At 38.0% G+C, this 72,089-nt stretch overlaps 3 protein-coding genes and 1 pseudogene across 4 annotated transcripts; all 4 read right to left on the reverse strand.

Annotated features, from left to right (window-relative positions):
- Positions 1-6,006: 6,006 nt before the first annotated feature.
- Positions 6,007-8,336, reverse strand: LOC309381781 (olfactory receptor 5AN6-like; annotated as a pseudogene). Its single transcript has 2 exons — positions 8,323-8,336; positions 6,007-6,832 (listed from the first exon to the last, which is right to left on the reverse strand). The product of its transcript is annotated as an olfactory receptor 5AN6-like (transcript).
- Positions 8,337-18,856: 10,520 nt separating this feature from the next.
- Positions 18,857-19,834, reverse strand: LOC309381782 (olfactory receptor 5G3-like; the record flags this gene model as incomplete). The annotated part of the gene is made up of 1 exon (XM_081933068.1): positions 18,857-19,834. The coding sequence occupies one exon, from the start codon at positions 19,832-19,834 to the stop codon at positions 18,857-18,859; it is 978 nt and encodes a 325-aa protein (XP_081789194.1).
- Positions 19,835-36,899: 17,065 nt separating this feature from the next.
- On the reverse strand, positions 36,900-56,066 carry LOC309381783 (olfactory receptor 10C1-like; the record flags this gene model as incomplete). The annotated part of the gene is made up of 5 exons (XM_081933069.1): positions 36,900-37,439; positions 38,144-38,260; positions 39,185-39,221; positions 48,329-49,279; positions 56,062-56,066. The coding sequence occupies 5 exons, from the start codon at positions 56,064-56,066 to the stop codon at positions 36,900-36,902; spliced, it is 1,650 nt and encodes a 549-aa protein (XP_081789195.1).
- A 2,362-nt stretch (positions 56,067-58,428) lies between these two features.
- On the reverse strand, positions 58,429-59,280 carry LOC309381784 (olfactory receptor 11L1-like; the record flags this gene model as incomplete). Its single annotated transcript, XM_081933070.1, has 1 exon — positions 58,429-59,280. One exon carries the CDS (start codon positions 59,278-59,280, stop codon positions 58,429-58,431), a length of 852 nt encoding a protein of 283 aa, XP_081789196.1.
- Positions 59,281-72,089: the final 12,809 nt, after the last annotated feature.

The following is a 72,089-nucleotide window of genomic DNA, read 5'->3' on the forward strand; positions in this document are numbered from 1 at the left end:
GATTAATAGTAATGCAGACTTAGTAAACAGTTTGACAGTGTTGAGGGAATTATTTGTTTAGCAGAGTGATGTCATTCAGAAAAAAACCAGTGTGCAGTGCTCTATAGGGTCATTTTGAGGGTAGGGGTTGAAACAATTTGTGTCCAGGATGTGAGGGGTCTGTAAATATTTTCACAGCTCTCTTTTTGACTCGTGCAGTGTACAGGTCTTCAATGGAAGGCAGTTTGGTAGTAACTGTTTTTTCTGCAGTTCTAATTATCCTCTGAAGTCTGTGTCTGTCTTGTTGAGTTACAGAACCAGTGACGTGCGGTGAGGTTTATGACTGGTGAGGCACTGACACAGTGCTGGGTTTCAAATATTTTTAGACTTGTGGACTTCAACTCCCAGAATTCCACAGCCAGGCATGCTCAGTTCCAATTTAAAGCGACAACATTTGTTTTTCTCCTTTGCTCCTTCTTTCTTTTTCTTTTTCTTCTCCTTCCCCTCCTTCCTCCCTCTCTCCCTTCCTCCCCCTCTCTCAAACACACACACACACAAACACACACACACACACACACACACACACAGAAGTTGATTGGACTATCTCTCCTACCCCTTCCCTCTCTCACTCACTCTCAAACAAACCCCCACACACACAAAAGTTGGATTGGATATCTTTTCCAGTGGCTTGAAAGCAGCTCCTCTGCCATCCCCCCCCATTCCCCTGCTGCCTTTCCCAAACACCTCCACCATTGCAAATGCAGCCTGCTGTCTGGGTGGGAAATGTCTGGAACACAATAAAGCCCACCCACCACCTCCTGCTGGCAGGCTGGGGTGAGAGGAGAGGCAGAGAAGCCGGAGGGGAGCCGATCTGAGCCTTCCAAAAGAAAGACGCTGGGGGGAAGTGTGTGTACTACAGCATGGCTCTTTGCCTGGCTTCCTGCCTCCTCCTGTGGTCTCCTCAGTGCTCGCTTGTGCTCTCCCTCCCCAAGTGTAGTTTGATTGCAGGCGGAGCCACGTTGCCTTTTCAAACTTGTAATCAGTGAAGCTGGGCTAGATTTTTATATAGTTTTATCCAGCTGTGTGTGTGAGAGAGAGAAATGAATGGGGGCCTGGGGAGGAAGTCACTACACTTGGGGAGGGAGAGCACCAGTAAGGAGACCACAGGAGGAGGCAGGAAGCCAGGCAAAGAGCCATGCTGTAGCACACACACTGGCCCCGCAATGTGGCTCTGCCTGCAATCAAACTACTCTTGGGGAGGGAGAGCACAAGTGAGCCAGGGTCCTTCCCTCCAGCCTTTGCCCAAAGCCCTGCACAGCACCAGGATGATGAAGTTTGAATTCCTCCCCCTCCCTCCAACCCACACGTACCTTTTCCAGCTTTTTTTAACAGTTAAGCAGAGTCACCCACGGTGAGGCAGTAACTAGCTCAGCTTTTTCCTTTTACTTTTTTTTTTCATGATGAGAGTGGTGAGGCTGTGCCTCACTTGCCTCACCTGACTGCACGTCACTGTACAGAACCAAACCAGACAGTTATAAAGGTGCAGATGGCAGACTCAATAATTCCTCTGTAGAACTGTATCAGCAGCTCCTTGGGCATTTTGAGCTTCATGAGTTGGTGCAGAAAGAACATTCTTTGTTGTGCTTTTTTGATGACTTTTTGATGTTAAGTATCCATTTTAGGTCTTGAGATATGATAGAACCAAGAAATTTGAAGGTCTGTATGTTAATACTGTGTTGTCTAGTATTGTAAGAGGTGGTAGTATGGGAGGATTTCTCCTAATGTCTACAACCATTTCTATGATTTTGAGTGTGGTCAATTCCAGATTGTTCCGGTTGCACCATGAGGCTAGTTGTTGTCTTGAATGAGACCAATCCCTGTTGTATCATCTGCAAACTTCAGTAGTTTAATAGATGGATAGTTTGAGATGCAGTCATTGGTATACAGAGAGAAGAAAAGTGGAGACAGCACACAGCCTTGGTGGGGAGGGGTGCTAATTGTCCAGGTATCCAATGTGATTCTGCTTAGCTGAACTTGCTGCTTCCTATCTGTTAGGAAACTTATGATCCACTTACAAGTGTGTTCCAGTACCGCTAGCTGGTACTGGTATTTTAAATAATTAAAGAGATATAAGATTGTATACAAATTTGCTTCCTAGCAGACATAATCAAAATAATCTTAAAGGAATTATCATGCAAATCCATGCAGTGCAAACAAAGAATAGTCAGAAAGATCTGGAATTAAGTGCAATCCTGGAGTATGGAAGCTATCTAGAGGTATTCCCAACATGAACCCATTCAACATAATCTCATGTAACAATTGATAGAAGGAAATCTATTATTGAGAAGCACCAATTAATGATTTGGGTAACTTTGGCCCCAAATAATCACTTTGCTGTAAAGTTGTCTTAGAACTTTATGAACTTCTTTGTTTCTTAAAGAATATATTAGGGGGTTCATCAAAGGTGTCATCACTGTATAAAAAATGGAGAATATTTTATTGAGAGGTCTCAGAATGGGAGAGTCTGGCAACACGTAGACAATGATTAATGTGCCATAATAGAAGCAAACTACCATGATATGAGAAGAGCAGGTTGAAATGGCTTTCTGCCTTCCAGTGGTGGATTTGATTTTGATGATTGTGCCAATAATGCACATATAAGAGATGAGGGTCAATAGAAATGGGGCAATTGTGAAAATAATCGCTATGAAGAAAACAATGAGTTCAAGAAGATTTTGATCACTGCAGGACAATTTCTCCAGTGGGAGAAAATCACAAAAATAATGGTCTATGAAATTGGAGCCACAGAAGGGCAATGGATCCAAAAGAGCCACCAGAATGCCATTGAATATCAAACTATTTATCCATGTGTCAGCTATTAGCTGGAAGTAAAAGTTTGTATTTATGATAGAATTGAAGAGCAAAGATCTACAAATTGCCACAAAGTTATCATAAGACATTGCAGATAAAAGATAGGTTTCTACAGCTGCACAAATCCCAAATAAATGACATTGGGCTAGGCATCCATGTACAGTTACAGTTCTATCACCAGACAACAAATTGGCCAACAATTTAGGCAAGATGGTGGAGCTATAACAAGCATCTAGCCAAGACAAATTTGCCAAGAAAAAAATACATTGGGTATGGAGATGCTGATTTGACACAACTAGCAGAAAGATGAAAAGGTTTCCAGTTATTGTCATCAAATAGGTAGAATGCAATATGTGTTTGTGCATTCCATTTTCTTTCTGTATCCAAAATCTTCTCCTGATTATTTGCATTTTGTTTTAAGATAAATGTGTCCATTAAAGTTGGTTATAGAATTCGTGAACAAGATTTCTTAAACCAGAATTCTTGAGCAAGAAATACCTGAAGGAAAGTGACTCTAGAATTGATTTTAATATATTAGCATCTACAAAAGATGTTGTCAGTCTGATTGAATCACTGAATATTCTTCATTATACTTGATAAATATATAAATTGAAAACAAGAGAAAGTTAGCATCATATTATATAAAATACAGTTGAATTTAGGTTTAATTCGCTTTTAAGGGAATATATTTAAGGGTATTTATCTTTTGTACCTGTTTTTAATGAGAGGCCTGTACACCACCCCGAGTCCCTTCGGGGAGAGGGGGCGGTCTATAAATTTTGAAAAAAATAAATAAATAAAATAAAATAATCATTTCTTACAATATATTTTATATCTCATAAATTAGTATGTAACCATTCATATATTTAAAAACCTGGCCTGGCAAGTAAAACTTAATGTTATTAGATTTAGCACTTATAGAGTGCAGTAAATTTCACTATCATATAAATTATTATATATATTTCATATATTTAAATAGAAAATAACTTATTTCTCTATTCTATATTTAAAAAAGTATATATTTGTTAACATGATTACTAATCATTCCAGAGTCAAAGATGAACAATCATCTGGCTGTGGTGCCCAAATACCTGTAGCAACTCTATCTTACAAGGGTTGAGTTGAAACCCAATCCAAATCTGGATCAAGAACAATAGGGCGTGATAATAGAAGATAGAAAACCTCTGAGCCAGAAGAGGAAATTGGTAAACTTGATGTCACTGAAACAAATTTTCTAATAACCTTTGGAATTGTAATTATTGTACAGTAAAAGACATCTTCCAAACAAGTTTGAAAAACTACCATGTGTTGTAAGTAAGATGAGTTATCCCAAATGTTATTTAGCAATTTAAAGAATATAAAGTAAATGACAAAAGTTAAATAAGAATGAGAATTATTTTCTGCTTGTGAATGGAGTTGGCTAGGATAAAAATTGAACCATATATGCAGTGGCGTAGCGTGGGTTGTCAGCACCCGGGGCAAGTAATTTGCGCCCCCTAACCCGAGGGCGGCCCGACTGCAGCTGCCCCTGGGTTGGCATCAGTCAAGTGAGGCTCTCCATGCTGGCCTCCTGCCTTCCTCCCGAGGAGGAGCTCGACAGGGCAGCGGGAAAAGGTTCGACTGAAGGGAAGCAGGTGCCGCGGGGGTGGGAGGCGCACCGGGGGCTTCGGGAAGGCGCCTGCTCCCCGGGGCACTCCAGGCGGAGCGGGAGGACGCAGTGGCGTTGCAGCCGCGGGCAGACGGAGCGCAGCGCCGCTCTCCTTCGGCTCCCGCGGGGGCGGCGCGGCGGGTCTTGGCGGCTCCGCTGGGAGGTAGGCGGTGCGCAGGAGGGGCCTGGGCGTGCCAGGGCCGGGAAGCTTAGTTCGCGGGCCAAGCCGGGCGCGGAAAGAGGCGGCCACAGTCCGGCAAAGGGCGGCGCGGGGCGAGTCAGGGCGCCCCCCCCAGATGTTGCGCCCGGTGCGGCCGGCACCCCCTGCACCCCCCACGCTACGCCACTGCATATATGCAATTATCATAAAGAGTGGGGAACTATTAATTTGTCTGTACTTGTTGCAAGAAAGAAAAGAGGTTTTTAAATTGTGTGTCTTTTATATGCCAGTAGTATGTAAGCCCTGATGGCTTCTCTCAGAGTTGGAGAGTATCATGTGTGGAACTAATGAAGCTCTAGCAAATCAAATTGGTGAGTGGCTGCATGAGAAGCATTGACTGAAGAGATAACAATTATATTGATTTTAGAGCAGTTCTTCTTAAACTTGGCAACTTTAAGCTTTGTAGACTTTAACTCACAGAATTCTCCACACAACTAGAATTTGCCAAGCTTGAGAAACTTCCTTTATAGACTATGGGTCTTGAGACCAGTCAGATTCCATCTTCAAGTCAATCCCAAGCAACTACATCCAACAAGTGCCTTCTTGTTTTCAAAACATGCAGTGATGAAACACAACGCTAATCTTCTAGGTAAGAATGCTAGAAATATTATTTCATCTTGATTTTAGACAATAAACTCTTCCAAGATTATCAAAGGCATTTATTTCTCATTTGTCCTATAAATGTTAATGCAAATAGTATAGGGTTTTTTGACAATTCATTATGGTTTATACACTTTTATTTCCAACATTTATAGGAAAAGTAAACCAGCAACCAAAACAAATAGAAGTAAACAAGCTAATCAAAGCTGCGTTATAAAACAAAATAGCAGAATAGATCCATTAACAATAGAAAATTGTTTTTAAAAGATAATTGTTTCATAGTTCTATGATGATTATTTAAAGGATTGTAATGTAAATGACATTTAAAATTTTTTTAAAGCCTACGGTGAGAAAAAAAACACAACATGAACTTTTCTAAAACATGATAAATGGGAATTAAATATAAACTATTGGAAGTATAGTAACAAAACTATTCAGATTATACACATACATTAGCAAAAGTTAAAATCCATATAAAAAGATTGGAGACAGCAGAAAAAAATTGTAGAAACTGATAGGCTGTGAAATTTTACAAGCTGTAGGGTGAATAGAAAGAAATTTACATGATATGGATGGCTATAAAAATGGCAAAATTAATAAAGACTCTCTTTGGTGACTCTTACAGGATTTCTACATTTATCAGGTCTACCCAAGATGTTTTCTATTTAAAGAAAAAAAATCCTATGAGTTACAACTTCCAAAAATATGTCAATGTATTGTGAATACGACTAAAGGCTTTGTGAACTTCCTTATTCCTTAATGTGTAGATGATAGGATTAGCCAAAGGAGTCAGAATTGTATAAAAGATGGAGAAGATTTTATTGAGATGTCTCAGGATGGGTGTGTCTGGCAACACATAGACAATCATAATGGTGCCATAAAAAAGGCAAACCACAGTGAGGTGAGATGAACAGCTGGAAAAAGCTTTTTGCCTCCCAATGCTGGATTTGATTTTTATGATGGTGGTGATAATGGAAAAATAAGAAGTGAGTTTGAGAACAAAGGGAGTGGCAGTAAAAATAAAGCCCAAAAGAAAAGTAGCAAGTTCAATACAACTTGTTTCAGTACAGGAGAGCTTTTCTAGAGGAGTCAGGTCACAAAAGTGATGGTCAATGATATTGGGGCCACAGAAAAAATAGCTCACCAATCAGAAACGTCATGATGCCATTAGCAAGCAACCTATTGATCCATGCCCCAATAGTAAGCTGGAAACATAATTTCTACTCATAATAGAAGCATAGAGCAAAGGTTTACATATAGCCAAATAACGGTCATATGACATTGCTGCAAGGAGATATGTTTTGGTAGCTGCACAAGAGCCAAAAAAATAATATTGGGCTAGGCATCCACCCATAGTAATAATTCTATCCCCAGTTTAAAAACTGCTCAACATTTTTGGCAAGATAGTTGAGTAGTAGCAGGTTTCCAGGCAGGACAAATTCCCCAGGAAGAAGTAAATGGGAGTGTGAAGATGTTGGTCAGCTGCAATCAGCACAATAATAATGAGGTTCTCACTTATTGTCACAAGATAAATTATCAGGAAAAGCAAGAAAAGAATAGGCTGTGACCAGTGGTGGGTTTCAAAATTTTTTAGAACCTATTCTGTAGGTGTGGCCTGTTTTGTGGGAGTGGCTTCATGGTCATGTGACCAGGTGGACATGGCCAACTTGGAAAATGTGGTGAAACTCACATAACACACTCTTGCTTAGCAACCAAAATTTTGGGCTCAATTGTGGTCATAAGTTCTCTTTCTTTCTTTCTTTCTTTCTTTCTTTCTTTCTTTCTTTCTTTCTTTTTCTTTCTTTCTTTCTTTCTTTCATCTCTTTCTCCCACTTTCTTTTTCTTTCTTTCCTTTTTTCTTTCTTCCTTCCTTTCTTTCTCTCTCTCATTCTGTCTCTCTCTGTTTCTCTCTGACTCTCTCTCTCTCTCTCTCTCTCTCTGCCTCTTTGTCTCTCTCTCCCTCCCTCTGTCTCTCTGTCATTCTCTCTCTGTGTCTGTCTCTCTGTCTCTCTCTGTCTCTCTCCTTCCTCCCTCCTCCATCTGTCACTCTGTATGTATGTGTGTCTGTCTGTCTCTCCCTCCCTCTCTTTCTCTGTCTCTCTCCCCTCCCTTCCTCTCTGTCTGTCACTCTGTGTGTATATGTGTGTGTGTATATGTGTCTCTCTCTCTCACTCACTCACTCACTTAATCACTCACTCTCTGTGTGTGTCTCTCTCTGTGTGTCTCTGCCTGTCTGTATGTCTCTCCCTCCCAACCCGCAGCTGGGCTCTGGACCAGCGGAGCCTCGTCCTTCTTTTTAACCAGGTGGCTATCTTTTTTTTTAACCAGGTGATCTTTCCTAAGACATAAAAAAGAACCTTAATTGCAGGCTCAACAAAAGAAGCTGGAAAGAGATACTGAAGCCAGGAAGTTGAAACCTGGGACTGGAGAACAACCTTCTCTGTCCCTTACCAGCCCATCCAGGAAGATGAGGAATGCGAGGGGGATCCCTCCCCCCACAGATGGGCTCCAGACCAGCGGAGACTTGTCCTTCTTTTTAACCAGGCAGCTATCAGAGAGAAGAAGGTTTCAGCTTCCTGACTTCAGTATCTCTTTCCAGCTTCTTTTGTTGAGCCTGCAATTAAGGTTCTTTTTTATGTCTTAGGAAAGATTGCCTGGTTAAAAAGAAGGAGGAGGCTTCGCTAGTCTGGAGCCTATCCAGGAAGATGAGGAATATGAGGAGGATCTCTCCCCTGTGGATGGGCTCCAGACCTGTGGAGCCTCCTCCTTCCAATTGGGAGGATCCATGCAGAGGATTTATCCCCCACCTCCCAATTGGAAATGAGGTGGCTGTCAAAGCAAGGTAGTGCCCCCCCCCACAGAAGAAAGAACAGGAGGTGAGTTTGCGCTGGCCGCCGGTTGGGCCAGGGCAACCCTCCGCCCACCCAACCACCAAGCAGTGGCTGGTTGGGCACAGGGCTAGCCCTGCTGTCCTGGCCAAGTGGCGCCCGCAGATGCCACTTACCTTGAAGGTGACATCGTGGAACTTGCAGCTGAGAGAGGGCTGGCTGGCCAGCACCCCCCCGGTTGGCTGCTCCCTCCTGGGCCATGCCCGTGCCCCTGCCCGGCCCACTTGCTGAGGAGAAGGAGGCTGGGGCACATTGCTGAGCAGTGGGCACGGTGGAGGTGGGTGCAGCACTGCTGCCCTTACCCTTGGGGCTCTTCTTAAGGGACATGCTGGCTGGTGCTGCTTCAGGGCACCCTGGCTGCTGGCTCCTCCATGCGCAGCCCGTTCCCCCCCCAAAAAAAGACTGTTTTCTTTTTAAAAAACACCTCTGCGGATGATCTCGAAAACCTGTGAGGTTACTTTGGGACGAGACAGATGGGCAGCATCCCCCCTGTCCCTAGGCACCTGCAGCCTCAGAGCCTGCAGCAACCTGCACAGTAAAGGCAATTAAGAACTTCTCAAGCTTGTTAAAATATTTTCTTTACTGTACAAAGGTTTGCTTTAAAGCTGCAGGCTCCAAGGCTGCAGGTGCCCAGGGAGGGGGGCAGGGGGAAATGCTGCCCATCTGCCCCCTCCAAAGCAACCTCGCAGGTTTTCAAGATCATTCAGAGAAGCGTTTTTTAAAAAGAAAACCCTGAAAAAGCTGCAAGATCTGGAGAGATGGGCAGGCGGTCTTTTGGGGAGGGGGAAATCCCCAGAACCAAGTTGCCCAGCCAGCACCCTGAAGAGGTCTGTGTGGGGCTCTGGCAGCTGCAAAGCACGTCATGAGGGGCAGAAGTCCCCGAATCCAGCAGGGAGCCTAAACAAAGGAGGAGGAGGAGAGCTGGATGGAGAAAGGGGGAAACTACTGCTACTGCTGAAGCTGCGTTGCCCTGCTGGGTTTGGGGACTTCTGCCCCTCGTGCCATGTTTTGCAGCCACTGGAGCCCTGCACTGACCTCTTTGGGCAACCTGGTTCTGGGGGGGAGGGATTCCTCCCAGCACTGCAAAGAGGTCTGTGCAGGGAACCTGTGGGGGGGACACCCTGGAATGCCCCCATGCTTTGCTGGCAGCCACGCCTCCGAGGCAAGTTTGGGTAGGTCCTAGGAGGCCGGCCACACCGCACAAGCTACCGCCCACGAGCGGCGATGGAACGGACGGGGGAAGTGAGCGAGGGGGCGGGGCAGGCATTCCGTGACAAACCTCTTCTAACCGGTTTGGTAGATTTCTGGAACCTCCTCTACCGAAGAGGTTAGAACCGGCAGAAACCCACCCCTAGCTGTGACTCAGAGGGGTTCCCCAACCCCAAGAGGATAAATTCTGTGATGCCAGTCAAGTTTGTTTTCTCTGCATTCAACATTCCTTCATTCTAGGAAATATCCTGTGAAGCCTGGAACACAATGAGAAAATCATACATCTGAATGCTATATTGTATAAGTCATTTCCTCCCAGTCCCAACATGCTTTGAAAAAGTAATCTAAATCCTAATTTGGGTCAAATATTTGATCCAGGATTCTATACTTGCTTACCAAGTTTGTTGCTAATGAATATTATAAAAGCAAAGATTGACATAAAAAAATAGCTTCTGCCCCAGTGTTCACTCATCTTTTTCTGAAAGGGCTGGAAAAATCAAGATTTAAGTAAGAAATAGAAGAAATGGGCTAAAAAGCGTTTTGTGTTGCATGGTTACAAAACACAACATTCTTAAAACTCCAGTGCTGTTTGTCTCTAATACTGATCAATTCCGATTTCTCAGTTCTAAATTATAAAATATAAAACTGTATATAAAGATGGGAATGTTTTTGATCTGATTGAAACAATGACACCAGCAGTTGGTTTAAATGAAAAGTTTCATCTGAGTTCAAAAGAATAAGAAAGTATCATGGAGAAATAATGGGTAAGCCAAATTCACTTAAAAACTATGTCACTAACTGAAGAATTGCAATGATTCATTTAAGAACTGTGAGCAATACTGGTGGTTAAATGGGGCAAAATTCATTTAACACTGTCTTGCTTAGTAATGAAACTTTAGGGCTCTATTGTGGTCATTAATTGAAGACTACCTATAATAAAAATGGGATACTAGTATCCAAGTTTTGGTATTCCAAACTTTTAGAAAGTTAAAAAACAACAACTGACAGATATAATTAGATATAATCTAGTGAAACTTATTTGGTTATAATCTTATAGTCTAACTTTATTCAACTTTTTAAAATCCAGAATTAATTAAGAGAGGTTTGTTTTAGATAATGGATCTATGGGAAATAGTAACTGAAGTCTTGAAGGAAAATATTTTAACAGGACCATCTGATAATTTATATATGGCTCATTGGCTGAGAAATTATTACCATTTTCCTCTCACTTTCTTCCTCTGAGTTTCTCTCTCTTTTATAATATCTTGATTTTGAGTAAGATTTTATGTTTTATTTATTAACCTACTTTTTAACATTTGTAAATAAACTGTTAGTAGTTTCATTGTGCAATAGCATTCTGTATTTTAGAAAGACAACCTGTGAAACCTCTTTAAAAATATTATTCTATATTTGATTATTTTGCTTTTGGCAGATTAATAAATAAGCTGGGGTTTTTAAAGATATTTTACATTCTTAGTCCTTTTTTCTTCAGTTAAACTTACCTGAATGTGTATACTCTATTTAAAAGTTAGCATTCCATATTACTGCTACTGAAAATATTAGCAATTAAATAACTCAGTTTTATTTTGTCAACATTACTACTATGTTCCACTTACCTCTTCCTTAATTAGTATGAGCTGTTCAGACATTCTGTTTTTCACAAAAGGCTGACATAAACAATTAACTATTTTATATGAATGCAATATTGTCATTAAAGACAGAAAAAATATAAAATATAATGACAAAAAGCAAGCTGATAAAATGATACAAAAAGCAAGCTGATAAAATGAGAATATTCAACCATAGCCTCAGTTTTTATTGGGAGCTTTTTGCCCCACAATATTTGCATTTAAAATATTAGGGAATGATTAACTTATTGTGCTGAATCATGTTGCCCATCCATAATCACTATACTGATTGAATTTAGATGCCACAGTAACCTATATTGTGTGATAAATCTATCCTATATTGTAATGAACGAATTATCAAATTCACCTCATGTAGAATTTACTTATTTTCTGATTCTTAGATGTTCAAGCAGTGACTATACCTGTTTTTTCATGTTCTTCCCTAAAAAAACCACAGCACTTTGCATACATTCTCCACAATAAATACTTTCTATAAGCTGTTAAAATAAGAACTGCTGAATGATGTAATCCATCTCTTAACCCCAAAGGAAATGCCAGCACTACATAATTCCCCATATGAATTTCTAACTTATTTAGATCTTATTAGACTTAGCCTAATTTATTGATCTGATTTGTTTTTTCAAGAAGTGAATTTTAAGTGTTTTGGGTACAAACGTCCCCAGCTGATAACAAGTGATTTGTACAGTTTGCTGATAGAATTGTAACCTATGTATTTAGCTTTGACAGTCTGCTTTTGTGTTTTCTTGGAATTTCTCCAGACAAAAGAATAGGATCCCCACTAAAAGCACTTTAGAACTCTTCTTCAGCAAGAGTTTTAAAGTGCTGTTAGTGGGGATCCTATTTGAAGAATCATCCATTCTGGACAGCAGCCCTGCAAACTTGGTTCTTGCTCATGAAACTTTGCTTATACCTTACAGCAGAATGGAAATTCTGCTTCCTGCTCTACAACAACCTTGAAACTTTCTGATGGCCAAGAAGGCATCAAGATCCTAATAGCACCACACTATACAGGTAATCCTCAATATATGAATGTAACAGAGCCTGATCATTATGGTCACATGTCATGGCAGTCATTAGGTGAAATAATCACTAAATGACCCATATATCCTTGCTCTCCCCAATGAAAGGCAAAACAAACATGTGGATTGTGAATTGGTGGGAGAAGCCATTGGAGGCTATTCCAGCATGCCCTAGCCATCCTGATCTGGCCCTACAGTCTGCCTCAACATACTTTTCTTGTAACATCAATTAAACAGATATTTACATATCTGTAATTAAAGCATCCAATCTATGTGAGCATAGCCAAATAAAGGAGCATTATATCTTGAATAAAAGAAAAAGAAAAATTTGCAAAGGAAAAACATCAGAATGGGTATGGATACATTCTTAGTGTTTCCCAAGGTTGGGCTTGAATATTTGCTTTGTTCATCCTGAGAACAGATGAAAATGAAACTTATTTACAATGCATCAAATATTCTCCTGTCAGTCCTTGTTTCTAAAAGGGAGGCTTTTCTTGAAGGCTAAGACTTAAGAACAAATTGTTAGCAATACATCTGAAAAATCAAATTTAAAATACAAGAAAACCCATGTTAGATAGCCAATGCAACAGTACTATAAAATCCATATTGCAAATATTACAAAGGCCATTCTGTTTGCCTTCAGTCCCAAGGCCTTCCTCCCTCCTGAGATGCCCCATGCTTTATTTCCCCAAATTGGCTGTCAATGGTATGTCACATAGAAGAGTGGGACAAGTTATTCTCCAAAGCATCAGAGACAGTACAAAGAAAGAGTGGATAGAAATTCATTAAAGAGAGATCCAACCTGGAATTAAAGAGAAATATTTTGACAGTGAGAACAATTAATCAATGAACAGCTTGGCTTCTGGAGTTGTGGGTGCTCCATCACTGGAGGTCTTCAAGAAAATATTGGATATCTATTTGTCTGGGATACAATAGGGTCTCAAGCCTTAGGCGGAGTGTGGACTAGAAGACCTCCAAAGACCTTTCCAGCCCTATGATTGTAAGAGATTATTATTATAAAATCAGCTTTACACATTGCCTTCCAAGTCTAGAAACCATGTCAAAAACCTGCCAAATACAGAAAACATTAACACAGGCAGAAGAATGGAGATTGGTCTTTTTCCTTCCCCTTGCAATTCTTGCTGGATCAAGTTGCTATCAGAGCCAAAATGGATCTATAGTACTGTAAGGAAAAATGCATAAGTGCACCAGTGTGCCTACCGTCCCTGTCTCACTGTCCCCATTTATCTGTATTTACTTCCTTTGTTCATGTTTATGTTCATACATATTCTTGTTATCTTGTACATGTTTGACAAACCTAAAAATAAACAAATAAATAAAATAAAATATATAATTGGGTAGGCAATGGAGCTATAATTTCAGTGGTAATGAACAGCCATCAAGGTTAATGGCTATTGACAGAGCAATGCTCCATGAAGTTGTCCAAGCATCTTTCAAAATAGTGACCATCATCTCATTTTATGGCAAACAATCCCACCCTTTAATTATTCTATTTAAAAAAAATAATTCAGGCAGAGATCTTCCCAAATTAGTATTAATCAGGGCCCCAAGTTTAAATATTGTGATGAGAGAGAGAACCTTTTCTCCATTCCAATTCTCCACAACCCATTTGAAAATTGTATATTTGATTGACAAAGATATGGAAAATTTTGAATATGGGAGGATAACTACAGTATGATTTGGTGAATACAATGGTAAAATTTGTCCTGACTGTTTCCTTTAGTTGGCCCTGTCAACATTTTGGAGGTAGATTCAAAGAACCTTAATCAAGAGTCAAAGGGACCAATTGGATAGACAAAGTTGTATTAGGAAAGTTGATCAACCTTACCATCTTTAATATGTGTGGACTTCAGCTCCCAGAATTTCTCAGCCAGTATGTTCCTCAGCCAGAACCTCCTATCCAGAAGTTAAGTTGCTTTTCTGGTTGAGACCTTTGCTAAGAAAAGGAATGTTTCCATCCTTGTGCCTGTCACAATCATTCATAACTCTCATAAATAAATAACTATAGTTTCAAATCTGGCACTTGTTGTGGATAAATAAAGCTATGTAAGGTTGCAAAATTGGAAGCAACTCACTTAACATTGCTGTCTTTCTTAGTAATGTAAATTATGGTCCCAATTGTGCTTATAAGTCAAGGACCTTTTGTATATACAAGATACAATACTAATCAAAAGAACATGAGTAGAGAGGAAGAAGGGCAGATCTGAGCTACTAAACCTCAAACACAAAAACACAATTATTGAATGAACACCGATATCAGAGGATGTCAATATCAGATATGCAGCAACAAAGTCACAAAACTTAGCATGTGGTGTAAAGATAGTGGTTTGGTATTTTTCCCAACATTTGGGAACATTTTATCTATAATTCAAATAATCCTATGATATATCTGATAAGCTGAGAGGGCTCTAATATACCTCTCAATTCAACATCTTACCTCTCTCTGTTCTCCATCTCTGTTCCTCATTAAAAGGATTGAAAGCCAGTTGAGCATGCATTCCTTTCCTTTCTCTTCTCTTCCTTTCCATTCCCCCCTCTCTCTCTTTCCCTCTCTCTCTCTCCCCCCTCCCCCTCCCTCCCTTCCCAATCCATTTAACAGTTTAAAGACATTCTGTATGTTCGGTTGTCATTGGAAGATTAGAGGCCTTCCCTAAATCTTTCACCACCCATTTTTTCTTTCTTTGATTTAACAGACTTTGTCTGAGACATCGGAAACCTTTCAGGGTCCCTTGTTTCATCTTATAATCCTTGATATTCAAAGCTACAGTTGCTCTGAAACATATGGGGTGCCTACCTATGATCTATCCAAAGCTACATACTAGATTATGATTTAATACAAAATGTCATAAATCCTTTCCTGTACTGTCATTTCACTGTGCTATATAGCATCACTTAACAGGGGCTATCTCTGAGTGTGTGCCCAGATTTTTCAAGTGAAGGTTTCACATTGGGAGCTTCATCCTGGTTGAGGAGCTAGGATCCTCCTGTAAGGTAAGAATGACACTAGAGGTTTATTGGTTGTCTCCTATACATTTAAGTTTAACAGCAGTAAAGATCCAAGTGTATCCTTATTTGCTCACATTGTTTTCGGTTATACTATTGGTCTTTTGCCTTCTTGGTGGGGAGATGGGAGGGCAGCAGGAATCTCACTTCTAAATAAAGCATTGTGATGTCATTGCCCACCCTGTATTCTGCTTCTATAAGCCATAGAAGCATTCATGAAAATGAAGGTGACAGAGACTGGCATTCTGCTTTGAAGTTCACTAGAATTATATTATATTTCTGCTTTCAGTATTTACTTTTGGTGTTCAGATCAGGTGGAGAACATCTTAATGGATATCTGTAAAGCTCTGGTTGCCAATCTTTCTCTTAAAGGAAGGCAAATTGTAGGATGAATGTAGAATACTACGAAGACACCTGTTCTGATGGAACCTTGTGGGGTAAAAACTAGGACTATCAATAGTTGAGTTTCTTTTTCATATGAAGCCTCTCATTATGGTTGCAAATATTATTAATACCGTTGTGATCTCACACGGCATCACAAACAAGGTACTGCCTAAACTGTGAAAAAGCAATTTTTGACTACCTTTATAGTTAGGCATTTGGGAACAAAGTAAGAATATTTCCCACATACTGCATCCAGAACATTGCTTCTAGAAATTATTTAGAATTGATTGTGTCTATTGTGGTATGAAAGTGAAAAAATCATGAAATTAAAGACTCCTCACAAGGTAAATTTAGAGCCAACGATATAAGTTATTGTAGATAGTGCCAGAGATCCATTGTTGTATCCCTTACTGAATAGGATTTAAAATAATTCTAGGGTTAATATTTATTGTTTTAATATATTCATGCTTTGTCTTGTTTTATTGATTTTAAGGTACCTACAGTTGCCTGTAGGTGCGGTAGATGGCATATAAGTTAAACAAACAAACAATGAACAATGGATAGGGTGAAGATGCACTTTTGTTGTAATGGAAAATGTAAGTTGCAGCTTCTAGAGACAATTTAATTCATGGGAATTTAATGGAAATAAGAATGTCACCCACATGGTAAACTTGGTCCATCCATCCTCTTTCATGAAAAGACAAAAAATTCCCATCACTTATAGAATATTGTAAATCTTAGGATTTCTGGAATCATATCAATTGGAAACCAAATATTCTAGTATCTCCCACAATATCTCTACTCTGCTGATTACTACTTGATGGGTGGTTTCTTTCTAACATTTCTCCCTTTCCTCCAAGATTCCACTTTTCTCTAAATCTATCAAGATTGATAATATAACAAGATAGGAGAAAGAACAGAAATTTAAATAATAAAATTATTTCAATACTATGTTTTTAACTAGTTTCATGGGCTGCTCTAAGTTTCTTCAATTATGCAATTAAACACACTCAGCATCTCATACAATGACTCCCCCATTTTCCTCCCCTAGGTTTCATTCTCACCACTCTCCTCCAGAAAAGCTTTTTTTTAAAAAAAAATCATTCTGCCATTGCTTCAGTGGTGGGTTGCAAATATTTTTACCACCAGTTTGGGTGCATACACAATGTTTCTGTACATGCACAGAAGCGGGCAGATGGGTGTGCAGGACCTCCCACTGCCACTACTACTGGTTCAGCTGAACTAGGAGCAATCCACCACTGCATTGCTTATCATTAATAGTAATTGTCAGGCATGCCTCCTTCAATATCCAAGAAAGAAAAACCACAACTCCATTTGAATAGAGAAAGTACTTTTACTAGATATGAAGTGAAAGCAGCAAAAAGGAAAGCATATGGGAAAATGAACATATCAAATGTTTACCCAGCACCCTCCCCCCAGTTCCCCAATCCAGTGTCCAATCTGCAACTCCGTAAGGTGTCATGTGGGGTGCATCTTCAAACAGCCTCATCAAGTTGGTATGTGAGACAATTGGCCTTGTCCATGTCCAAAATCAGCCACCAGCATGCACAGAAGATAGTAAGAACAAGGCTCCTCCAGTACAATATAATTCCCTTCCCCAATACCATGCCCCCACTCCCCGTTCCTATGGCCGCCGATAGTAAGCAAGAGTAGCAAAGGCTGACAGTAATCTTTCCATCTCTCACTTGGAGAGGCTTGCACTATTTGTTTTCTACCAAACAGATCCCTGTTTACTTCTTTACTCTTTTGGTTCTTAATAGTTATTACTCAAGTTCTTGATAGTTTGTTAATTTTAGTATCAAATACAGTTTTCCATTTGCTTTAATGATGGCTTACTCAATTAGTAATCCAATGATTTTGTCCTTTGTCTTATGGATATTCTCATTGCTCCACCTATAGGTATTCTTGCTATCTGTCACATGCTTGCTGACAATTATACATTATGAGTCAGTGACTGCTTTTACAGGGTAAGCAGAAGCTATTGTAGAACATGAAGAATATATATAAGATAGTAAGAATCAAGGAGTAAGACAATGGGTATGAGAGAACAAGGAGAGCCAACTGAAATTTAACTACAGTGTTCATTAGGAGAACTGAGCTTGTCAATCAGAAAAGTCGGCGGTTCAAATCTCTAGCATTGCATAATGGAGCGACCTCCCGTTACTTCTCCCAGCTTCTGCCAACCTAGCAGTTCGAAAGCATGTAAAATGCAAGTAGAAAAAAATAGGAACCACCTTTGGTGGGAAGGTAACAGTGTTCCGTGTGCCTTTGGCATTCAGCCATGCCAGCCATGTGACCATGGAGAAGTCTTCGGACAGCGCTGGCTCATTGGCTTTGAAAATGAGTTAACCCCTTAGAGTTAGGAATGACTAGCACATATGTGCGAAGGGAACCTTTACCTTTACCTTTTAGAAATAGGCCTTAAAGATATATTTCTAATTTGTGATCAGGTGCGTGTTCCTAACTTAACTAAGAATGGTCAGTGAGAAGGAGAGTATGTGCTAATGAACTTAAACAGAATTTAAGTTTGATACACAAGATTTTGCAGTCAAGAAGAGCATTGTGTGGTGTGTATAATTGGAGATAAATTATGATAAACGCAATTCATGGAGGAAATATTAGTTTCTGAAAATTCTGACAGGCTGAAAAGAGAATCAACTACTCTTGATCAATCAAGAGGGAGAATTTAGCTGATTAAAAGGAGTTAGCAGGGCATTGAGAGAAAAGTGGCCATGATATCTTGCAATTATTCATATTAAGAAAAATTAAACTATTAGCAATGGAATGTGGAATTTTAGAGCACATTTTAAGTGGTTTAGAGTTATATTAAAATGTTCTATTCCTATATCATTGGAATAGAGCGGTTGTGAATTAAGCATCACAATTATCTCCAAACCAAATATATATGAACTTTACACCTGATTTTTATCTTCATATATATGAGAGATATAGGTAGAAAAACACAAGAAAAATGAATAAACATGTTCTAATTGTATAATTTTTTTTTCAAAATTCCACTGAGCCTTTTTTATACAGATACAACATCCAGAGAATATAATTGTATGAAAACACTTTAAAAAACACAGTAATAAAGAAGAAACATAAGATTGTATAGAACTTTATACTTTCTATTATCCATAATAAAAAAATATGCTAAAAGGAATCATACCATGAAAAGAAAGAATTATAAGAAAGAGGGGGAAGTCAGTGTATATCAATCCGGGTATTTATAGGTAATCCCACCAAGATCGTATTCAGAATCTTCCCCTTTAAATAATTAAATATTTAAATATCTTTTATTTAATATCTTTTATTGAGATACAACATTAACACTAGCTAATGAATTAAGCACCAACTGATAGTTTGGGATACGTTTGGCCCAGAATGATCACTTTGCTGTAAAGTCGTCTTAGAGCTTTGTGAACTTCTTTGTTTCTTAAAGAGTAAATTAGGGGATTCACCAAAGGTGTCATCACTGTATAAAAAATGGAGAATATTTTATTGAGAGGTCTCAGAGTGGGAGAGTCTGGCAACATGTAGACAATGATTAATGTGCCATAATAGAGGCAAACTACCATGAGATGCGAAGAGCAGGTTGAAAAGGCTTTTTGCCTTCCCGTGTTGGATTTGATTTTTATGATGGTGCCAATAATGCAGATGTAAGAGATGAGAGTTAATAGAAAAGGGGCAATTGTGAAAATAATCGCTATGAAGAAAACAATAAGTTCAAGAAGATTTCTATCACTGCAGGACAATTTCTCCAGTGGAAGGAAATCACAAAAATAATGGTCTATGACATTGGAGCCACAGAAGGGAAATGGATCCAAAAAAGCCACCAGAATGCCATTGAATATCAAACTATTTATCCATATTCCAGCTATAATCTGGGAACAAAATTTTGTATTCATAATAGAATTGTAGAGCAAAGGTCTACAAATTGCCACAAAGCAATCATAAGACATTGCAGATAAAAGATAAGTTTCTATGGCTGCACAAATCCCAAATAAATGACATTGGGCTAGGCATCCACGTAGAGTTATAGTTCTATCACCAGAAAACAAATTGGCCAACAATTTGGGCAAGATGATGGAGCTATAGCAAGCATCCAGCCAAGACAAATTTGCCAAGAAAAAATACATTGGGGTGTGAAGATGTTTATTTGCCACAACTAGCAGACAGATGAGAAGGTTTGCAGTTATTGTCATCAGATAAATCACCAAAAAGAATCCAAAAAGAAGAATCTGCAGCTCCGGAAAAGTCTCCAAACCCAGAAGAATGAATTCTTGAATAGCTGTCTGGTTTTCTTTTTCTGTATCTAGCATTTCCTTAATTCATGAAATGTCTCATCAGATCTAGAATATATTTTTAAAAAGACATGTTTAATTCCAAAATACTGAAAACTTTCTTCTTCTTTCTCTGTCTCTGTATGTATCTGTGTAATAAAGACTATTTTAGGAATTGTGGACAACTAATGTTCACTAGTATTCCACTCCTATACTCTATCTAGGAGAATAAGTTTAGTTGGGGGGAATATATGACTGAAAGGCAAGTATTATTAGTCAGTTTTTCACAATTTTGTTTTCTCCATTCCTATTTTCTATATTTGAAACCATGATTTCTGATCGTAATGATAAGTAAAATCCAAATTTTGAAGGAAATTAAAAAATCCCCAAAAGCTGATCAGAGGCTCTTGCTGAAGCATGAGCAAGCTGGTTGATTGGATAGCCGAAGGACTTTTATTTTCTGTTTCCACTATTACCTCTTGATCACTTCACATCAAGAATGATAGTAAAAATCTTTGTTGGCCTATATAAAGAAGGCCTTTCTATCTACTCTAACTTTGGACATATAAGCTCTTTGCTGACTATTCCCGCATAAGGGAAAATAATTTCCCTTTAGTCCTTAATCACCTTGTTCTACAAATGTTTTTCTTTTACCAATTATATAATATTCCAGGGTTCACTGTGACTCAGAGCAATAGAGATATTCCTTCACAAGTATCTAAAAGATTATCTTTCCTTTTTTTAAAAAACTTATCTTTTAGTTGTCTAGAATGAGTAAAGGAGGAAATACGTACTCTGTATCCAAAATTCTTCAGAGGGACGATGATGATAAAAATCGAATAAATCACAGTGGCTGGACCCACACCTAAATCATGATTCTCACCTATAATCATTGTCCTCTTAAAGCAATAAAGCCATATTATAGTTTAGCACAATTTGGGAATCCTTCCAATGTCTTTATGCAAAACGAAATCATGAAAGAAGACATTCTCCTCCCAAAGAATACAATAATACTGAAGTTGGAATGAAACATACCTGTAACAAGTAACTGGCATAGTAACAGATAATCCAGAATTTAGTGCTACTATTTCTTCAAATTATTGGTAAACGTCCAGGCTGGGCAAATTCAAACATCTCCTTTTATGAAACAGAAATGTTTCTTAAATGCTTTTAATAAATATTTAAAATAATTTTTCCTGGGAGATTTGCTCATTATTTGCTCATGTTTGAATCGAATTAATAGTGAATCCCAAAGGAGATCTAACATTAATGACATTATCTTTCTGTGGTGTTTAGAGATTTGTAATTTGTTGATCCGTTTGAATATTTCTTCAAAAAAAAATCTTATTCTTGGTAAAAATTCCTACACAGATTTTTTTTAAAGAAAAAAGTCATATATTTTCTTTAATGATTGGAGGCTGGATATGGACTGCTTGTTCCAGAGCAGCTAGAAGGGGATGAAAACATCAAGATGAGGACCTAGACCCTTTTTTTAATCGTCATGATAATTGTCTGGTTCCAGCAGCATCTTGATTTTTCAAGTTCTTTTGCAGATACCACTGGTTGTGGAATAGAACTATAGACCTTATATTTATGTAAATAAGCAGGCCTACATATTAAAAAAAAATACATGCTGTCAAGCTATGGCTGCTAAGTAGAGTACTTTCTATGATGATCTCTTATTATTCTCTTGACATGTTCTAATGTTCCATTTGGAATTTTCTGTAAATCAGAAACTTAATTCTTTTCTCTTCCAATCTTCACTGAAGGTTGATATCATCAAGTGGAGCAGAAAGACATGATGAGCAGAAATAGAAAAAAATGAGCCTCTATTTCCAATGAGAAGAACAATAATGAACTAGACCCTATCTTTGTCCTCTGGGAGAGAAAAATATTTTTTAATAAAGGCTTTGGCCTCATCCACTGTCTTAATTCTAATTCGGCTTCCCTCCCAGAAAATCAGCATTCCTTCTGGCAATAACCATCTAAACCAAATTCCTCTATTGTATAGTTTCTTTGATAAGGAAGAGTACTTCCTCCTTTTTTCTCTTATCTTTTTCGGAATTTGCTTTAGAATGGTAATTTCTTTATCTTGATATTTTAAAGGTCCCTCCCTTTGGGCCCCTAGCATCTCATCTCTCATGGTCCTCCTGAGAAATTTAACATGTGCCTCTCTTGGAACATTATGGGTTCTGGCATATGCTGAATTAATTCTATAAACCAGGTCCATATCCTACCACAACTGTTCTTTGTTTCTCTTAAGGTATTCTGCTAAAATTGTGGTCATAATATCTTTAGGATCTTCATTTTCTGTCTCTGGTAGGTTCTGAAACCTGAGAAAAAAAGACATTCTTTCAAATTCTATTTTGGCCATAAAGTTTTCCAGTTCTAAAGTTCTCTTTCGGACCTCCTTAACCCTTTCCCCCATCCCAGCTACCCCATCCTCCAGCACCATAATTCTTTGTCTATTTTCTGTTATGTTATGTTGTACCACTCTGAGTTTGTCTTTGAGATCTGCCACTTCCTTCCTCAGTTCGCTTTGACCTCTCATGATTTCCTGAAACATTTGGTTGACAGATAATTCTTTTGAGCACTCTCCAGCCGCTTCTTTTTGTAGCAATGAAATAATTTTCGGCTGCTGGGTACTTGGATTGGAAGTCACTGAAGTGGGGACCGATAGTGACTTGCCCATTGGTGGTTTCTTAGATCCCATTGTCTAAGTTCAGAGATGGTAAATCTTTTGCAAAGAAAAATGGCATCAGTGGAGCGTGCAGCCGGTCCGGACCAAGGTGGCAGGCAAATCCAAAACTAAAAAGTTAATTCTCCTTCACTGTTCCAAGACACAGAGGTACACCAGAAAGAGAAAAATCAAATAATCAAGATCCAGAAAGTCCACATAGCATAAGAGATCCAGAGCACCCCCAAGGGAGGTAATAAAAATATCAGATATTATCATTTTCCCCCAACGTGGTTTCAAAAGGCAGACTTCATTAATAAGTATAAAAATGAGAATAAAGGGGAGCCCTCTTGACTCCTCCTTTTCGCAGGGAGAAGAGCAAAAGTTTTGATTTTTAAAAAGAGCTCAGCAACCACTCTTGCAACTGTAATTTCAGTCTTTCTTGAATAGTTAATTCAGGTGGCAAGTCAGCCTTTATTCTTTCTCCATTCTGAGAGAGAGACTTTAAATGCCACTTTGTCTGATGGGGGGTTAAAGAAAAAACAAAACACCCCCCTCTAATCTTCGGTTTTAAATAGATTGAACAGGAACTTACAATGGTCTGCTGCTTATCCATTACCAATAGTTGAAGAGATTAGGAAGGATCCTCCATGACCAACATTTCAGCCACACTTCCTTTGATTAATTTATTCCTCCTGGAACCCATTCATCGAAAGGGCAAGAATGCTCCCCCTTCTGCTCCCCGGCTCCTGGGGCAAAGCTGGAAAACTCCCCACCAGCTTCCGCCGAGTCTGGAGGGCTCCAACAAGCCACCCTATGGCAGGGGACCCATCCAAGGCCCCCTGTGCTCCTGAACAGAGCCTACCGAAAAGATAAGCGGCAGACAAAACGTCCGTCGCCTGCAGGGACCGGAAGTCGAATTCCATTCTGAAATCTTAATCAAGATTTTTTTTTAAAAAAAAAAATAGACATTCTAACTCATACTGTACAATTTTCACAAAAGGCAAGAAAGATCAGTCTGAAATTGAAAATTACCCACTGTAAGGCAGGTGACGTGAAGTCACAAGGATCAGTTTCCTTTGTTTAGATAGTAACATCATGATAACATCACAATGCCCATCATATCTTTTTCTGACAGGTACCATCAGACAAGGGGGTCAGACTCTCCTCTTCAGATGACAAACACCAACCTTGGACTATACTTAATTATCACCGAAGTAAATAAGAGGAGAAATATGGGATCTCTCACACATACTTGCTTTATAATCAGACAAATGTAGTAGCCCTTACATTCATATTTTTTTTCCAGTGGAAGGTGGTATATATACAAGCTCATCTCTGTCCAGTACAGAATGGTGGATTTGAGAGTGGGAGATGGAAACAAATTCTTTGTGAATCCAAGGGACTACTAGAATATTTTAGATCCATGTTTTTTAAAAGATATATTATGTCTTTAATCCAGTTATTATGCAATGAGTTTTCCTGATTACATGTTGAATTTGGTATTATTAATGTCAATGTTTTTTAATTGCTGGTTTTGATGGCCTATTTTGCCTTCGCCACTGTAGAGACATCTGCGATATTGTCTTATTTGATGGATTATGGATTAGTAATCTGTTCTGACCCCCCTTCCTCCATTGCCCACACAGAACACACACTCCGGAACAGGACAAGGGAACAAGGTTTATTGCACAAACAGACAAGAGGTTCCATGGCAGCAAGGCACCAAGACAAAACTCACAGGAACAGAACACAAAAGCAGCTATCCAGCTTGCCAGGATCCCAGACTAGCGCTTCTGGCATAAGTCTTCTGTTGCCTGCTGCGAAGGGCGTATGCAAAGTCAACCCTTTTATAACCTAAAAAGGGCGCCTCCCAAACACCAGCTGAGAGCTCTTTACCTCCTATAATTACGCCCATGCTCCTTGCATCTGTGGGCGCGCCGGTAACGGGCGTCCAGAAACTCCCTGCTGAGTCCTGAGTCACTGTCACGTGACTCTTCCCCGCTGCTCCAAGGCATGGCATCGGGAGTCGTCCTCCTCTGGCTCTCACCGCTGCTCCATGCCTCAGGCGCCTCCTGGTGGCCGACCAGACTCTCAGATCCCTTCTCAGCATCCGAATCCTGTCCAGGGTCGCCCATCTCCTCTGGAGCTGACTCGTAGGGACTGTCACTCTCGGAGTCTGGTGGCAGCAGCAACGGCACCGGCTGGGCTACAACACTAATCCATAACACAAAGCAAACCTATTACCTATCTTCATTGAAACCTCAAGAATGATTTAAAATGGATATTTCAGACATCCTCTAAAGAATTAGAATCTCTAACCAATGGCTTCATGTCATTATGGTCAACAGATTTGAATTTAAAGTGTGCTTATGTGTTTGTTTATCCAGGGATGTGATGTCAGGGGAGGCATGGGAGGCAGAGCCTCACCTCTCATCATGAAATAATATATAATATATAATAATAATATATATTACTTCCATCCCTTTTACATGGCTCCCGCTAAGCTCCGGTAAGGAGAAGAGCCTTTGGGGAGTGAAGAGGAAGAGGAGGGAGGAGGAGCATGCGCGGGGCGGTGCCGGCTGGGCAACCGGCAGAGGCAGGAGGGTTTTCGGAAGCGCCAATAACATTCCTGCCTCCGCTGTACTTTGCGTGCTCCTCGCGACTGCAATAGACGTCCAGAAGTGGCAGGGGCTGTTGGGATGGAAGCCCAAACCCCATTAGCCACAAAAGCTGCTTCTGGACATATATTGCAGTCGTGAGGAGTGCATGAAGTCCAGCAGAGGCAAGAAGGTTCTCATCATTTCACAGTCGCTTTCATGGCTTTGTCATCAAGACTAAGTCTGGGAGCGCCGATGACATTTCTGCCTCTGCTGGACTTCGTCTTGATGACGTCGCCGCAGCTGCCAGGCGCGGATGGATGGAGGTAGCCAGAGTGGCGCCGAGGCAGTCCGGCAGGCAAGTGACCGAGAATCAGGCTGCCTGATCCTCCATCGCTCGCTCGCTCACTTGCTCTTTCGTCCACCCAGACCGCGTCGGTGTCGCTTTGGCTACCTCCGTCCGACCCCGCCCAGCAGCTGTGGCAACATCATCAAGATGAAGTGGCTTGGAGGCAAAGTGCCTTTCAGTACTTTTCTATGCATCTGGCGTTTAGGTAGATAGACGAATGTCCTAAATGCTAGACGCACAGAAAAGCACTGAAAAGCAGCTGCTGTTGGGGACCGCAGAGTGTGAGCCGGTGGAGCGCACTCAGGAAGGCAGGGAATGGGATCACGTGTGCTGGAGGCTGAGGCAGCCTCAGCCTCCAGCACATGTGGTCCCATTCCCTGCCTTCAGATGACGTCACCAGTCTCACCAGCCATAAACCTCACCGCACGTCACTATGTTTATCACATTAATATGCTGCAATCTCATTCTCCAAAGTGATTCTAAGCATTTTACAATAAATTGTAACATCTATAAATTGTATTTTGAATATTTTGGATTCCCCAAAGAATGTATTAGTAGATTTATGGAAAGCATTAAATATTAAAATATGTTAATGTTATATTGAAATATATTCAAAAACTCGACAATTAGGAAATATGGATGTATCATGCATGGAGAGTATGGCCTAAAAGAATTGTATTGAGAAATTGGAGAAATATTGCATTCCAAATCTTAAAAAATGGCACTGGAAATGGATAATTCTTAATGGAAAAAGGAACCTTTCCTATTAACAAAAGTATAAAGCAATATGTGTTACAATGCAGAAATTTTAAATTTTACAATAATATTTTGTAATTAATGAGGTGTCTTCTACTTGTGATGGATTATCCAAAAGCTATTTAAGACCCAGTACCACAATTCCAATGTGAGATCCTTGTCATGATCATGTGATCACATTTTGGGCACTTGACAATCAGCTCAAACAGTCTTATGCCCACAATTCACAATGGGTTCTCCAGAAATGTGCATTTGGAATTTATTAGTACATTAGTGACTATTGACAAGTTTAATAGATAAGTTAAATGAGGCAATGATTAAAATCCATTCACTGGTGAGAAGATAATTATTTTCCATGTAGACAATGGAAATAATTTCAATAGGGTCACAAATATGGATATGTAGGTTATGAGAGATAGATGAGCAGAAATGGCTATCATTGCCATCACCTATACATGTGTAAAATAAATACATAATGACCAGAGAATATGAGAAATATGTTTTTATTATTTATTTTATTTTTCATTTTTAATGATCTTATATCTTTCTCTTTGATTTTTTTTTTAAAAAACTACTTTTAGGAGCCTTATTGTTTAGTACACAATAATCTAAGCACATTCTGAATTCTAATTATATTAGGAATTTAGTTATTTTTTATCATTGAAAGTGGTTATACCTGAGCTTAACCACTTTTTTTAAAAAAAAACAATCTAAAAATAATTTTGCCAGAGAACATGGACTCAAAATGGAATCAATAATATCAATTAATGGTCCTATTGATTGAAATGATATTTCTGATGCTGGCTTTCTGCACCTTAAACTGACCATTATTGACCACTAAGGGAAATAGATTTATAGAAAGTTTCAAAAATACATTTTTTATTTTCTTTGTATAAAAATTTTATTTTGCATATTATTATTTAATAGCTGTTGGCTGTGTATTCTGAGAACGTTCATCTCTTGTGTCCTCCCAAAGTTTAGTGCAGGGGTGTCAAACTCGGGGCCCGCAGGTTGGACGTGTCACACACTGGCCGCACCCATTCCCGTTTTAGCAAAGACGGAAAAGTTACGATACATCATGTGATGACAATGTGATCACATGACAACCTGGTTTAGTACCATTTTTATCTTCTGATTTTGAACTGTGACTTTTATGTTCTCACCTTGTTCACCTGCTCTACAAGATAGGGAATAGGGAAGATTCTTCGCTGTACAAATTTAAATAATTCAGGCTTTCCTAACAATGCATTATTTCTCCAATAAAGTTTAACTTTATTTCTTGATCTAAGCACCAGCTTCCAAACTCAAAAATGCCCATAATGTTATATTTGTGAACACAATTTCTGTACTAAATATATTAACACAGAAAAAAAATGTTCACAAACATAGATTTGATCATAAATTGTTTGGAAAGATGCACAAAGATCTGAAGTAAAGCATCCACAAACATTTCCTTGGTTAAAATTCAAATGGATTTCCATGAATTATTATTATTTTTCATCCATAGTTAATTTAACTGACAGAATTAATCAGTGGAAAGAATTGCATCCAGAAGTAGTTGGGGCACCAAAACTGGAGGTTTTAAACAAAATACTGGACAACCATTTGTCTGAAATGCTACAGAGTTTACAGCATGAGAAGAGGGTTGAACTACAAGACCTTCCAACTCTATTATTCTGTTATTCTCTTTATTCTTTGGATGGGAAAAACTAACCTGCTTTTTGAAATAAAGGCTTTTACAAGACTGCAGTGCCACTTAGTGTTTACTTCATTCAGCTTGTTCATATTCCTGTCTTTCCCTTTCTATAGCTACAGAATTTCAAAAGCATATGTCAGCAATATGTTACTTTTTTAGCAATGGGATGTGGAGTTATAGAGCACAACTTTAAGTGGTTTAGAGGTATATTAAAATGTTCTATTCCTATATCGATTAAGCTTCACAATTATCTGCAAACCAAATATATATGAACTTTACACCTGATTTTTATCTTCATGTATATGAGAGATATAGGTAGAAAAACACAAGAAAAATGAATAAACATGTTCTAATTGTATAGATTTTTTTTCAAAATCCCACTGAACCATTTTTTATACAGATACAACATCCAGAGAATATAATTGTATGAAAATGCTTTTAAAAACACAGTAATAAACAAGAAACATAAGATTGTATAGAACTTTATACTTCCTAGTATCCATAATAAAAAATATGTTAAAAGGAATCATGAAAAGAAAGAATTATAAGAAAGAGGGGGAAGTCAGTGTATATCAATCCGGGTATTTATAGGTAATCCCACCAAGATCGTATTCAGAATCTTCCCCTTTAAATAATTAAATATTTAAATATCTTTTATTTAATATCTTTTATGGAGATACAACATGAACACTAGCTAGTGAATTAATCACCAACTGATAGTTTGGGATACGTTTGGCCCAGAATGATCACTTTGCTGTAAAGTCGTCTTAGAGCTTTGTGAACTTCTTTGTTTCTTAAAGAGTAAATTAGGGGATTCACCAAAGGTGTCATCACTGTATAAAAAATGGAGAATATTTTATTGAGAGGTCTCAGAGTGGGAGAGTCTGGCAACACGTAGACAATGATTAATGTGCCATAATAGAGGCAAACTACCATGAGATGCGAAGAGCAGGTTGAAAAGGCTTTTTGCCTTCCCGTGTTGGATTTGATTTTTATGATGGTGCCAATAATGCAGATGTAAGAGATGAGAGTTAATAGAAAAGGGGCAATTGTGAAAATAATCGCTATGAAGAAAAAAATGAGTTCAAGAAAATTTCTATCACTGCAGGACAATTTCTCCAGTAGGAGAAAATCACAAAAATAATGGTCTATGACATTGGAGCCACAAAAGGGCAATGGATCCAAGAGAACCATCAGAATGCCATTGAATATCAAACTATTTATCCATATTCCAGCTATAATCTGGGAACAAAATTTTGTATTCATAATAGAATTATAGAGCAAAGGTCTACAAATTGCCACAAAGCGATCATAAGACATTGCAGATAAAAGATGGGTTTCCATGGCTGCACAAATCCCAAATAAATGACATTGGGCTAGGCATCCACCCAGAGTTATAGTTCCATCACCAGACAACAAATTGGCCAACAATTTGGGCAAGATGGTGGAGCTATAGCAAGCGTCCAGCCAAGACAAATTTGCCAAGAAAAAATACATTGGGGTGTGAAGATGCTGATTTGCCACAACTAGCAGAAAGATGAGAAGGTTTCCAGTTATTGTCATCAGATAAATCACCAAAAAGAACCCAAAAAGAAGAATCTGCAGCTCCGGAAAAGTTTCCAAACCCAGAAGAATGAATTCTTGAATAGCTGTCTGGTTTTCTTTTTCTGTATCTAGCATTTCCTTAATTCATGAAATGTCTCATCAGATCTAGAATATATTTTTAAAAAGACATGTTTAATTCCAAAATACTGAAAACTTTCTTCTTCTTTCTCTGTCTCTGTATGTATCTGTGTAATAAAGACTAATTTTAGGAATTGTGGATAACTAATGTTCACTAGTGTTCCACTCATATACTCTATCTAGGAGAATAATTTTAGTTGGGGGGAATATAAAACTATTAGTCAGTTTTTCACAATTTTGTTTTCTCCATTCCTATTTTCTATATTTGAAACCATGATTTCTGATGGTTATGAGAAGCAAAATCCAAATTTCGGAGGACATTAAAAAATTTCCAAATGCTGATCAGAGGCTCTTGCTGAAGCATGAGCAAGCTGGTTGATTGGATAGCCGAAGGACCTTTATTTTCTGTCTCCTCTACTACCTCTTGATTACATTACATCAAGAATGATAGTAAAAATATCTTAGTTGGCCTATATAAATAATGCATTTCTATCTATTCTTTGCTTCCTCTAAAATGAGAGAATGTGAAAGCCAAGAGTTTTCAATACTATATGGTATAGTCTAACTTTGGAAATAAAAGCTTTTTGCTGATTCTATTTCTGCATAAAGGAAAATAGTTCTTCAGTAATCACCTTGTTTTGCAAATGTTTTTCTTTAACCAGTTATATAATATTCCAAGGTTAACTGTGACTTTGAGAAATAGAGATATTCTTTCGCAAGTATCTAAAAGGTTATCTTTCCTAAAAAAACAAAAATTGTCTTTTAGTTGGCCAAGAATGAGCAAAAGAGAAAATACTTACTCTGTATCCAAATTCCTTTGGAAGGATGATGCCAGGGCTGGAGTAAGACATTACCAAAATATAAAATTAAAAAAAGAAGATTGTTGAATAAATCATAGCGGCTGGACCCACACTAAAATCATGATTCTCAACTATAATCATTGTCCTCTTAAATCAATAAAGCCACATTAGAGCTTAGCACAATTTGGGAAACCTTCCACTGTCTTTATGCACAACTAAATCATAATACAATACAATACAAAACAATACAATACAATAGTAGAGTTGGAAGGGACCTTGGAGGTCTTCTAGTCCAACCCCCTGCCTAGGCAGGAAATCCTATACCGTTTCAGACAAATGGCTATCCAACATCTTCTTAAAGACTTCCAGTGTTGGGGCATTCACAACTTCTGGAGGCAAGCTGTTCCACTGATTAATTGTTCTAACTGTCAGGAAATTTCTCCTCAGTTCTAAGTTGCTTCTCTCCTTGATTAGTTTCCACCCATTGCTTCTTGTTCTACCCTCAGGTGCCTTGGATAATAGTTTGACTCCCTCTTCTTTGTGGCAACCCCTGAGATATTGGAACACTGCTATCATGTCTCCCCTAGTCCTTCTTTCTCTTAAGCTAAACATACCCAGTTCCTGCAACCATTCTTCATATGTTTTAGTCTCCAGCCCCCTAATCATCTTTGTTGCTCTTCCCTGCACTCTTTCTAGAGTCTCCACATCTTTTTTACATCGTGGCGACCAGAACTGAATGCAGTATTCCCAGTGTGGCCTCACCAAGGCGTTATAAAGTGGGATCAACACGTGATCTTGATTCTATCCCTCTGTTGATGCAGCCTAGGACTGTGTTGGCTTTTTGGGCAGCTGCTGCACACTGCTGGTTCATATTTAAATGGTTGTCCACTAGGACTCCAAGATCCCTTTCATGAAAGAAGACATTCTCCTCCCAAAGTATACAATAATACTGAAGTTGGAATGAAACATACCTGTAACAAGTAACTGGCAAAGTAACAGATAATCCAGAATTTAGTGCTACTATTTCTTCAAATTATTGGTAAACGTCCATGCTGGGCAAACTCAAACATCTCCTTCTATGAAACCGAAATGTTTCTTAAATGCTTTTAATAAATATTTAAAATAATTAATCCTGGGAGATTTGCTCATAATTTGCTCATTTTTGAATCAAATTAATGGTGAATCCCAAAGGAGATCTAACATGAACAACTTTCTCTTTCTGTGGTGTTTAGAGATTTGAAATTTGTTGATCCATTTGAATATTTCTCAAAAGAAATAATCTTTAGTGCTGGTGAAAATTCATACACAGATTTCTTTTTTTAAAAAAAGTCATATATTTTCTTTAATGATTGGAGGCTGGATATGGACTTCTTGTTCCAGAGCAGCTAGAAGAGGATGAAAGCCATCAAGATGAGGACCTAGACCATTTTTTTAATCGTCATGACAATTGTCTGGTTCCAGCAGCATCTTGATTTTTCAAGTTCTCTTGCAGATCCCACTGGCTGTGGAATAGAACCATCGACCTTATATTTATGTAAATAAGCAGGCCTACATATTAGACAAAAAAATACATGTTGTTAAGCTATGGCTGCTAAGTAGAGTACTTTCTATGATGATCTCTTATTATTCTCTTGAAATGTTCTAATGTTCCATTTGGAATTTTCTGTAAATCAGAAACTTAATTATTTTTTCTTCCAGTCTTCACTGAAGGTTGATATCATCAAGTGGAGCAGTAAGACATGATGAGCAGAAATAGAAAAAAATGAGTCTCTATTTCCAATGAGAAGAAAAATACTGAACTAGACCTCTTTGAAATAGCTGAAATAATAAAGTCTACACAAAAGTATTTCTACTGGTGTAGACATTAAAAATATACAGAATAAAAATATCATTTCACAAGGACAATTTTGCTTATAGAATATATCTATATATTTACCATACACACTCTGGTATCTTGGATATTCTCCCAGACAATTGTAAAAATCACAATTTTATTCTATTGATCATTCATTTTGATCTTTGTGGAAAGAAATATCTTGGACTATAAAATGTTACTTGCCCTAAACATAAGAATATGTTAATTTCTGGATGGCTGTGCACCAATTCCACTATTCTATAAGGATGAAATTTAAATAAACTTAGTTTAATTTGCTAGGAAAGAAGTCTTCTATTCCATTCTGAAATCTTAATCAAGAAGATTTTTTAAAAGAATAGACAGACACGCTAACTCATACTGTACAATTTTCACCAAAGGCAAGAAAGATCAGTCTGAAATTGAAAATTACCCACTGTAAGGCAGGTGACGTGAAGTCACAAGGGTCAGTTTCCTTTGTTCAGATAGTAACCTCATGATAACATCACAATGCCCATCATATCTTTTTCTGACAGGTACCATCAGATAAAGGGGTCAGACTCTCTTCTTCAGATGACAAACAACAACCTTGGACTATACGTAATTATCACCGAAGTAAATAAAAGGAGAAATATGGAATCTCTCACACATACTTCCTTTATAATATTTTTTCCAATGGAAGGTGGTATATATATATATATACAAGCTCATCTCTGTCCAGTACAGAATAGTGCATTTGAGAATAGGAGATGGAAACAAATTCTTTGTGAATCTAAAGGACTACTAGAATATTTTAGACCCATGTTTTAAGAGATATATTATGTCTTTAATCCAGTTATTATGCAATGAGTTTTCCTGATTTCAGATTCAATTTGGTATTATTAGTGTCAATGTTTTTTAATTGCTGGTTTTGATGGCCTATTTTGCTTTGGCCACTGTAGAGACATCTGAGATATTGTCTCATTTGATGGAGTATGGATTAGTAATCCATAACATAAAGCAAACCTATTACCTATCTTCATTGAAAGCTCAAGAATGATTTAAAATGGATATTTCAGACATCCTCTAAAGAATTAGAATCTCTGACCAATGGCTTCATGTCATTATGGTCAACGTATTTGAGTTTAAAGTGTGTTTATATGTTTGTTTATCACATAAATATGCTGCCAATCTCATTTTCAAATGTGATTCTAAGCATCTTACAATAAATTGTAACATCTATAAATTGTATTTTGAATATTTTGGATTTCCCAAAGAATGCATTAGTAGATTTATGGAAAACATTAAATATTAAAATATGTTAATGTTATATTGAAATATATTCAAAAACTTGACTCTTAGGAAATATGGATGTATCATGCATGGAGGGTATGGCCTAAAAGAATTGTATTGAGAAATTGGAGAAATATTGCATTCCAAATCTTAAAAAATGGCTCTGGAAATGAATAATTCTTCCTGGAAAAAGGAACCTTTTCTATTAACAAAAGTATAAAGCAATATGTGTTACAATGGCAGAAATTTTAAATTTTACAATAATATTTTGTAATTAATGAGGTGTCTTCTACTTGTGATGGATTACCCAAAAGCTACTTAAGACCCAGTTCCACAATTCCAATGTGAGATCCTTGTCATGATCATGTGATCACATTTTGGGCACTTGACAATCAGCTCAAACAGTCTTATGCCCACAATTCACAATGGGTTCTCCAGAAATGTGCATTTGGAATTGATTAGTAAATTAGTGACTATTGACAAGTTTAATAGATAAGTTAGATGAGGCAATGATTAAAATCCATTCACTGGTGAGAAGATAATTATTTTCCATGTAGACAATGGAAATAATTTCAATAGGGTCACAAATATGGATATGTAAGTTATGAGAGATAGATGAGCAGAAATGGCTATCATTACTATCACCTATACATGTGTGAAATAAATACATAATGACCAGAGAATGTGATAAACATGTTTTTATTATTTATTTTATCTTACAAGCAAACAGAACTCTAAAAAATTTCTAGGCAAAATAAATTCTCAAAGAATGCTAAAAGTAACATAAATAGAATGTGAAGTTTTTTCAGTTGTAACTAGTAAAATAACAAAAGGACCCATAGCCATTTTAAGAATTTATATCATATTCTGATAGTATTTGATCCATTCAACAACAGTTACATGAGTGGCAGAAAAGAATGAGGTGGTACATCATCCAGAAGCACTTTTATACATAAGATATAATATCTGCATGATATGTCAGGGTTAGCTCTTTCATTGAACCAAGATGAATTTTCCAACTGGAAAATTGTACAATCCCCTAAATGGGTTAAATCTATAACTAAAGGTGCAGTCAAGAGGATTTTCAAGGAAAGCCCCACTTGAAAGTCATAAAGTCTTGACAGGCAACTAGCACAACAACTGAACGATATGCAAAAGTCTTATTGACATATTGCAGCTTGGAATACATAGCCAAGAGCTCAGTCCATCACAGTTTAAGCAATCTCATCAGAGAACCTTTTTTTTAATCTGGAGACAAGGCAATTTTTACTTTGTAGGTAGGGCATTGTCATTTGGAATTTGGAGTTCTGAGCGGTTCCTTCTGACTAAAGAAAAAGGCTTTCATAACAATTTTCTGTATGACCATCAAGCTGAGGAGAAGATATTGAAATTTATTCATTTCGAGATAAATAATCCAGGAGACTAGAAATATGTGAATTTTAATTTTAACTGCTGTAAAGATGATCAGAAATCATTTTTTATTTTTTAAATTATTTTCTCTCTTTTCTTAATCTATTCTTTTTCATTTTTAATGATCTTATATCTTTCTCTTTGATTTTTTTTAAAAAAACTTCTTTTAGGAGCCTTATTGTTTAGTACACAATAATCTAAGCACATTCTGAATTCTAATTATATTAGGAATTTGGTTATTTTTTATCATTGAAAGTGGTTATACCTGAGCCTAACCACTTTTTAAAAAAACAATCTAAAAATAATTTTGCCAGAGGACATGGACTCAAAATGGAATCAATAATATCAATTAATGGTCCTATTGATTGAAATGATATTTCTGATGCTGGCTTTCTGCACCTTCAACTGACCATTATTGACCACTAAGGGAAATTGATTTATAGAAAGTTTCAAAAATACATTTTTTATTTTCTTTGTTTGTATAAAAATTTTATTTTGCATATTACTATTTAATAGCTGTTGGCTGTGTATTCTGAGAACCTTCATCTCTTGTGTCCTCTCAAAGTTTACAGCAGGGGTGTCAAACTTGGGGCCCGCAGGTTGGACATGTCACACACTGGCTTCACCCACTCCCGTTTTAGCAAAGACAGAAAAGTTACGATACATCATGTGATGACAATATGATGCTGCAAGTTTGACAACCCTGGTTTAGTACCCTTTTTATCTTCTGATTTTGAACTGTGCCTTTTATGTTCTCATCTGGTTCACCTGCTCTACAAGATAGGGAATAGGGAAGACTCTTCGCTGTACAAATTTAAATAATTCAGGCTTTCCTAACAATGCATTATTTCTCCAATAAAGTTTAACTTTATTTCTTTTTATCTAAGCACCAGCTTTCAAACTCAAAATGCCCATAATGTTACATTTATGAACAAAATTTCTGTAGTAAATATATTAACACAGAAAAAAAATGTTCACAAACATAGATTTGATCATAAATTGTTTGGAAAGATGCACAAAGATCTGAAGTAAAGCATCCACAAACATTTCCTTGGTTAAAATTCAAATGGATTTCCATGAATTATTATTATTTTTCATCCATAGTTAATTTAACTGACAGAATTAATCAGTGGAAAGAATTGCATCCAGAAGTTGTTGGGGGTCCAAAACTGGAAGTTTTTTTTAAAAAAAAATATTGGACAACCATTTGTCTGAAATGCTACAGGGTTTCCTGCATGAGAAGAGGGTTGAATTACAAGACCTTCCAACTCTATTTTTCTGTTATTCTTTTCTTTATTCTTTGGATGGGAAAAACTAACCTGCTTTTTGAAATAAAGGCTTTTACAAGACTGCAGTGCCACTTAGTGTTTACTTCATTCAGCTTGTTCATATTCCTGTCTTTCACTCTGTATAGCTACAGAATTTCAAAAGCATATGTCAGCAATATGTTTCTTTTTTGAGCAATGGGATGTGGAGTTATAGAGCACAACTTTAAGTGGTTTAGAGGTATATTAAAATGTTCTATTCCTATATCGATTAAGCTTCACAATTATCTGCAAACCAAATATATATGAACTTTACACCTGATTTTTATCTTCATGTATATGAGAGATATAGGTAGAAAAACACAAGAAAAATGAATAAACATGTTCTAATTGTATAATTTTTTTTTTGAAATTCCACTGAGCCTTTTTTATACAGATACAACATCCAGAGAATATAATTGTATGAAAACACTTTAAAAAACACAGTAATAAACAAGAAACATAAGATTGTATAGAACTTTATACTTTCTATTATCCATAATAAAAAAATATGCTAAAAGGAATCATACCATGAAAAGAAAGAATTATAAGAAAGAGGGGGAAGTCAGTGTATATCAATCCGGGTATTTATAGGTAATCCCACCAAGATCGTATTCAGAATCTTCCCCTTTAAATAATTAAATATTTAAATATCTTTTATTTAATATCTTTTATTGAGATACAACATTAACACTAGCTAATGAATTAAGCACCAACTGATAGTTTGGGATACGTTTGGCCCAGAATGATCACTTTGCTGTAAAGTCGTCTTAGAGCTTTGTGAACTTCTTTGTTTCTTAAAGAGTAAATTAGGGGATTCACCAAAGGTGTCATCACTGTATAAAAAATGGAGAATATTTTATTGAGAGGTCTCAGAGTGGGAGAGTCTGGCAACACGTAGACAATGATTAATGTGCCATAATAGAGGCAAACTACCATGAGATGCGAAGAGCAGGTTGAAAAGGCTTTTTGCCTTCCAGTGTTGGATTTGATTTTTATGATGGTGCCAATAATGCAGATGTAAGAGATGAGAGTTAATAGAAAAGGGGCAATTGTGAAAATAACAGTCATGCAGAAGGCAATGGGTTCAAGAAGATTTCTATCACTGCAGGACAATTTCTCCAGTGGAAGGAAATCACAAAAATAATGGTCTATGACATTGGAGCCACAGAAGGGAAATGGATCCATGAGAACCACCAGAATGCCATTGAATATCAAACTATTTATCCATACTCCAGCTATAATCTGGGAACAAAATTTTGTATTCATAATAGAATTGTAGAGCAAAGGTCTACAAATTGCCACAAAGCGATCATAAGACATTGCAGATAAAAGATAAGTTTCTATGGCTGCACAAATCCCAAATAAATGACATTGGGCTAGGCATCCACGTAGAGTTATAGTTCTATCACCAGACAACAAATTGTCCAACAATTTGGGCAAGATGGTGGAGCTATACAACTAGCAGAAAGATGAGAAGGTTTCCAGTTATTGTCATCAGATAAATCACCAAAAAGAACCCAAAAAGAAGAATCTGCAGCTCCGGAAAAGTTTCCAAACCCAGAAGAATGAATTCTTGAATAGCTGTCTGGTTTTCTTTTTCTGTATCTAGCATTTCCTTAATTCATGAAATGTCTCATCAGATCTAGAACATATTTTTTAAAAGACATGTTTAAATCCAAAATACTGAAAACTTTCTTCTTCTTTCTCTGTCTCTGTATGTATATGTGCAATAAAGACTAATTTTGGAATTGTGGATAACTAATGTTCACTAGTATTCCACTCATATACTCTATCGAGGAGAATAATTTTAGTTGGGGGGAATATATGACTGAAAGGCAAGTATTATTCGTCAGTTTTTCTCAATTTTGTTTTCTCCATTCCTATTTTCTATATTTGAAACCATGATCTTTTAGTTGTCTAGAATGAGTAAAGGAGGAAATACTTACTTTGTATCCAAAATTCTTTGGAGAGACGATGATGATAAAAAAAAAACAGATAGTCGAATAAATCACAGTGGCTGGACCCACACTAAAATCATGATTCTCAGCTATAATCATTGTCCTCTAAAAGCAATAAAGGCGTATTATAGATTAGCACAACATTGATAAAAAACATTTCCCTATGGTTGCTCCTTAATCAACTTGTTCTGCAAATCATATCATTCAAAATGCCCAAAGTGCACAACACATAATATATACCGTATATCCTACAGATATTCTAGTCAACTTCATCTGATTAAAAATATATCCACACTTCTTTGTTTCTTAACAGGCTTGTTAGAAATAACAGCTATACAGAACAGATCCACCGAAAGAGAGCAGTATTCGTCTCCTATTACAAAGTAGCCAGTTGGAGCAGAGATGCTTCCCACAATAAAATGAACCATGAAGGGAAAGTAGCATCATGTGCCTAAACATGTTAGAAAGCACACTTTTCAATGTGTAGCACAAAAGGACATGTGCAGGCAGTCACCCTCATAGGCCAGGAGTAGAACACATGATCTCATTTACTTCTATCCTCAAAAGCTGATCAGAGGCTAATGCTAAAGCATGAGCAAGCTGCTTGATTGGATAGCCGAAGGACCTTTATTTTCTGTCTCCTCTACTACCTCTTGATCACATTACATCAAGAATGATAGTAAAAATATCTTAGTCGGCCTATATAAATAAGGCATTTCTATCTATTCTTTGCTTCCTCTAAAATGAGAGAATGTGAAAGCCACGAGTTTTCAATACTATATGGTATAGTCTAACTTTGGAAATATAAGCTTTTCGCTGATTCTATTTCTGCATAAAGGAAAATAGTTCTTCAGTAATCACCTTGTTTTGCAAATGTTTTTCTTTAACCAGTTATATAATATTCCAAGGTTAACTGTGACTCTGAGAAATAGAGATATTCTTTCGCAAGTATCTAAAAGGTTATCTTTCCTAAAAAAACAAAAATTGTCTTTTAGTTGGCCAAGAATGAGCAAAAGAGAAAATACTTACTCTGTATCCAAATTCCTTTGGAAGGATGATGCCAGGGCTGGAGTAAGACATTACCAAAATATACAATTTAAAAAAATAGATTGTTGAATAAATCATAGCGGCTGGACCCACACTAAAATCATGATTCTCAACAATAATCATTGTCCTCTTAAAGCAATAAAGCCATATTATATCTTAGCACAATTTGGGAACCCGTCGAATGTCTTTATGCAAAACTAAATCATGAAAGAAGACATTCTCCTCCCAAAGTATACAATAATACTGAAGTTGGAATGAAACATACCTGTAACAAGTAACTGGCATAGTAACAGATAATCCAGAACTTAGTGCTACTATTTCTTCAAATTATTGGTAAACGTCCATGCTGGGCAAATTCAAACATCTCCTTTATGAAACAGAAATATTTCTTAAATGCTTTTAATAAATAATTTATCCTGGGAGATTTGCTCATTTTCGAATCAAATTAATAGTGAATCCCAAAGGAGATCTAACATTAACAACTTTCTCTTTCTGTGGTGTTTAGAGATTTGCAATTTGTTGATTCATTTGAATAGTTCTAAAAAAAAATCTTTTTTTTAGTGCTGGTGAAAATTCATACACAGATTTTTTTTAAAGAAAAAAGTCATATATTTTCTTTAATGATTAGAGGCTGGATATGGACTGCTTGTTCCAGAGCAGCTAGAAGGGGATGAAAACCATCAAGATGAGGACCTAGACCCTTTTTTTAATCGTCATGACAATTGTCTGGTTCCAGCAGCATCTTGATTTTTCAAGTTCTTTTGCAGATCCCACTGGTTGTGGAATAGAACTATAGACTTTATATTTATGTAAATAAGCAGCCCTACTTATTAGACAAAAAAAATCATTTTACCAAGCTATGGCTGGTAAGACGGGATACTTGCAAAGAAGTTGTCTATTCCATTCTGAAATCTCAATCAAAAAGATTAAATAAACGAGGGGAGAGGATGCTGACGTTGTGACGACATGAAGTGTAATCTTGGAGCTCCAAGATCGCAGTTGATACTTTTGCAACTGGATGGTCCTTTTGGACCTAAACCATCCTGAAGAGATGGTGATAGGGAAGAGTACGTCCTGCTGATCTCAGGGACACTGCAAAGTCCTTGATTGATCCAAAAGAATCTCTTTTTGCTGGTGATAGCAGCGCAGCCACTGAAGCTGCTGAAGTTGGGACAACTCAAGAACGGGAGGAAAACTGAAAGAAAAAGTGTGTCATCTAGTGGGAAAACCCTTTTGTTATAAAAGAGTCTACCCCCCAAAAAATGAAAGTTAAATTAAATTTGAAAACAGAAGAGAATAAGCGGAGAAATTAAGCCACATTAGACAGATGCTATCCATTTTTTTTCTCTTTTACAGCTGGAACTTATGCAAATTATGGATTAGTTGTCCATAACACAAAGCAAACCTATTACCTATCTTCATTGAAAACTCAAGAATGATTTAAAAGTGGATATTTCAGACATTCCCTAAAGAATTAGAACTTCTGACCAATGGCTTCATATTATTATGGTATCAATGGATTTGACTTTAAAGCATGTTTGTTTATTCCATTTATATGCTGCCCATCTCATTCTCTTTTGCAGCACCTCAGGGTCTTGTGCCCACAATGGGTTCTCCAGAAATGTGCATTTGGAATTTATTAGTAAATTAGTGATTATGGACAAGTTTATTAGATAAGTTAATGAGGCAATAATTAAAATCCATTCATTGGTGAGAAGACAATTATTTTCATGCAATGGCTGTCTTTTTTCCCTTTAGGCAGTGGAAATAATTTCAATAGGGTCACAAATATGGATATGTAAGTTATGAGAGATAGATGAGCAGAAATGGCTATCATTACCATCATCTATACATGTGTAAAATAAATACATAATGGCCAGAGAATGTGAGAAACATGTCTTTTATTATTTATTTTATCTTATAAACAATAGAACTCTAGAAAATTTCTAGGCAAAATAAAATGCTCAAAGAATGCTAAAAGTAACATATAAATATGATGTGAAGTTTTTTAATAAAAGGATCCAAAACCATTTTAAGAATTTATATCATATATATCCCTTCTGATAGTATTCGATCCATTCAACAACAGTTACATGAGTGGCAGAAAAGAATGAGGTGGTACATCATCCAGAAACACTTTTATATACAATACAATACAATAGTAGAGTTGGAAGGGACCTTGGAGGTCTTGTAGTCCAACCTCCTGCCTAGGCAAGTAGCCCTATAATGTTTCAGATGGTTATCCAAAGACTTCCAGTGTGGGGCATTCACAACTTCTGGAGGCAAGCTGTTCCACTGATTAATTGTTCTAACTGTCAGGAAATTTCTAAATTGCTTCTCTCCTTGATTAGTTTCCACCCATTGCTTCTTGTTCTACACTCAGATGCCTTGGAGAATAATTTGACTCCCTCTTCTTTGTGGCAATCCCTGAGATATTGGAACACTGCTATCATGTCTCCCTAGTCCTTCTTTCTCTTAAGCTAAACATACCCAGTTCCTGCAACCATTCTTCATATGTTTTAGTCTCCAGTCCCCTAATCATCTTTGTTGCTCTTCTCTGCACTCTTTCTAGAGTCTCTCAAGGCATTATAAAGTGGTATTAATATGAAACATGATCTTCATTCTATCCCTCTGTTTATGTAGCCTAGAACTGTGTTGGCTTTTTTGGCAGCTGCTGCACACTGCTGGCTCATATTTAAATGGTTGTCCACTGGGACTCCAAGATCCCTCTCACAGTTACTACTATTGAACAAGGTACCACCTATACAGTATCAGTGCATTTCATTTTTCTTGCCTAAATGTAGAACCTTACTCTTTTCACCATTGAATTTCATTTTATTAGATAGTTCCCAATGTTTAAGTTTGTCAAGATCCTTTTGTATCTTAAGCCTATCTTCTGGAGTATTAGCTATTCCTGCCAGCTTGGTGTCATCTGCAAATTTGATGTGTTCCCCATTTATTCCCTCATCCAAATCATTGATGAAGATGTTGAAGAGTACTGGGCCTAAAACAGAGCCTTGTGGCACTCCACTGCATACTTCCCTCCATGTAGATGCAGTTCCATTGAGGATACACATTGAGTGCAGTTGGTCAGCCAGTTACAAATCCATCTAGTGGTGATACTGTCTAACCCACATTCTTCTACTTTATCTAGTAGTAGGTTATGGCCTACCTTATCAAATGCCTTACTTACTATATAAGATATAGTATCTGCATGATATGTCAGGGTTAGCTCTTTCATTGAACCAAGATTAATTTTCCAACTGGAAAATTGTACCATCCCATGAATAGTTTAATTCTGTAAGAAAAGGTGCAGTGAAGAGGATTTTCAAAGGAAGCCCCACTTGAAGGTCATAAAGGCATGACAGGCACCCAGCACAACAACTGAAAGATATGCAAAAGTCTTATTGATACACTGCAGCTTGGAATCCATAACCAAGAGCTCAGTCCATCACAGTTTAAGCAATCTCATCAGAGAACTTTTTTTTATCTGGAGACAAGGCAATTTTCACTTCGTAGGTTGGGCACTATCATTTGGAATTTGGAGTTCTAACCGGTTCCTTCTGACTAAAGAAAATGGCTTTCAGAATAATTTTCTGTATGACCATCAAGCTGAGGAGAAGATATTGAAATTTATTCATTTCGAGATAAATAATCCAGGAGACTAGAAATATGTGAATTTTAATTTTAACTGCTGTAAAGATGATCAGAAATCATTTTTTATTTTTTAAATTATTTTCTCTCTTTTCTTAATCTATTCTTTCTTTTTCCTTTTTATTTTTCTTATATCTTTCTCTTTGATTTTTTAAAAACTTCTTTTAGGAGCTTTATTGTTTACACCCCTGGTTTAGTACCATTTTTCTTTACCCCTGGTTCACCTGTTCTACAAAATAGGGAATAGGGAAGACTCTTTGCTTCACAGATTTAAATAATTCATCCTATTGGTGTATTAAAGATCCAGTAAAGCTTCCCTTTGTTTCTTTTTATCTAAACACAGCTTCCAGACTCAAAATGCCCTTAATGTTACATTTATGAACAAAATTTCTGTAGTAAATATATTAACACAGAAAAAAAATGTTCACAAATATAGATTCGATCATAAATTATTTAGAAAGATGCAGAAAGGCAGCTTCAGCCTCCTGCACACATGGTCCCATTCCCCGCCTTCCTGAGTCAACATGAAGGGGACTGCGGCTCACGCTGATGATGCCACCAGCCTCACCAGCCATAAACCTCACAGCACGTCACTGGTTACAGAAGTGTTATATATCAGGGCTTGAACAAAAATGTCTGGACTATATAAAAGAGAGACATTTGATAAATATAGCACATAAAACTAACATTCTAAATTGAATGAGATTAAAACTACTATCAACATAAATTATCATATTAAGCTACAGCAATGCACTCTCTTAATTGCATACAATTAAGCAATTGCTTTTTAGAAAAGCTTTTCCTTCTCTGTTTTGTAGGTGGTATATGAAGGAGTCAGGATTGTATAAAACAAAGAAAAAACTGTATTGATTTCTCACAATCCATGTATTTTGGGCAATATGTAGACAACATTATGCTAAAGAAAATAGACACCACTATGAAATGTGAAGAGCAGGTTCAGGAAGTTTTTAGGGAAATAAAATCCTTGGGATTAAAAAGAATCAAAGACGTTAGGAGAAAGAATAAGGTGGCATGGCTTGGCTTGGCTTGGCTTGGCTTGGCTTGGCTTGGCTTGGCTTGCCTCGGCTCGGCTCGGCTCAGCTTGGCTTGCCTCGGCTCGGCAAAATACATGACAGAATTATTATTTAATGTTCCTAATCTCATACCTGCCATTTTAGAGAAATATACAAATGTAATGGTATCCTCAAAGAACTCTGAATTTGAGATTTATTAGTGAATAAGACAATAATCTTTTTAAACTATTCAAATTGTATTAGAGTGGTGTGATCTTTCAATTGTATTCAACGTAGTGACAGTTTTTTATTCTTTTAAATAATTTTATTTAAAAAGTGCATATTTAATAAAAATATATTAAAGGAAAGATATAGTAAATTTTAGAGGTAAAGAAAAAAAGGAAGGAAGAGGAGAGATTAAAAACGAAGAAGACAAAAAGAAAATAAAAGAACAGAAAACATGACAAAATAAGGACCCCTGAAAATTGGTGAATTTCCTCTTGGAAATACATTTTAAAAAATAGTTTAATAAAAACAATTATATATTGTTGCAGTCAAAAAACGATATCAAAGAAAATGACATGTCAAAGAAAAAGATAAAACTTTTCAACTGCTTTTCTAAGAGCCTCTTTTACTTCCCTGTTTCTTAGGCTATATATCAGGGGATTGAACAAAGGGGTCACGATAGTGTAAAACAGAGACAAGACTTTGTTGATATTTTGCAAAACATCTGTTTTGGGCAACACATAGACAATGATCATTGTGCCATAGAAAATAGACACTACCATGAGGTGTGAGGAGCAAGTTGAGAAAGCTTTTTTCCTCCCACTGACAGATGACATTTTCATTATAGTGGAAATAATGAAAATATAAGAAGCCAAAGTTAAGAAGAAAGGAAACAAGATGCACAAAGCGGATAAAGAAATAGTTACAAGTTCAATCAAGTGAGTATCATTGCACGCTATCTTTAATATTGGATGTAATTCACAAAAGAAATGATTGATTTCACTAGGGCCACAGAACGTTAACTGATTCATTAAATATAAAATGATGCTCATAATTAATAAACTATGAACCCATGATCCAACTGTAAGCTGGAGGCAAACTCTATTGTTCATTAGGATGGTGTAGTGCAGTGGTTTACAGATCGCTACATACCTATCATAGGACATTGCCACTAGTAGACAACACTCAGTAGCTGCCAAAAGACCAAAAAGACAATGTTGCAATATGCAGCCAATTACAGATATTGCTCTCCGCTCACCATACAAGATGCTAGCCAGCATCACTGGAAGGATGTTAGAACTGTAACAGATCTCCAGGCAAGAGAGGTTACTAAGGAACAAATACATGGGGGTGTGAAGTTGGGGATCAATAACAACAAGCGAAATGATGAGTATGTTCCCAACCATGGTAATAAGGTAGATAAGTAAGAAGAGGCAGAAGACTGGAACTTGCAGATCTCCGAGTCCTATAAATCCTACTAAATGGAATACTGTGATTTCTGTTTGGTTCTCTTGCTTTGTCACTACCATGCCTGCAAATATTATACAAAATTTATTTGAGCTGCTCAGAACTTACTATTGCATTTCTTAACTTTAAGCATAACCAAGGAAAACAGTTGTAAAACCATTCATAAACTTAAGATACATAGAAAGCATGAAAGTAGTTTTATGTTAATAATTTCATACCTATAAACCACAAAACTCTAACTTTGGAGGGTCTGAGGAAAAAGTGATTGAGAACACATCAATTAACATAACAAGACCTGATAAAGATCAGATGTTGTGTTTAGAAAATAGAACTTCATTGGCTTTTGCTTATTTCTGATCAATGTCACTGAAGAGAAATCCAGCATAAACATAGTGTTTCTATCATTATTCAATTAACCAATATTCATTCTGGAGATAAACAAAAATATTTCATAATTTATTCATTTCCTCTGCTAACTAACTAAAATTAGAAAGTGAGATTAACTTTTTTACTCTTCTTTTTTAGCTGAAGTTTCACTGGCCATGCCTACTTTGCTTAGAGCATGGGTGTCAAACTTGAATTGTCATGGTGGCGTCACAGGATGTATCAGGACTTTTCCCCCCTGGGAAACTGGGTGTGGGCATGACCAGCAAGTGACACATCCTCTCAGTGGGCCACGAGTTTGACAGCCCTGGTTTAGAGACTCTGAAGATATGTCTGTTTATTCAAATCAACTAAGGTGCTTAGGAATTGTCATATAACTAAGCAATGGTATATTTACTTCTTCAAAAAAGTTCTAATCCCATATGGAACTTTTGTGCAGTCTGTTCATCCAATCATATTCTGCAAATATACATACTGTAGTAGGATTATCAGATATGATAACTATTTTTTTTTTTCATTCTGCTGATAGCTTGATGAAGTAGAAGGTTATTCAAAATGTGGTACTTCAACCTACATGAAATACATTGATTAATTTGATATTTAATTTCAAATTAAAAGTTTTTTCCTATTGTTAATTGAGTTAAAAAATTAAGTTGCACTTCTCATACACATGCATGACTTATGATTTTAATTTTTTGTATCTTCTGCACATAATCAAGCAAAGAAATCATTTGGCATCATCTTTAAGATAGGCAGTAGTCAGTAGCTGTACAACGAGGAAGAACTACAAGCAGGCATCCCTATTTTTTTTTATGTTACATATCAAGTCCTAAATATGTACATAGTAAACCCTGTTACATAAACACTGCTTCTAAGAAGAATGATTTTTTTTCTATTCATTGGGGGGGGGGAGAGAGAAATGGGAGAATTGCATTTGCCCTAGACTTTCTGAGAGCACCTTCAGAACTAACACAAGTGTATATGAGAAGCCACAGTGTATATGATAATTATGACTTCAAATGTACCGCCAATCAAAAAGTTGGTCTAGAATTTTCTAGTAGTGTAGCTCTTAATTAATAATAGTTTTAAGAATCATCTTGTGTCATAGCTCCTCCTATGAAGCATTGATAGGTATTTATAGATCATTTAATCTCCATATCAATCTTCTGCACTTCACTGCCAATTTTTTTTTCACAAAATATAACAGTCAGGGCTGCTTCACTGATCTTGAAAAATAATAAAAATTGATATTTTTAAAAAATTAAAGCTAACTTCAAGGAGACTCAATAGAATTTTATCACACACAATTTATGTGTCCTTAGGATGAAATGTATCATCTTGTGAGAGGTATGACTTGCTAAGTCATCAACAAGAATGGCAATCCTGATACACACTGTGGAATTAACTTTGTATGCACCTGATATTCAGGGAGCAGCTTTTGAGCTTCACTCATCATCATCACTAATTCTTGATAGAATCTTACCTTGATTGTTAGATTTGATTCAGGACTGATGTAAATAAAAGGAGTAATTGACATGAAGCCTAAATGAATGTTCTATGTAAAAATATTGTCTATTTCTGCATTCATTTTATATTAAAGGACACACAGTCCCTACTGTACAAATTAACTGAGTATCCTGAAGAGGAAAAAAATCTCTGGGTGATAATGCCCAGGAGAATATGAAAAGCGTTTAAAAAACACAGCTTCTTTACACACATTATCACCATCCTTAAAGTGCAACAAAAATGCTTCTCAAGAAAGCATCAAAATAATGCCTAAGTAGCTGAGATTGAAAAATAAAATAAATGTGCTAAGCTTGTGCTAAGCTTCACATACATATTATCCTAAATATCTGAAATAAAAAACATAATTTAAAAACATGATGATATCATAATTACATTAGGAGCAAAGTTTGGCTGCTGAAAAGTGTTAGAGAAAAATGTGTATTTCCAAAACCACAAGGCAATAGATGCTTCCCCTGTACATTTGGGGCATATTATCCTTAAACTAGGTTCCAAATTCATTTCCTTAACTTATTTTGGTGCAAGGTGTATCTCTAGCTATCCAATGTCACCTTCCCAGAATCTCAGAAAAGGTCAGCTATCCTTCCTCCTTTACATAATCCCATCAGATTTCAAAAAACATTGCTGTGTTAAAACAAAGCACTCTTAATCCTGTAAGGAGAGACGAAAGAGAGTATTTTTGGTCTATTCTATTATTTTTCACACAGGTGCAAGGTCTACTTTGGGGGTGGGGTTTGGGGGGATTTCGATCAACAAAATGATGATCCATTGGTTGTTTTAGAAATTGACTGACCAGTTTGTTCCTGGACCAAGTAAAGATACTGAGGATTCACACTTCCACACAGGAAACCCACCAAGAAAATTGTGACAGTGCAGCTAAGCAAAAAAATCACAGATTCACAATCATAAATGAAAGTTTAATGAAGAATTTTTTATTGCTGCGTATCTCTTAAAGATAGTTTTAGATAAATCCTAACATATAATGACGTCCTAAAAGAACCAAAATTTTGGTTTATTGGAGATCAAACAAGCTTTTTTTAAAAAAAATTACACTGGTGCATTTTAAAAAATTTTATACCATTTAGCAACTGCTCTTCTGTGGGCCTCTTTCACTTCCCTGTTCCGTAGGCTGTATATCAGGGGATTGAACAAAGGGGTCAGGATTGTATAAAATAAAGACAAGACTTTATTAATATTTCGCAGGCTATCTGTTTTAGGCAAAATATAGACAATCATTAAGGTGCTATAGAAAATGGATACCACCATGAGGTGTGACGAGCAGGTTGAGAAAGCCTTTTTCTTGCCACTGACAGATGACATTCTCATTATATTAAAAATAATGTAACTGTATGACAACAAGGTTAAGAAGAAAGGAGGCAAAATACATACAACAGATATCAAAATTGTGACAAGTTCAATCAAGCGGGTATCACTGCATGCTAGCTTTAATATTGGATTCAATTCACAAAAGAAATGATTGATTTCATTGGGGCCACAGAATTTTAACTGACACATTAAATACAAAACTATACCCATGACAAGTAAACTATTTATCCATGATCCAGCTATAAGCTGGAGGCAAACTCTATTGTTCATTAGGATTGTGTAATGCAGTGGTTTACAGATTGCTACATATCTATCATAGGACATTGCTCCTAGGAGGAAACATTCTGAAGATCCAAAAAGACCAAAAAGATAATGTTGCATTATGCAGCCAGTGAGAGAAATTATTTTCTGCCCACCATACAAGACATTAGACAGCATCATTGGAAGGATATTAGAACTGTAGCAGATCTCCAGGCAAGAGAGATTACTCAGGAAGAGGTACATGGGGGTGTGAAGATGAGGATCAGTAGCAACCAGCAAGATAATGAGGATATTCCCAGCCATGGTAGCAATGTAGGTAAGTAAGAAGAGACAGAAGAGTGGAACCTGCAGATCCCCGAGTCCTACAAATCCTACCAAATGGAATTCCATGATATCTGTTAAGTTTTTTTGTTCCCTTTTCTCCATATTTACTAGCTCATACCTGTAAAGAGCATACAACACTCATTTTACATTTTCAAAGTGTTACTCATTTGTTACCATTTTATCTTATAAACTATATATTAGATGGATGGATGGATGGATGGATGGATGGATGGATGGATGGATGGATGGATGGATGGATAGATAGATAGATAGATAGATAGATAGATAGATAGATAGATAGATAGATAGATGATAGATAGATAGATGTTTGTGTGTGAGAGAGAAAGAGGCAGAGGGAGAGGGAGGAAGGGAGAGGGAGGAGGTGGATGGATGGATGGATATACTGCCAAGGCAGAGCATAATCAAAGATGGAACATCAAACCCAATTATTCTTTGGAAGCTTATCATAGTTTTACTTCCTATTCTAAATGAGGGAGGGAAATAACTTACCTTTAAAAGGCAGCTTTTCTGCAGAGTGAGAAGATTTGTGGCATCTATCACTATCAAAATAGTATCAAAAGTATGTTCATCACTAGTCATCAACATCCCTAAATCTGGCTGATTAAATTAATCTAAATCCTGGCTGCACATTGTTTCTGTCAATTGTTTCTGCATCTATGCATCATCCTTATTTGGTATTTATTTATAAAGTAGTGTAAATCTTTACTATACATAACATTTTATTTACCCGAGGGAAGATAATATCTCTCTAAGTGCCAGTACCCAGGAGAATTGTAGAATCACCAGAAAACCATGACTTCATTGAATGTATTACACCAGCTTAATAAAAGCTATTGTCACCATCTGAACAAACATCTTCGGTAATCCCCTCATTTCTTCTGAACCAACTATTATGAAATTAGATTAAGGATTATTTTCCAGTTCTGTTTATTTTCCTAAGAGCTTCTCTGATGTCTAATTTGATGTGTCTCGTATTTACCAATGAACTGAATTCTATCTCTCTGTAGGAGAGCAAATAAGCATTACCTTATTTGTAATAGAAACACAGAATTAGAAGTTGCTAATTTCACAGCTTTGTCTTGCATGTGCAGTGATAAAGAGAGCTGAGAATTTGAGAAGCAATTTGATTTATTTTATATCCTAGATTATAAATTAAAGCCAAAGGACTGCTAGCTGCAAATAATGTTGCTCTACAATTAATAGCCCAGAGACCACTTTAGGAACATCTTGGATACCTGGCAATATTAACGTAGCTCCCCTTGAGAAAATTTTGGATCATGCCAAGTGGAAATTCTCATGATTGGTCTAGCCAACAAGGGAGTACCACTTTATAGAATACAGAATAATAGAATTGGGACTTTGGAGGTCTTATAGTCCAACTCTTCATTCATGCAGGAGACCCTATATCATTTCAGACAAATGGCTGTCCAGTTCTGAATAACTTCCACTCACGGAGTACCCACAACTTCTGGAGACAAGCCATTCCAGTGATTAATTGTTCTCATTGCCAGGAAATCCTTCCTTGGTTCTAAATTGGATCCCTCCTTGATAAGTTTCCATCTGCCACTTCTGGCCTGAGCAGAGGTAGTCTGGAGAATAGGTTATCCTTCTTCTCTGGGGTATCCTTTCAAATATTGGAAGACTTTATCATATTACCCCTAGTCCTTTGCTGAAATTTCTGGTCACTTTGTATATAAGCACAAAAAAATGCATTTGCACCCTACTTGTCTCTAGTTATGCTCAGTTTCCACAGTGTGTTTCATGTTCACTTATCCTAATCATACCCTGCCAAATAAAAATCCAGTGGTAGATTATTTTACATAATAAATATCCTATTTATCTTTTTCCCTTTTTCCTTATTCATATTGGAATGTAATCAAAGCATGAAACTTCACTTCTTTTTTCCACTTAGTTAGAATATAGAATCTATATTGTATATATTATCTAACTTCCTATATTTTTGTTAAATCATCTGATTTAAATGTTAGGAATTGAATTGTGTTGCTTATATGTAGGCCTTGTGGTTTTCTTTTTCTCTCTCTGTCTGAAGAAAACCCAGCAAAAAAAAATCTATGCTTCATTCTTGGAATATGCAATAATCAGTAGCTATACAATGGGGAAAAGCTATAAGTAAATTTCAACATTCTTTTTCACATTTTATATAGCAAATACTTAATCTGTAAGCAGTAAACTCTATTACATAGACACTGCTTCTAAAAGAGCATTAAATCTTTCCCTTCAGAGGAGGGAGAGAGGAGAATGAATAGGGGCATTTGTTTAGGCTTTCTGAGGGGATCTTTGGAATTAATAAATTGCACAGTATATCTGAGAAAAATGAGAAATATAGCTTCAAAAGTATCTCCAATTGAAAGTTAGGTCCAGAATTTTCTAGCAGCATTTGACTGGTTGGGTAATGGTTTCATAAATATGTAATTACTAGATTGTTCCAAATTTCAAATAACTCTTTCCAGCTTCTCACAGGACTGAATAGAGTCAGAAAAGTTATTTTGTTGTTGTTGTTACTCAGAATCTTCCCATTACAAGACTTTTTAAATATTTTATTATTTAATTTTAATAATAAAGTGTAATAATAAAGTGTAATTTAATAATGCATCACACATATGAAACAAATATTTGAATGTACCTTCTGCACTGAAGAAAAATGTTAAAATAAAGGAAGAAATTTAGAGATGTACCTGGCTTGAAAATTCTGTTTGTTTATTTGTTTGTTTATAACATTTATTAAATTGTATAAAGCAAACATCAGGAGCTGATCACAGAAAATGTTTTATAACAATTATGTACTGTGTCATAAAATGTTTTATTATATTTTATTCATAAGATGATGTATACAATTTGCCAAATTTCAGTTACATGGGTGTAAGGATTTCTGGATTTTAGGCACATTCTGTATGTTAGTTAGCTCATTTGAAATACCTTGGTTCAAAAAAATATACCTTGCGATACACGATTTCACCCAGTTAAAGTTTATTGGAATTAGAGTGTTAGTAGTATATTAAGCCTATATATGCTTAACTTATGACACAATCTATGCATAGTAAATTCAGAATACAAGTGTTTTAGTAGCATGTTGTTATATAGATATATAAAATATGATAATACCTTCAATCAAAGTTAGATTGAAGAAACTTTTAAGGTGCTGCTGCTGCTGATGATGATGATGATGATGTTATCCATTCTGTTGTGTCTAATTCTTGGTAATACTATGGGCCTCATCTCTCCCCATCTTCCAATCTTGCACTTCTTGAATTTTTCTATGCTCTGGGTGGTGTCAGCTATGTTGGTGTCCAGCCACCTTGTTCATTGATGGCCTGGTTTCATTTCACCACTAACTCTTCCAAACATAATTATTTTGTCCAGGGAATTCCCACGCATAACATGGCTAAAGTAAAGGCAGTTTCATGATTTTTGCCTTTTAGTGACATGTCTGTATTCAAATTTACCTTGTACAATTAATAAAAAATAATACAAGTCAACAGTAGAATGTTCATTGTCTAAATTCCCTTAATATTTACCCTCCTTTGGCTTTCTTAAATGGGAAGAGCAAGTTCATGGCAGAATTATTAAATGCCCCAATCTTACATTTATGGTTTTAGAGACATAAGCAAATATAATGGTGCTAGATCTTTAGAAACATTTTTAAAATGGTAATATTAGATTACAATGATGCAGTCTTTCAATTTATATACAATATACAATTTAGCAATTCTATTCTAAGGACCTGTTTCATACCTAAGTATCAACAGATTGAACAAAGATATCCGAATGGTATAAAATAGGGACAGGACTTCAATGATTTTTCTCAATCCATCTATTTTGAGAAGTATGTAGATAATTATAATTGTACTATTTAAAAAATGGTCACAACCATGAGATGTGAGGAGCAAGTTACAAAAGCCTTTTGTCTCCCACTCACTGACCACATTCTCATAATGGTAGAAAAATGGAAAGATGGCATACTAAAGTAAAGAAGTAAAATTAAGACAGGAGACAAGATACATAAAACAGATTACAAAATAGTAACAAGTTCAATCAAGTGGGAGTCATTGGATGCTAGCCTTAATATTGGATTTAATTTACAAAATAAATTATTAATTTCATTGTGGCAACTGAACTTTAATTGAAGCATTAGATATATAATTATGTTCATAACTAGTAAACCATTGATCCATGATCCAACTATAAGATGGAAGGAAGCTTTATAATCTATTAGTGCTCTGTTATACTGTGGTTTACAGATTGCTACATACTTGTCATAAGACTGCTAGATGATAACATTCCAGAACTGTCAAAACACCAAACAATTGTATCATACAACCACTTACAAAAATTTACCCCCTCCACCATATAAGAGCTTAGTCAGCATTATTGGGGGGATGTTAGAATTGTAGCAGGAATGATGGTGGTATCTAAGAAAAAATATATCAGTCTAAAAGTGAGGATCAGTAACAATCAACAAAATTTCCTCCTCTTATTTCTCTACAAAAACTACCCTTTGAGGTGAATTAGGCTGAGAGAGAATGAGTGGTCCAAGTCACTCAGCTGGCTTTCATGACTAAGTTTAGACTGGATCTCACAGTCTCCCTCTTCTAGCCTGATGCCTTAACCACTAGACAAAAGTGGATATTTATGCTATAAAAATAGTTATAACTATGACATATGAAAAATAGATTCCAAAGTCTTTCTGCCTCCCACAACAAACAAGATTCTCATAATGTTAGAAATAATGAGACTATATGAACCCAAGTCAAGAAGAAAGGAGGCACAGCACACAGAACTGATAGCAAAATAATTACAAGTTCAGACAAGTGTCATTTCATGTGAACTTTAATATGGATTTAAATCAACAAAAATGATTGATTTCACTGGGACACAGAACTTTACCTAATACACTAGATATACACAAATGTCCATAACATATAAAACATTTTTACATGATCCCACTAAAAGTTATCATGCATAATGTATTATATTGTTATTATAGTGTAAGAACCTAAAATTATTGGCTCTGTCAATAACAAAGTACAAATTGAACAATGTGGAAAATTGCCTGGGGAAGGATTTATTTCATTTTATTGTATTAAATTTACATTTATAAATTTATATTACAAAAAAAGAGGTTCTGTTGACCAGAATCACTGCTGATTCTGACATGAAGTGACAGAGTGACAGAGATAGAATTTTTCTGTCTCTTCTTCCACAATATTTCCTAAAAAAGCCAGACAATCAATGGTGGAAGGGCTATAGCTCAGCATTTGCAGATTGAGAAGCAATTCTACCTCTCTCTTTGTCTCTCACTCTCAAAATACCATGTCGTTTGATACAACCATAATCTTATTTCATAGTGTAGCAAGTGGATACTCCTGAAAGAGTTTCTTCTAAATGTGTTCCATTGGAAGTTAACAGACACATCATACATTTAACAAAATCAATTACAATTTACCAGAGCTTATTTTTTTAAGAGTACTATGAAAACCAACAATATTCCCATGTGTAACAATCACCATCCTTTGACTTTCTCAGATAAGAAGGCTAAGTGCATGTTAGAATTCTTTAATGTCCATAGTCCCTAATATGTCATTTTAGACCAATATAGAAATGTATGATGTCTTCAAAGTATTCTAAATTTGGGATTTATTAGAGAATAACAAATCTATAACTGTCCAAACTGTTTCAACTACATTACAGTGGTGCATTTTTCCAATTGTAGGCAATTTAGCAAGTGCTTTTTTATATTTTTAAAAATAATTCTCATTAAAAGAATTTATGTGTATAATAAAAAATACATTAAACTCTCTAACATGTACTCCAAAACATGTGCTGTTGTCTAAATCAAGAAAAAGATATAGCAAATGTAATTAAAAAAAGAAAAGAAAGAAATAGAAGAGACGAAGAAAAAGGGAGATAGAAAAAAAATAAAGGAACAGAAAACATTTTAAAAATCTAAAAAAGACTTCCAGACAATTCTTAGCAATTCCTCTCAGTGATTATACTTTAAAAAATAGTTTCACAAACAATTTTACATCATTTTAAAGAAATACATTAAAAATGATACATTAAAAAAAGACATTTCAAAGAAAAAGATATAATCCACTGTGTTTCCCAGAAAATAAAACAGGGACTTATTTTCTTTTGATCCCCAAAATAAGCACTTGGCCTTATTTTTGAGGAGGTCTTGTTATTTTTGAGGTGTAGGAGGCAGCGAATGTGGTCACCTAGCTGTTGCTGTGTTGCAATATTTTCAGGGAGGGCTTATTTTAGCGCATGCACTCAAAAGCCCAATTCGGCCTATTATCTGGGGAGGTCTTATTTTTGAAGAAACAGGATAGCAATTAATTTTTTAAGTGCCTCTGTTACTTCCCTGTTTTGTAAGCTGTATATTAGGGGATTGAACAAAGGGGTCACAATTGTATAAAACAGAAACAACACTTTGTTGATTTCTCGCAGCCCATCTGTTTTTGGCAACATGTAGACTATGATTAAGGTGCTAAAGTAAATGGACACCACTATAAGATGTGAAGAACAAGTTGAGAAAGCCTTTTTCCTCCCACTGACAGATGACATTCTCATGATGATGGAAATAATGAAAATATAAGACACCAAAATCAAGAAGAAAGGAAACAAGATGCTCAGAGCAGATAATGAAATAGTGACAAGTTTTCTGCCTTTGAGGTATGCTCAAAGTAATGTGGAATTTGACATGATCATTTTGAATTTAAAGATATTCCTGGCCAACAGCATAAAGAGGAATAACAGTCTTACAATATAGTATATAATTACTTCTGCAAAAGGTTTCAGATTTCTCTCACCATCAGCATCAAATTTGCTATAGAATCTTATCTTGGTGTCTAGATTTACCTCATGGTTGATCTCAATAAAAGGAGTAACTAAAGTGAAACCTAACTGACTTCCTCTAAAAAAAATCCCAACTTAGCATTTATCCTGTATAAAAGGATATAGCCTCTAGTGTAGAAATTAACTCCCTGAGGAAGAGAACAAGTAACTAGATCAGAGGTGTGAAACTCGCTTCCCATTGGCCAAATGTGTCATATGCTGGCCATGTCCACCCATGTTTTAGTGAAAAGGGGGAAAATTGCAATACTTCACGGGATGTGTCATCATGAGTTTGACACCCCTGCTCTAGATGATAATGCCCTGGGGAATCTGAAAACTCCCAGGTATTCAAAACTCCTTTCTATATACAATTGCTACTTTAAAAAGTTTAAAAAGTCAGTAATGCTTCTGAAGTATAGGAGTGTCCATGTGTATCCTCAAGTGACGCTGGATAAGTCCCTGAAGTTTTCTTGGCAAGATTTTGGAAGTGATTTGCCATTGTCTTTTACCTTAATATTTCATATGATATTTCATCTCCTACTTTTTCCTATTATTAAGTAAGTTGACTTAAATGTTAGGAATTAAATTATGTCTCAAATATATGCAGTACATGCATTGTTATTCTCTCTCTCTCTCTCTCTCTCTCTCTCTCTCTCACACACACACACACACACACACACACACACACTTAGTGTTAGAGATTTGATTTGAATTGAATTAAATAAGATTCTTATCTTCCTTAACAGAATGTATATATATTCCTTAAAAGAAACAGAACTTCCTTTGAATGCAGAGTATAGAATTAGCCATTTAGAGCTATGGTTACTCAGTGGTTAGAATTCAGTACTGCAACCTAATTCTGCTGATTGCCAATTACTAGCAGTTTGGCAGTCTCACCAGGCTCAAGGTTGACTCAGCCTTCCATTCTTCTGAGGTCAGTAAAATGAGGCCCCAGATTGTTGGGGGCAATATGCTGACTCTATGAATGGCTTAGAGAGGGCTGTAAAGCACTGTGAAGTGGTGTATAAGTCTAAATGTTATTGCTATTAAACATTAATTCAATATGAAGTAAAACCTACACTTCTTAAGGAATGTGTGAAGATAGAACAACCTCACTTCTTTCTAAATTATATCCACCCAGTCTCTCTCCATTTGTTCTAGTGGTCAAAAGAGCTCACAGATGCAAAGAAATGGTCCATCATCTTTTTTATTGTCTTGGTTACTCCTTACACCAATCTTCTTTTGAAGTAACTGCAACCAATTGGGGGTGGGGGAGACCTTAGTCAGCATATCAGACAGCTCTAATCCCTGAACAGCTGGAAACATCAGTATGTGGAACAACATAGATAATTTGACAAAATATAGAGGGCAGAATGATTGGGTAATGGCAAAAACAAAAAATTGCTTCTCTCACTTTTTTTTTAGGTGGACTGGAGACAGAATGTGAATATCTCTGTCAATTAAAACAATGATGTTGCTATTAAATATCTTATCATTATTTCTAATACTTTATAGCTAATATTGCATATCAGTAATTATTTATATTAGTAGCTATTGCAGGTGACACATAGGATCATAAAAATAGCTGTACAATTTATTTATCAATAGTATATGCTTGCCTATCTCATAAGCTGTGACACTGGGTGAAATACATTTAATAAGTGTACTTATTATTTATTAAATACATTTTTTAAAATGACAACACAAAAACACAAAATACAAAAGAAATGAAATCAGAAGGCACAAGAGTTGATGAATCAGACCAAAAAGCATATTTCCAAGTGAACAACATTTAATATTTATAAATGAAACATTATCAATTATAGAAGTTTTATATAAAGTATAGCCTCTTTTGTTCATGTTCAGTCACTTCAATACAAAAACAGCTTTAGGATTGGCATGAATTTCCTACTGCTCCTTCCAAACTCTTCCCTATAAAGTTTAGATGTTTACATAGGGAAGGGTCAGAACTCAGCACTGTCAATGTCACCAGCAAAACTACTTCTGCCTCCCCTCTCCCATTCAAGACTGCTTTGAAACAGCCATGAGCATATTTCCTAAGAAACAAGTTTCTGTAGAAGGGGAGGAGGAGGAGGGAAGCCTTACTGTAAAAGTCTTTTTTTCCCTTCTAAATGTGTGGATACCAAGCTTTCCCTTTAAAAATAATGAATAGATTTCGTCAGAATCTTCATTTCTCACAGTAGAACTAATAAAATTCACTTGTGTATGCCATTCATCCAGCTTTGGCTGTCTCAGGTGAGAAGGACATAATTAAAACAGAATTCTTTGATGATCTTAATACAGTTTTACAGAAATCCATCAATGTGATTATGTACTCAAGAATACCAAATCTTCATTTCATTGGGGAATAAGATAACATGAAAAGAATGTTCATTCAAGATTATGGTGGTGCATCCTTCCAAGTGTACACAATTTAGCAACTGCTTTCCTAAGGGCCTCCTTCACCTCCCTGTTTCGTAGGCTGTATATCAGAGGATTGCACAAAGGAGTCAGAATTGTGTAAAAGAGAGATAACACTTTGTTAATGTTTCGCAGTCCATCTGTTTTAGGCAAAATGTAGACAATCATTAAGGTGCTATAGAAAATGGACACCACTGTAAGATGGGAGGAGCAAGTTGAGAAAGCCTTTTTCCTCCCACTTACAGATGACATTCTCATTATAGTGGAAATAATGAAGGCATAAGATGCCAAAGTCAAGAAGAAAGGAAGCAAGATATATATAGCAGATATAAAAAAAGTTACTACTTCAATAAAATGAGTGTCACTGCATGCCAGCTTTAATATTGGATTCAGTTCACAAAAGAAATGGTTGATTTCACTGGGGCCACAGAACTTCAGTTTATGTATCAGATATAAAACTATGCTCTTAACAAATAAACCATTGATCCAAGATCCAATTATAAACTGGAGACAAATTCTTCCATTCATAAGTATTGTGTAATGGAGAGGCTTGCAAATTGCTACACACCTATCATATGACATTGCCCCTAGTAGGCAACATTCAGCAACTCCTAAAATACCAAAAAAGTAATATTGCATCATGCAACCAGTTACAGATATGGATCTCTTCCTACCATACAAGAGATTAGCCAGCATCATTGGAAGGATGTCAGAACTATAGCAGATTTCCAAGCAGGAGAAATTACTCAGGAAGAAATACATGGGGGTGTGAAGATGGGAATCATTAATAACAAGCAGAACGATCAGGATATTCCCCACCATGGTAATAATGTAGATAACTAAGAAAAGATAGAAGAGAGGAACCTGCAGATTTCCAAGTTCAACAAATCCCAGCAGATAGAAAGCTGAAATATTTGTTTGGTTCTTTTGTTCTGTTTCTGCCATGCCTGCAGATATGATACAAAAATTTTTTTTGAGCTGCTCAGAAATTATTTATGCAGTTCTTATAAGCACAATCACAGCTATGAAGCAGTTTTTAAAATTCTGTAATTACAAGAGCACAAGAGCACAACATATGTGATTCTGAAAAAAAGTTATTTGGGAACAAACAGGTGAGCATAAGGAGGTCAAGGAAGCTAAGTCAGATATTGTGCTAGAAAAAAGAAGCTTATCAGGTTTTCATTTTAATTTGGGGAACATTTCACTGAATTCAGTGAAGGTTAAGTCACGTGTTCAATGAAATAACTTTCATCCGAAGATGAACAAAAGTATTTGACAATTAATTCATTTTTTTTCTACATTAACTAGAAAAAGTGAGAATCAGAGGATTTGTTCTTACTGATTTACTGATAAGCAGATGTCTTCTACCCTTTCTTATTTTATACCAGATTCTACACTTGTCAGAAGTAGCCTCCATTAGATAAGCACTGCTTTTAAAATGCATGAAGTCCCTTTGTGTGGAGCAGGATGGGGTGGTGCTATTTTTTAAAAGAACACCCAGGAAGAAATTTTGCCACAACTTTATAACATTATAACTCTTGGCTAATAATTTTTCAAGAATTTCATCTCTTATAGCAGTTCCTTGGATGGGGCTGTAGTTCCAAGAATTTCTAAGCCAAAGAAATAATTTATGAACCATTGCTACATGTTAAAATCTCAACTATTGCCTCTCTACCTCTTCTTTGTTTCAGTGACAGCTTTCTTTTATCAAAGCAGAATAGCCAGTTCTAGTTCAAATATTTTGTAAAATGGTAATAAAAATATAACTTTAAAAAATATTAAAAATGAACCTTTGAAAGACTCAAAAGAGTCTTAAATAAAGTTTATTTTATGGTAATAGTGAAATTAAATCGACTGGATCACTCTGAGAGAAGGTCTGGCTGGCCAGAATTACTAACAGGAAGATGCAATGCTGCAGCATAGTGTTTCCTGTCATTTTGAAGAATAAAACTACACCTTCCTATGATTCTACAAAAAGATGTGGGAAAAAAGTGAATTATCTTTGCAAGAGTTTGCTATTCAGTAATAAGAGGTTATAAGAAAACAATTTTTTCTTACCATCAGTGCCAAGTTGTCTACGGAATCTTACCTTTACATTTAGGTTTAGCTCAGGACTGATGTAAATAAAATGAGTAATTGAAGGAAACACAATTAAACATTGCCTTCAAAAAATACATCATCCTAACTTTACGTTAGTCTTATATCAAAGGCCACGGTCCCTGTTGTGCAAATTAACTAGGTTTCCTAGAGGAAAAAACAGGTCTCTAGATGGTGATGCATGAGGGAATCCAAAAACTTTCAAACACAGCTCCTTTGAAAACATTCGTGCTAGAGCTGAAAAGTATGAAAAATTCCAAAAATGCTCCTTAAGAATAGAAGAAAATAAAATAAATATGTTATGCTTTTGAGAGCCTGGCATGCATAATTTATGAAAGCATGAAAACAAGCAGGAACATTATTTTGGTGTGGTAACATCATTGCTATTTCTAATGCAAGTTTCATTGCTGAAATACATTAGAGAAAAATGTGCATGGCACAAGGAAATAGTTCCCCTCTTCATTTGAAATCTAATGCTTTTGAACTGGAATTCAGAAGTATTCAATTGAATCATTTCTACTAACCTGTCACTCAAGTTGGTCTTCAATTTTCAGGAGACTTCCAGGGGTAAAAAGTTTGAGGAAGAGGGTAGAAAGAAATCAAGTTCTGAAAGAGAAGGGGCAATTTTAAGCTCTTCCCCTCCCTCCCTCCCCCTCCCTCCCTCTCTCTCTCCCTCTCTCTAAATAAATAAATAAGTAAATAAATAACATTTTTTGCTGATAAATAAATGAAGAGAGACTAGTATAGATCTATTTCAAGCTATTAAGCTCTCATAAGGAAGCCATATCCTGGCTTAGAGGTTAATATAACTGCCTAACATGTAAAATAGTCCAAGTTCAAATCCCAGTAAGGGTATGTCCAGCTGATGAGAGTGAAGTAGCTTGAAATAGATCTATACTAGTCTCCCTTCATTTATTTATCAGCAAAAAATATAATATAAAAATAGTTTCAGCCTGGAAGGCTCCTAGGGTGGAGCTAAAAGGCAAAAGGGAAGCAGTATGCTCCCTCCCATATTTGGGCATACCAGGTGCTTTGACATAACACTTAATATATGTATATGTATTTATTTATAATATATGTATATGTATATACTTATTTTAATATTTCTATGTTATTATAATGATTGTATTGTGTTTTTATACCTCCTCCGTACAATGTGTAATTTTATAATATGTGTTTTTATTTATTGTACGCCGCCCCGAGTCCCTTTGTGGAGAGGGAGCGGCTAACAAATTAAATAAATAAATAAATAAATAAATAAATAAATAAATAAATAAATAAATAAATAAATAAATAAATGTATATGCTTTTTCACTAGCCATACCTTAAGCATTAATCTATTTCTGGTCCACCAACTCCTATCTCTTTTGATTACATTCATTTTCCTTTTAACAATTCTCAACAAGTTTCATTTGACATGCATAGTATCCTTTAAAAATAAACATAGCAGGCCATTCTTCAACTGTCTATGAACCATTCAAATGGAACCATTTAAATTCTACTTTGCTTTTACTGGGTGTACACAAGAAGCAGAATATTTGGCCATTTTCTTTCACACTAATAGCAAGAAGCACTAGAATACCTTTATCAGAGTTATATTCAGTGTGTTACACCGGTCTTTGGTGTTACAACGAGCTCATGATTCTCGCATGGCAGGGCATTTTGGGTTTGTGAAAACTCTGCATCTCATCAAAAGACAATTTTGGTGGCCCTCTTTGAAAAAAGACATTGAATCATATGTGGCCAGTTGTCCCGTATGTGCTGCTGCTAAGTGATCTCCCAAGGCCTGCTTCAAGGTGTAGCCCATCCTGAATCCCCGTGGAAGGAAATATCAATGGACTTCATTGTCTAATTACCGGAGAGTCAAGGAAATACCGTGGTCTGGGTAGTCACGGACTTGTTCTCTAAACAGGTTCATTTTGTGCCTTGTTCCAAGATCCCTTCAGCTAAGTCCTTAGCTAAATTGTTTATTACACATATATACCATTTGCATGGAGTGCCAGAGCGCATAATATCAGATAGAGGGGTACAGTTCACTTCCCTCTTCTGGAAGGAGTTTTTGAAGTTGATTGGTCTGAACTGTTATCACATGCTGAAGTAGCCTACAACAACTCTGTGCACAGCAGCACCAGTTTCACCCCGTTTAGACTTGTCTTTGGGCAGGATTTTGTGCCAATTCCAGAATTGCCCCATGAAAAACCACAAGTTTTGTCCCTCTCAGAGTGGAGTGACCAGCTCCAAAAGGTTTGGCCCATAGCCTGAAAGACATTGGAAGCTGCTCATCGAGCACACAAGAAACAAGCTGACAAAAAGAGGGTGAAAGACAGGGAATACAAGATTGGGGATCAAGTTTTTCTGTCTACCAAATTTCTCCAAACTACCCAAAAGTCGAAGAAATTAGGGCCTAAGTATGTTGGTCCATTTCCTATTGTGAAGATCATTAATCCTCTTTCTGTACGGTTAGAATTGCCAAAGTATCTCAACCACATTTACCCTGTGTTTCATATTAACCTTTTGAAACCAGTGCACACCTCCTCTGTTCAGGCACCCATACCTCCTGCCCCTCTTCTCATTGAAGGAGAGCAACATTTTGAGATCAAAAAGATTTTGGATTCCAGGAGACGTAGGAATCAGGTTCAATATCTGGTCTCCTGGAAACATTTTCCCCCATCCCAAGCTGAATGGGTTGATAAGTCCCATGTTAGAGCTCCTAGACTTTTGTGGAAATTCTACTCTACCTATCCCGATAAGCCCTGATTCACATTCCAGGGGTGATGTCCTTTCCTGATGGAGGGCCAGATGTCAGCCTCTGCTTTGCTGCTTGCTTTCGGCTGCCATTGAAATGGAGAGGGGGGAGATAATATGGTATTTGGGAGGGGAAGCTTAAGCATAGGAGTGAATGAAGAAGGGAGTGATTTTCTCACCATCTACTATGCATGCTGCAGATAGTGGAATTGCCGCCAAGGCCAACCATCCGGCATACCAACCTGATGATGGGTTTTGAAGCTGCAGCCCACATGACACCTGTGGGGTGTGCGGATTGGACTGGGGGGGTTGGGGTTACTAGGGGGAGGGAGTTGGGTCACATATTGATATCTATGATTACGCGCGCTTTTATCTCAGATCTTGCTTTGCTAGCTGCTTTCTACTCATAACCAGTAAAAGTACTCTTAATTCTGAAAAATGGAGTTGAGTAGTTTCTTTCTTGGTTACTGATGGAGGCTGCCCTGACACTCAGGCTCTAAGTCACCTTTCCCCAACTTGGAACTTACTCAATGTGTGGTAAATTGTAGGCAAAAGTCTTGAACTAGCATTACTTACGGAAGAAATAAAATATGTGCGTGTGGAGGTTCAGTCAACCATATTTCCTCTTATACTATATTAGAAAAGTTTATGCTGATCTATGACCAAAATAAACAATAAGCAAATATGGATCACCCATTTGTTATGCAAACAGGTGGATCATACAATCTGACCCATCTGATGTTCTGCTATGCTCTTTTTATATGATGGGGTGGGTGAAGGCTTTCTGAATAGTCTCGTGTATGTATAGCAAAAGTATATCTTAAACATGGAGAATCTGAATTCTTCTGTATCTTGAAAACTCCCATCATTTTTATCTCGCATAGGAAATTACACTAAATATAGACATTATACTCTAGTTTTGGAGATCTGAATTGAGTAAGATTTTTATTACAAGATATATCCCTTAACCAAAACAGAGAGCTAATAAATATAAACTCTTATTGATTTCTTTGGATGCAGAATATGGGTTTGATCATTGATAGTAAGCATTGACTGAATCTGAAGAAAAAACTATTTTTATTAAGAAATACATAGCCTCAATTCTATCTAAATTACATCTTGAAAAGATGAAGTTCCCTTTTTTATTTTATTGATCAAGTTTCTATATCATCTACTTGTTTAATAATGGTATAGAAACATAGATCTGGAAAGGACCTTGGAAATTTTCTAGTCCAACCCCCTGATCAAAGCAGGAAACTTGAATGGCTGTCTAGTCTATGGAAAACTGCAACTCCAGGGATCAAACTATTCTATTGGTTAATTGTTCTCACTGTCATGAAATTTCTCTTTTGTTCTAGGTTGAACCTCTCTTTAATGATCTTCCACCTGCTAATTCTTGTCCTCTTTCAGATGGTTTGAAGAAAAAATACACTCCTCTTCTCTATGACAATGCCTCAAGTATTGGAAGATAGCTATCATGTAATCCCCTAATTCTTTTTTGATAGGCTAGATGCACCTAATTTACCTTAACCATTCATCATCTACAGCTTAGCCTGAAGACCCCTTTTCAACCTTTTTGCTCTTCTCTGCATACCTTCTAGAGTCTCAGCATCCTTTTTGTATCATGTTGACTATAATTGGACACAGTATTCCAATTATGACCTTAATAGTGCAGTATAAAGCAGTATTATCTCTTCTTGAGATCTTGATGCTACACCTCTGATGATGTAGCCTAAGAGTTCATTGGTTGTTTTGGCAGCTGCAGTGCATTGCTGACTCATACTTAAATGGTGACCCACTAGGACATCTAGATCCCTCTCAAAGTGCTACTATTGAGCAGATACCATCTATTCTGTACCTGAAGTGCATCTTGTTGGATATGGCCAATGCTCAGATCTGTCAAGATTCCTCTAAAGAACTTTGGTCTACCTTCAAAATATTTTGTCACACCCCCACAGCTTGATGTTATCTGAAAATTTGCTGTTCCCTTCCATCTTTTCAAGTAGGTAATTTATTAAGATGTTAAAGAATGACGGATAGATAAGAAACAGTTGCAGTAACAGCTTATTGAATAAAGATCCCTGTCCATTCCATACATAGTGCCATTTTCTCTCATTGTGCTAAATTGATGTTCTTGTTCTGTGAAAAATAAATGCAACTTTTCTTGCTTTACACTAGTGTAGGTCTTCACTGAATAACTTCAAAATCATTGAGCAATTTCTAGATCCACACAGTTTCACAAGTTTAAAAGTATCATTTTGATAGAGGAGGAGGAGCTTCCAATGATGATGGCGGGCGTCCCTTGAGCTCCGAGAACACCATGGAGCTCCCGCCCGGTTAAGGGTTGCTGCCGGCTCCCGTATCATCTGAGGGAGCCGAGAGTTTGATAGCCCGACCACCCAGGCATGTTTTGGGCTTGTTTTGGCCCGCCAGGGTGGTCGGTGAAGACCGGAGGGAGGAGAGGACTGGAGGGCTGGAGGAGGAGAGGACTGGAGGGCTGTAAACGGCTGTAAACGCCGAGAAACGCTGAGAAACACCAGGAATAGAGGGAATAGAGGAGAAACACCGAAAAACCTCAAAAGAGCTGGAAAAGAGCCGGAAAAGCTGAAGGAGAGTGAGAGGAAGGGGGTGAGAGGCTCCGGAGGCATTGGAAGCATTGGAGGCACCGGAGAGATCCTTGAAACATCGAAGAACTTGAGGGAGAGAAACAGGAAACATCTGATAGGTGAGAAGGACTGGGAGGTGGACAGAGACTGCTGGAAGAGACAAGGGGAGATGGCTGCGACGATGGCTGAATGGAGGAAGTTGCAGCCAGAGAACCCCCTGGGATATTTTGTCATCTTGTTATTCCTGGCTGTTTGTCTCTGGCTACTCCCTCTCCCCCCCCTCCCGGGCCCCTGCTGGCTCGAGCAGACTAACATTGAGAGCCAAGCAGCTGGGCCAAGAATCCCCCCCCCTTCCATCGGGGGGCCTACATCCACCATGGAACAGATGAATGGAACTATCATCTATCCTTTACCACCATTTACCATTTACCATCTTCGCCTTTCCCCCTACCATCTGGGACATCTAATCATGGCTTGCTCTCCCCCCCCTTTCTCTCCAAGTTCTGAGTACCACCTGGACATTGAAAAAAATCTTCTGCCCTCCATTGAGACTCTAGCCCACTGGTTTTCAACTATTAACTTTTATATCATCTGCACCCCTACCTTATCGGGATGGTCAACAACCTACCAATTTACTCGAGGACAGACCTGTTTCGCCTGCGGGAGGCCCCTCTCTCGCAGGTATGGCCCTTGGCTCTCTCAAGGGCCAGCCTTGATGACGGGTTCGTGAACCCCGAGAGGTGGAAGAAGAGGAAGCTGAGGGGCTTTTTAGTAAAATGTTTTATACTGTTTTTAGGGGGTCCCAGGGTGGGGGGGAGGGTTAATCAGACCGGGAGGACGGCCAGAGCCGGACAGACGGGTGAGTCCAGGAAGGACGGGGATGCGGTGGAGGGGGGGAATATAAAGGTCACGATAGCAGAGGGTTGTCCTATTACAACGGTCGCGGGGAGGAGGGGATGCGAGGACAGGATAAGATCCCAAGGTCGGTTGGGAGACCGTGGCTGCTGGTTACGCCCGGTCGCTTGTACCAACCCCTGCAGCCTAGGTGGACAGGTGCTACAGAGCCAGGGCCTGCGGCTGATGCTTTGCAACGCAAGGTCTGTCATCAACAAGGCCCCCCTCATTAATGAGTTGATCTCAGAGGGGGAGCTAGACCTTGCAGGGATAACGGAGACCTGGTTGGGCCACGAAGGTGGTTTACCCCTCGTGGAAATGTGCCCACCGGGTTTTCGAGCATTCCATCAGCCTCGGGCCCTGGGTAAGGGTGGTGGGGTGGCGGTGGTTATGCGGAATGTTTAGAGCCGAGGGAGTTCACTGTTCCTCAGATACCCGGGTGTGAGTCCCTTGGTGTGAGTTGGGGCCCAGGGAGGCAGTGGGGCTTGCTGATTGTATACTTGGCTCCTCGCTATGCATCAGCAGCCCTGCCCGAGCTCCTCGAGCTAATCTCAGCGACGGCAGTTGAGACTCCCAGACTTCTGGTCATGGGGGACTTCAACTTGCCGTCAACGGGAGCGGCTTCCGAGGTGGCTCGGGAGTTCATGGCTTCCATGACGGCCATGGACCTGACCCAATTAGTGCAGGGCCCCACTCACGAAGGGGGCCACACACTGGACCTCATTTTTGTATCTGAACAGTGGACGAGTGATCTGGGAATAGGGGATTTAGTTATCACGCCCCTGTCATGGTCAGACCACTCATCCCTCCGGCTGGACTTCCCTGGCGCTATCCCCCACCGCGAGGAGGCGGAACCAGACTCTATAAACTGGTACCGCCCCAGGCACCTGATGGAATCTGATAGATTCCTAACGGAGCTTGGGCCAATACCTGTAGCCTTGTCCCGCTCCCGTTCCGAGGACCTAGTGACTGCCTGGAATAGGGCGACGACTGGGGCCTTGGACCGGGTTGCGCCGTTGCGACCTCTCCTGCGGCATCGACCCACCCGGGCTCCTTGGTTTACTGAGGAGCTCAGGGTGATGAAGCGCCACAGGAGACGTCTAGAGAGCAGGTGGAGATCCTCGCGCTCCGAATCTGACCGAACACAGGTAAGAGCCCATTTGCGGACTTACCTTGTGGCAATAAGAGCGGCCAAACGTAGACATTGTGCTGCTCTTATTGCGTCCGCGGATAACCGCCCTGCCGCCCTGTTTAGGGTGACTCGCTCCCTCTTATCGCAGGGGGCGCGGGAGACACCCTTACAGGGTAGAGCAGAGGAGTTTGGGGAATATCTTCAGGACAAAATCGATCAGATCCGGAGTGGGTGGACCTCCGTCAGTGGACCAGACGAGCCGCCAACAGCGAGTCTTGAGGGACCATTCTGGGAGGAGTTTGACTCTGTTGCCCCCGAGGATTTGGACAGGCTGCGTGGACGGCTGCGACCCACCACTTGTTTAACGGACCCGTGCCCCTCCTGGCTGGTACTGGCAGCCTGGGAGGTGACACGAGGCTGGCTCCTGGGCCTGGTGAGCGCCTCACTGAGTGAGGGATACTTACCAACCGCCTTGAAAGAGGCGGTGGTGAGACCCTTGCTCAAGAGGCCTGCGCTCGACCCAATGGAGCTAGCTAACTATCGTCCAGTCTCCAACCTCCCCTTTCTGGCGAAGGTTGTCGAGAATGTGGTGGCGCAGCAGCTCCCGCGACACCTAGACGAATCCGACTATCTAGACCCACGCCAGTCCGGCTTCCGACCCGGGCACAGCACTGAGACAGCCTTGGTCGCGTTGGTCGATGATCTCTGGAGGGCCAGAGATAGGGGTTGCTCCTCTATCCTGGTCCTATTAGACCTCTCGGCGGCTTTTGATACCATCGACCATGGTATCCTATTGCGCCGGTTGGAGGGGATGGGAGTCGGAGGCACCGTTTTGCGGTGGTTCGGCTCCTACCTCTCCGACCGGAAGCAATGTGTGTTGACAGGGGGGCAGAGATCGTCCCTGAGGCCACTCACTTGTGGGGTGCCACAGGGGTCGGTCCTCTCGCCTCTCCTGTTCAACGCATATGTGAAGCCGCTGGGTGAGATCATCCGTGGTTTTGGGGTTGAGTACCATCTTTACGCTGATGATACTCAGCTGTATATTTCAACCCCAAACCACCCCAACGAGGCTGTCGAAGTGATGTCCCGGTGTTTGGAAGCCGTCGGGGTCTGGATGGGGGACAACAGACTTAAACTCAACCCCTCCAAGACCGAGTGGCTGTGGTTACCGGCGCCTCGGTTCAGCCAGCTGACTCCATCGCTGGCCATAGGGGGCGAACAATTGTCCCCTGTGGAGCGGGCGCGCAATTTGGGCGTCCTCCTTGATGCCCGGCTGTCAATGGAGGACCATGTGGCAGCCGTGGCAAGGGGGGCGTTCCACCAGGTTCGCCTGGTGCGCCAATTGCGCCCCCTACTGGACCGGAGTGCCCTGCGCACGGTCACTCATGCGCTGGTGACGTCTCGCCTGGACTACTGCAATGCTCTCTACATGGGGCTTCCCTTGGGACGCGTCCGGAGACTGCAGCTAGTTCAGAACGCAGCCGCGCGGGTTATTATGGGAAGTACACGTTACTCCCACGTAACACCTCTCCTGCGCGAGCTGCACTGGCTACCTGTGGCCTTTCGGGTGCGTTTCAAGGTATTGATCACCATCTTTAAAGCGCTCCATGGCAGTGGACCTAGTTACCTGCAGGATCGCATCCTACCACACACGTCCCTGCGACCTATCCGCTCACACAGAGAGGGGCTCCTCCTGGTGCCGTCTGCTAGTCAATGCCAGCGGGCGACACCTAGGAGTAGATCCTTCTCTGTGATGGGCCCAACCCTCTGGAATGACCTCCCCCCTGACATTCGGACTACCACCGACCTCCGTTCCTTCCGGCAAAAGTTAAAGACTCACCTATTTCAATCAGCTGGCCTGGCACTTTCTTAGTTCTACCTCCCGGGGATTTATTCATTTTAATTGGGTTTGGGGTTTTAAAAAGTTTTTAATACACTATATACTATATTTAATATTTATTATTCTATGTACAGTCTTGCAACCTCCTCCACCTACGTATTTAATTATTTAATTGTTTTGTATGTATTTTATAACGTATTTTAGTGACTGTACACCGCCCCGAGTCCCTTTCGGGAGAGGGGGCGGTCTATAAATATGAATAATAAATAAATAAATAAATAAATAAAGATAGAGAAGTGTACAACCGATGGCTTGCTTCTGATGGTCTAAATGATTACTCAATAATCTCTAATTACAGGTAGTCCTCAATTTATGATCACAACTGAGCCAAAAGTTTCTGTGGTTAAGTGAAAAATATGTTAAGAGAGTTTTAGTACTTTTCTTGCCATATTGTTAAGTGAATAACTGTAGTTCTGAAATTAGTAACATGGTTCTTAAGTAAATCTGGCTCTCCCATTGTCTTTGCTTGTCAGAAGATTACAAAAGGTGCTGATTCAGAAAGGAGCTGATGTCACAATGGTACAACATGCAATCTTGGAGCTCCGAGATCGCAGTCAACACTTTTGCTGCTGGACGGTCCATATGTACCTAAACCATCCCGAAGAAATGGTGACAGGGAAGAGTATGTCTTGCTGATCTCAGGGACACCACAAAGCCCCTGATTGATCCAAGAGAATCTCTTCTTGCCGGTTACCATATGCACAGCCTCAAGCAGCTGAAGTCAGGACAGCTCCGCAATTGGAGGAAAGCAGAAAGAGAAAGTGTGTCCATCTGGTGAGGAAATCTTATTTTTATAAAAGACTGATAAAAAAAGATTAAGTTAAATTAAACTGGTAAAGAAAAGGAAATAAGCGGCGAAATTAAGCATTATTGGACAGTGTGTTATCTTTTTATTTTATTTTTTTCTATGAATGAAAGTTTTGTAAACATTTTTTTTATTTTTTAAGTGAAAGTATCAGATTTTCTTCTTCTATTTCTTTTTTTTACCTATGGATTAAATATTTTCCTTTATTTCTACAATACTGATTGGGGTGGATTTTTTCTATTTATTTTGTTTCATTTAAGAATTTTGTTTCATCTCCGAGGTGGGGTGGGGGAGTAGTCACTGGATGGGTATTGTTATGGCCCAATTGCCTGGAGACTGAGTAAATCTGAGGACACTCCCTCTGTCCCTCCTTGTGACTCCCCAGATCAACCTCAGTCTTCAGCCTAACAGGAGCTATTCAGTGACTCTCCAGTAATTTTAGATAGAGTTCAATATTTTTGTAGAATTTCTTTTTCCTTTCTAGTTTTTACAGGTTTTTTCTCTAGCTACTTTACCTTTAGCCTCTTCTGCCTCAGTTTTGTGCCCTTTTGCCTGGCTGCCTAGGTGCTTTCCGCGCTTGCTGCAGTCCCAAGGGCCCTGCAACACCGGCTCCCAGTGGAGGTGGGGGCGAAAGCCAAGCTTCATCGCCAGCTGCCGTCCGGAGGAGAGGAGGAAGCCATCAGGTCCATGAAGACTCTGGAGACAGTGAGAAGAAGAAGGAGCAGTTTAGCCAGAACCGCTCTAGGAATCAGACCACGTGACTGGCGGTTGCCATTTTGAGGCCAGCAGGGCTCACGCGCGGAGTGACAAGGCAACTGGTCTCAGTTGCCACAGCTCCTCAGCATCGCAGGAAGCAAGAGGATCTTCAGGCCCGAGCTCCATGCCGGCCATCTGGGGAGGGACCAGCGCAAGGCGGTGCAGCAGTCTCCATTCGAGCCGCAAGTTGGCGGATGGTCAGGAAGGGCCCGGATCTGAAGGAGCTCCAGATCCACAAGGCCCAGGGAGACCAGGCCACAGAGGGAGAAAGAGAGAGAGACGATTCATCCAACTGTGAGTACTGCAATGGCGGATGCCACGTGCAGCGAGGGAGCAAGGGAGTGAGGGCTCCCAGCTCTCCAGGACCTTCCGATCTGGGCGAGGGACCCTGCAGGAGGGCAGGCCCAGGGGGAGATCACTTCCTAGGAAGTGTTCTTCCAAATCTTCTAGAAGGGAGAGGGCTAGGCAGGAGGCCCCTTCTGCCAAAGCGACCAGCAGGAGGGCTAGGGATTGCATCAGCCCCTCTCCAGCTAGGTCATGCTCCCCCCGCAGGCCTTCTTCTCTGTCACAGGAACCTGGCTCCCCAGGTCCAGAGAGGCATTCGAGAGAATGTAGTCCCCTGTCCCTTCCTCTATCCCCCTCTCAGTCACCGGGGGCAAGGGGGGAGCCTTTGGTCATAGGGCAGTGGGTTCTCCC

This window comes from Natrix helvetica (assembly GCF_964273705.1).
Source record: "Natrix helvetica genome assembly, chromosome: Z".
Classification (NCBI taxonomy): Eukaryota; Metazoa; Chordata; class Lepidosauria; order Squamata; family Natricidae; genus Natrix; species Natrix helvetica.